Raw genomic sequence first — 59,854 nt, forward strand, 5'->3', positions numbered from 1 at the left:
TTAAATACTAAAGGTAAGCATTGAGATCTGCTCTAATTCTCAGTTTATTCACTTGCCTTTTGTTCAGTTGTTTCCTGCTTTTAAAAGTTCCTGAGTGACGGTTAAATCAACATCAATGGCCAAAGAGGAAGGGTGCCAGTATTCTTTTTTGATTTTAACAAATCTAAACAAATTTAATCGTGTATGCCTGTAAATAGTGTTGCCAGTCTGTCTAGCATTGAACCACAAGCTCATATCGCCTAATATGAAAGAGGTGGATCTTTTATGTTTCATTAAAAAATAAAAATAGAAAAAAACCCTTAATGACTATTAAAAAACTAGCTAGTCACTGAAAATAAACACTACTAAAACAGAAAATATTTCCAGATAGTATAAGTTGAACTGAGAATAAATAATAGTGGGTGCATTTATGTTAATGAAGGAACGTGTCAGCCGGTGCAGCTGTGAGGCTCAGTGACTCCATGACTGAAATGAGTAAGCTTTATTACTACTTGCACAGAGAGTACTAGCAAGTATAAGCAATTCATAATTGATTTAACAAACAGGGTTTGCATACTCGCCAGATATATGTTTAAAACAACAACGTTAACAATTTTATGGAAAAGCAGATTTTTACATACCTGACTGTGGCAGGCGTTTTGCTCTTCTAAGTTAGTACTGCAGCATCCCATCAGGCAGTTCTGTCCCTTTGATCGACGGCCAGCTAGTTCTAGATCCTGAGTAATGTAGGAAGTGACAGAAGAACATGAGAATGTGTAATACAATTTGTTACTGATTAAACTCATTCTTGGTCAAATCAGAAACTACAGTGTGAAGGTACCCATATATTGCAAATGAACTTTTACAAATTCATCCGCAGTGCAACTCTAGAATCACAGATGAGTGTGCATGAGGGTTGTTTTTTTGTTGTTGGTTGTTTTGGAAATCAAACTGTGATTAGAAATTAGAGGTGTAATTGGTAGACCATTTAATATTCCTTTCATGAGCTTTTTCAGCCATGTCAGCCAGAACAAAACAAAAAAACACGTGAGAGAAGCTTCTGAGCTGTGTTTTATGAAAATACGAAAATAGTAATAAGCTGTGCTATATGGCCTCATCGACAATCTGGATGCAAGTGTTCTGATGCACTTCTGTGTGTGTGTGTGTGTGTGTGTGTGTGTGTGTGTGTGTGTGTGTGTGTGTGTGTGTGTGTGTGTGTGTCTGTCTGTCTGTCTGTCTGTCTGTCTGTCTCTTAATATCACCTGGCGACCAATGTCCACAGTGTCCCGTGGGGAGCTAGACAGGTAGCTATACCGTCCGCCATCACAGTGATCTTGAGGCAGAGACAGGTGGTTGTAATAATGTCTGAAAGAGATGACAAGGACACAGAATTCAGACATTTTAAAGCAAAAATCCTGGAATTATACAGGTCCGAAGACACTAACGTTCTTCAAAACAAACATGGATAACGTTTCATTGGACAAGTGGGTATCCCCCTTGGAAGACGTAAGTAACGTTCCTTAACTTTCAGGCTGCATAACATGGTTATACATTTGTGTCTGTTTCACTGTATAGTCTGTTAAGTTGAACTTTGTCCCAGTTACTTAAATTTTTATTTTATTTATTTTTATTTCACACATTTAAAAAAATAACAACTGACTCTTACAATCAACAGTTCACAGACAAACTAAAGATGAGACTGCCGACAGTATGAGAGACGGGTGTAGTCACCATGACGGGATCAACTGGTCATGAAGTCTATTGTGACACCTCATCCTGAGTGTGTTTACATCACCATCTTGGTGTTTTGGAACCACATGTGACGGCATCTCAGGAACACCGCAATATATGATAGCGGCTTTGAAAATCCTTTGACTGTACTGTTGTCGATTAACAGCCAAAGACACAACGGCTAAGTAGTCATTCATGTAATCCTTGATTCTGACAGGCTTCTAGTTGAAGCCTGCCACCTGGGGCGCATGCATAATCATTGTAATCATTACATTGTACTCAACATGTGATAATGAAATTTATGTCACTCAGACACATGCACAAACACACACACGTATATGTATACATTACAATGTAATCCCATTACATTTTTCAGTAATGCAGTAATTTAACTGTGTTATTTGCATGCTAGCACAAAGCTAGCCAAGAATCTAGAGTAATAAACCTATAGAGCTGAGTGTATGCTGACCCCAACCCAGCAGCCAGAGCCTGAACTTCAACAGGTAAATGATGGGCAGTCATGTTTACAGCCTCAGTTTCTACCTGTTCATGTTTTTACAAGAGAATCACTGTGACGATCGCTTTTAAGTCTCTTTGGGCTGGTTTTAAACTTTGCATTGTGTTGTCAGCTTTGTGTTTATGTTTAAATACTAAAGAAAGATCCCATGTGTATCCTCTTTAGGATAGGAGTTTGTGTTGGTATGTGAAGCTGTAGCCTCAGGTTTATATTGTTGATGGATAATTATGAGACAGCGTATTTTAGATCATTTTACAGAGTAATGAGAAAGTAATGAAATGAGTAGTGAAACAAATTACTTTCTCTAGCATAATTAAGTAATGTACTGCATTACTTTTAAGAAAAGTCATTTTCTGTGGTCTGATGGAATGATTGAATATTTACTGCTTTTGCTTTAAAAAAAAAAACCCCAAGAAGCATCCTCTTACTAAAAAAGTTTTTACATTTTTACAAATATCAGTAAAGCATTTAGTTTTCTTGTTCAATTAAACAGTTTCCAATCATCACTGCACAGGGATGCAGCAAACACTATAATTTATTTATGATACTGGCTCCTTTTAACTTTTCAGGGCATACAAGGATGTTTGCACAGTATAATGACATTGTTATTTAGTTGTTTAGTACAGTGTGGTCATAAGAAATCCGATGTAACTGCATACCGGCATTTCTTAAAATCACTGTGAGACAAAGTGGTTTTACAGCTCTTAACATTACATAACAAATCATATGTTTTATTACCTGTGTTGGTAAGAGGGACTAGAAGTGTTAAGGCCCGCCCCCATCAGAGGGAGGGGCAGATTGAGGTGCTTCAGGTCAAGGGGAAGGGGCTCCCAGGATCCCCTATCTGCCTCTGTGCCACGCCTCCTCTGGCCCTTGATCTGCATGGTGATTGGACGCTGATTGGCTGCCAGGATTCGCAGAGCATCCCTTTGGCTCAGGTGTGCTAGACTCCGCCCATTCATCTGAGGCAAACAGACAGAAGGGTTGTGATGTTAGCAAAGTTGCCTGCTGCTGAATTCATGTGACACAAAGCTCATTGAAGGACACATCAATCGCCACCAATGGACACATTAACATTAGCTCGATACTCTAATAATCCTGCCTTCATTAACTAATATAACCTTTGTATATGCTTAAGACTTAACAGAGTAAGTGTCTCATTTTTAACACGTCAAACTGTCTGATTGTAAATGTGAAATCTTCTGATAACAAAGGGTTTCCATCTCAATTATATATTTTCTAAACTTTAGAGCTCACAGGTGGGCTTGAGCCTATTTCAGGTGACACTTTGAGAGTGCAGGAATACACCCTGGGTCATCAGAGGGCTGACTCAGGAAAAGAAAAACAACTATTTCCACTCACATTCACAGGGACAACATGCAAACTGCATAGTGAAGTCCTGCCACCAATGGGTTAGAACAAAGCGCTCCAAAAGAACTATACTCAGCTACAGGTAAAAAATAATAACCAGAGTAGTGGTTGGTTTTGATTATAAATACCAGCCTCGAGGGGAAAAAAGTGCCTACAGCTTGAAGGATAACTAGCATTACTCTTAGCTAGGGGTTGGTCAAAATAAAATATTTGTGTAATTCGTGCGTCATCTTTTTGGATTGGTTCTGACTCCTAGATTTTCTCCAGCAACAGAATTTTTTTAGTCCCTATGGTAGTGAGGTAGAACAAAACAGAACTCCACACTGCAGACAGTTGGTACTGTTAGTACGTGTCTTATTGTGGATTTATTTTTTCCTGATTAAATATAATACATGTAACAGCTGCTACATAGAACAGTAGCTATGGTTAATCCTTCACAGCCTGTGAAAACGGCAGGCCTTATGTGGCTCTGGAAGAACTTTGTCAAGTCTGAAAAATAAACCCTTGTGATTTTATTGCAGATACATGGCCTTAAGCTTAGAAACCACTAATGTGTAAATTGGACACCTGAGTTACAAACTGAGTGGGTGGTGTGGACTAAAGATGTGGCTTCTTGCCCTAATGACATGATAGAATTAATTGAATGATGAGGTTCTACAAACAAACATAATCTGGTAATGTGCTGTGGGAAAACTGCATTCATCAACATCACAATCAAATTTATGCTTGCCCGCTGCCATTTTAAATGCACTTCATGTAGGGTTTTTTTTTGTTTGTTTGTTTGTTTTGCAGTGTGAACACACTACAGACCACAAACGGACTCAATTTTTCAATATTACGCAACTAGGTCAGAAGACCCTCCGCCTGCAGAAAGATGGTAGTTTTTTTCCGGTATGCAACACCCAAACAGCTGAATTATGGCAGTTTAAAGGAAATATGAAAAATAGTGACATGGTATCCACGGCTGCTTTAAAGGGTTAATACCTTCAAGCAGCATCCTGCTTCATGCACACACACAAACACACACATACACTGTCACACACATGCAGCTCAGTGGCTATCGAATTAGACGCATGGACAGTATTGTTAACTCCAGCACATCACAACCATGAGTCACCCTCCTCTACATTCAACTGCACACTCACACACACACTAGCAAACAGGCACACGCGCACACACCATGAGCTGAGAAGCACAAAATGGCACCTGTGTGTGTAGCCAGAGGACGGCAGTAGTCTTCAGGAGATGATGAAGATGTTATACACACAACATTAAAAATTTGACACGCGTACAAAAAGTATTTAGATTTAATGCTGAAGAATTGGGTTTATCATCCATTTATAAACATGCGCACTCACACAAAAATGTAGTCTTGCAGAAATGATGATGCCTTTTTGCATCTGCACATACAGACACACAGACATGCACACGTACGCACGCACTCAAACCTGGATGTGAATGAAGCTTAATTCCATCTACTTTAATGAGACATCATAAAACACTGTTACAGCATTATCTGTAACAGTGAGGCAGGTATTTGGCGGCTCACCGTTTGGTCGCCCATCCACGGTCCAGAAAGCCAGCAGCCCATCGTCACGGTGACAGAGGACAGCTGCCTTGACTCCTATGAAAATCAACGACACTGCTGCTTCCTTCAGCAGATCGTCTCCTCCTCCTCCTCCTCCTCACGCTTTCTGTCTCTCCTCAGTGTGCCTTTCACTCTTGGTCTCTCGGCATCTGTCCCCTCTCCACTGTCCTCTTTTCTCTTCTGTGTATCCCTCTATCTATTTCTTCAGCGTTTCTATCCTTGCCCCTCCCCTTCCTTTACGGCTTCTGATTTTGGCATCCTGCACACACACAGACACGCTTGCATGCAACGCTGCAAACATAAAAATATGCGCAGGCTGACACAGTACATTTAGAGATGGAGAGGGAAACACGCAGTCACACTATGAGGATGGTGTCTGATTGGTAGTCTTTAAAGGATCATCAGCCAATCGGAGGCAGCATTTTCCCTGTGGATGTCTTCCTCTGTGACTGAAACTCCTCAGCAAAGCCTCATGCATAAGGCAGCCTCTACTGCAGCAATATACCCACAGTGGCAGAGGAGACACACCATCCAGACATCCATCTTCTTGCTGTTCATCCAGGATCCCCCAGTTGATGCATGCTGGGAGGTGTAGTGAATACAAAGTATACCGAGGTGGTATATGCTGTACAAGAGAGTATACTTGATTGCTTATAACAAGGGAGCATAGTTTACAGTATCCTGCGGTACTATAAATCGCATCCTACTCTATAGGATACATTCGCTTTATGAGTTTATACATCTTACAATTAAAAAAGCACACCAGAGTCATAGATGGCAAAAAAGTCGTAGTAGTGGTAGTTTGTAAATATATCAGCTAAAAAGAAATGGGTGAAGCTGAAATTAAATGTAAACTGTTAAAAAATAATAGCAGTTCATAGTATCAATATAAATGGCTAGATTTATTAGAATTATAACATTAAAAAGAACCAGCTTTAATAGCAGCGGGTGACAAATTTGAAAGGAAGGCAGAAAAAAAATGTTGAATAAGTTATCGAATAAATGAAAAATGGTTAAATATTGAGGCTGAAATATAGCTGAAACGTATAGATTCTGCATTTAATGGGAATAAATAAAAAAGTTTGCCAAATAGCTCTATTGATTGATTTCATTGTGAAATGAATTGGAAAATGATTCAAAGCAATAAAAAAATAGTATCAAATTAATACATTTGGAATAGGACAGCAGGTGTGATGAAGCGGCGCTGGAGCTCATTTGCAGATTTTCATTTTAAAATGAATAAATAATTTATTTTTAATAATTATTTTTAAAAGAGAGGGACCTGAGCATAATCAGAACCAGTCTGTGAGGCCTGGCATCTATCCTGTACCAAATGTCTGCAGTTTTAAGTTATTGTGTAAGTGCAGCTAATAATACAGTGCCTTTTCTCTGATTAAAAACACCTATAGTGCTACACTCAGTTGTACTCACGAAAAGCACGACAAGTTGTTGCGTAACGAATTGAAAAAAGTAGTGAGAGATTCACACCCAGCGTACAGTCACCACCTTCACACAATAGCCAATCATGTCGTGAAGTGGGTGTGAGTGTTAATTGTAATTTTTAGGAAGTTACAGAAATGGTCAGACAGAGTGTTGGAAGTGTCTCGAACAGATCCTGATCCAAGTGTATTCTAACAGAGGAAGATATTTTCTAAAACAAAACTGACAAAAAGTTCTAGCCCTTTTTTGTTAAGTCCTTTGCCTCAGCCTTCTTGTTTTGCATTGCCCTGCTATTATTTGCTACAATTTATCTGTTCAATCCAAGCATATTTCTACAAGCGAAAATCAGTGTGTAGGCAGCACATTGGTGTGGTGGTTATATAGCTTAACACCGTTGCCTCACAGCAAGGCACTCCTGGGGTCTAATCTACTCAAGGCCAGTCTGTGTGGAGTTTGCATGTTCTCCCTGCGTCTTTTTGGGTTTTCTGCAGGTACTCAGGCTTCCTTCCACACCTAAAAGATATCTAGTCAGTGTGGTTAAATTCGTTGGTGAGTGTGAATGGTCTCTGTGTGTTAGCCCTGCAACAGGCTGGCGATCCGTCCGGGGTGTATCTTGGCTTTTGCCCTATGGTGGTTTTTCAAATCTTAGTTGATATTTAATGGTTAGTCCAACAAAATTCCATTGCGGATACAAATTGTGGTAACTGTTAAATTACGACCAATGTACGTTGAATGTGACACATGAAACAAACTTTATTCATTCAATTTAATCAATTTTATTTATAAAACACCAAATGATGACAACAGTTGCCTCAAGGCGCTCCATTTTTTAAGGTGCCCTATGATAATACAAAGAAAACAGAGAAACAACAGCAATGATATGACCTCATATGAGCAACCACTTTGGTGACAGTGGGAAGGAAAAACTCCCTTTTAACAGGAAGACACCTCCAGCAGAACCAGACTCAGGGAGGGGCGGCCATCTGCCATGACCAGTTCGTGCATCATTGGAATACCCTAGTAGCATAAACCTATTGCAGTGTAACTAACTATAGGCTTTATGCTTTATCTGGAAAAACGAAAGTTTTAAGCCTAATCTTAAAAAAAGCGAGGGTGTCTGTCTCCTGAATCCAAACTGGAAGCTGGTTCCACAGAAGAGGGGCCTAAAAGCTGAAGGCTCTGCCTCCCATTCTACTTTTAAATACTCTGGGAACCATAAGTAAGCCTGTAATCTGAGAGCGAAGTGCTCTGATGCGGTACCATAAGGTCATTAAGATAAGATGGGGCCTGATTATTCAAGACCTTATACGTGAGGAGCAGGATTTTGAATTTGATCCTGGATTTCACAGGGAGCCATTGAAGAGAAGTCAATATAGGAGAAATATGCTCTTTATTTCTAGTCCCTGTCAGTACTCTTGCTGCAATGTTTTGGATTCTGAAGGTTGAAGGCCTGTGGTACATGGCCAATTATTATATGTAGGTTGATCATAATTAACATTGAAGCAATAATTAGTGGCAGGACTTCTTTGTTTGTGTACTTCTGTTTCTTGTAAAGATCAATGAACAAAATATTCAACAGATCTATAACCATCTGAATTTACAGACCACAGAAAGAATTTACATTCACAAATTGAATATATCTGAAAACACTCTTTATAAAAAAATGTGGTGAGTTGACTTTAAAAGATATAAAACAAGAGTACAGTGCACTGTTGCTTTGCTTTTAGGCATGCATCTTTGCTTAAACATGAACTGTAAATATTAGTATGCCATCCAAAATATTGAGAAATTAATTTATTATGGTGCCATTACTGTATGATCATACTGGAACAAGCTATCTCTGCATTGCAGCACGGAAACAGTCCGGTGCTTTTTTTTTTCTGTCATCTAACTGGATCATTAGGTGGTGAGGTTGCTGACTTTTTTAGAAGTCAGCAACCTCACCACCTAATGATCCATGCACCTCAAGCATCTGTCTTTTACCTTAATATGATCTCAGCAGCCATTAGAAAACCCTTTTCAGCGCTTGCTTTAACACAAATTATTAAAACATGGTTACACAGTGACAACTGAAAAATTGATTTTCTCTATGTTTACTGTATTTTGTGTAATAGTGCCTTTCACACATGAACCCCTTTAATCTGATAGCAACTTAACATGTCAGTGTTCAGTCACTTTTACTGCAATCACAGGAGTACACACCTTAAAAATTTTAATTAAAATAAATATCAGAATAATATGTTGCTTATATGTTGTTCTCCTTTCTACAGAGTATTAGTTTATTATCTCAGGCTTCATCTCTGATGCACAATGAAAATAAAATAATTTTAACAAACCGTGAAACTGGTGAGAACACCCTAAAGGAACTAGTCATACAGTTGCATACGGACAAATTAATATTTAGCAAAGCACATTGTATGCAGAAAGTGACAAGAAGGAATAAAACAGAACCCAAATTGACTGTCATGTCACTCAAAGTGTGTGCTATAATAAAGTTCAATGATGCAGCTGAATCTGTGAGAAGTCAACAGTGTGTCCCTCACACTCATGAGGATCGTCATCAATTATGTCTTAAGTGGCAAAGTTGTAAAATCCATTAGTGATGCAGAATGAGTGAGAATGAAAACATGCACTGTTGGTCTCTCCTTATATGTTCTCTACCTCCCCTTTCATCAAAGTGCCCAATTTTACACGCACCTTCAGCTCTTTCTTTAAATGTCACCCACGTCTGAATGTCACAAAGCAAACAGTGAATCGCACGTGTGCAGTGCAGAACAGAAAACCTGACATGCATGACAGTGAATAAGGTGGGTTTATCTTACTTAATGCTTAATTAAATGCATTGCATTGTCTCACTCTTGGAAGATGGTACTCATACCTTAGATGTGGTGGGTGCATTGCAAGGAATGTATATACACACCACCATAAGGTGAGCAGAACAAACACCTGGATTTTGAGAGGATCTTGTAAAAGAGGAAAGAAAACACACAGGGTTACTCTTCTGCTCTGCAGTCACATGTACATGTACTGTATGTGGGCTTCATTTCATCTGATTCACTCTGAGCTTTGACTGTTTGGTTGTTATGGTAACCAGCTTCCCTGCCAAATATATGTGTTTGTGTGTGAGAGAGTGTATTTATGTTGCTTTCTTAATTTACTCAATTGTCTTTTTAAAACGTGAAGAGAATAATCTGTGCAGATGAGACCTGCAGTGGTGCTGAATGCTGGTGTTACTGGCATCACTGTGCTAGTGCAGATGTTGGTGATGATTGCGCGTGTGTGCGCGCGCGCGCGTGTGTGCGTGTCATGGTGCTGCTGCTCATAAGGCTGAAGGGTGCATCTGGATGCCTGTCGTTGAGCTCTGCCATTTCTGTACTGAAGTACGGAGGCGGAAAAAGAAAGAGAGGCAGCGGTAGAGTGAGCATGTGTCAGTGTTAGACATACACGCACACACAGTAGAGCCTCAGCTGCGACACGCAAACCTGTCTGTGTCTAAAAATGGAAAGCACACTTGCTGTTGCTGAGAAGCCACAAGAAGCTTCTATATGAAGAGAGCGTACATGTAGGGATTCATAGGATGTGGATACAAAACTGGCAGCTGATGTCAGATTATACACGCCAACGTGGTGGGTGTTACAAGGGCACAGTTTAATGAATTAAATTTCATTTTCTTACTACACCCATGTTAATTTCCACTGGGGATGAAGAATATTGGTTTAATGTTATGTAGAGAAGGGTGAATAAGGCAGTGATATTGGACACAGGATAACGGATTTTTTTAATCACTATGTGGTTGCCATGCAACCACCAGACACTTCAAGAAGTTACTACACGTAAGAAATAGCCCAAATAGTCTCTGCCCCTGCCCCAATTCAGACGCGCACGCACACACATACACACACACACACACACACACACACACGTGGGCGAAGAAAAAACATTCTGGGCTATATAATAAAGGTATTTCCCTTATTTCCAAACAGTGTTCTAAGGAAAGCTTCAGTCATGAGTTCACCCTTAACAAGATCAGTAACTATTATGCGTAGCTACTCCTTTAAGGATACCAATTTGCGCGTTTAGTATAGTTTGTCTCAAACGGGTACCTGTAAAAGACCCAGTTTAGGAATTCGGTGTCAATGATTGGCCGAACAGCGAAAGCAGTACTATGATTGGTCACGTTATCAGGCACACCGGAGCGGGATGAACGACACACTTCTGTCTTGTCAACTTTAGTTTGGTGTTGTACCATATTATACAGCATTTCACAGTTTAATTCATGGGCGCCGTGTAAAGGAGTTCTATTTAAGACACTCTCTATGTCTTTTTAATCAATAAATCCAAATATTGTTTTGACTGAATGAGGTTTTGTAGCTTAGCAGGCTAACTTCCCATTGGAAATCACGACTAGTTTTTGCTAGCTTAGCTGGCAGCAGCGACAGCCAGAGAAGCCAGAGGCAAGGTAACGCAATAAAGTCAGAAGAAACTTGTACGTGTTCATGCATGTAGTTAAGCTAAAATAAGAAACATGCGTTTTGGGTTTTTTTTTCTTTTTGCTTCAGTCACATTAGCCTGAGTTTTTTTTCAATTCCTGAACGTGACTTTGCTTAATAAGTTATTAGCTGATGCTGTACCTAAGTTATTTCAGGGCTAGTCTTGAAGCGATTAAACGAATCAGTTTTAATCGCAAAGTACGGGTTTAATTAAAATAGTTATCTTCAGTTATACTAGTTATTCCTAAGAGACCCACACAGTCGCCTATTCTTAGTGTTTGTGAATATGCATGCATGAGAATTACTCACAAATGCTAATGATATGTTCCCCCCATGCAGCATGAACTGTCCCCCAACAAAGCGTCTCCGTGGCCTTAACAAGGATGTAGTGACAGCAGTGGCTTTTGATGACCCTTTTGGAGATGATGAAGAATTCACCCAGGAAGTCTTAGATGAAATCGATGATATCGCCTCGCAAGCCATCACGTCGGCTTCGGAAGGTGTAGAGCCAGGGACAGGATCCAAAACGACTCAGCCAGCCCGCGGGTCATCCTGGCCATCCTCCTTTGGACAGAACAAACCTGTGAACAAAACCACATCTAATCATAGCAGAGAAAATGCATTTTCTTTAAACAGTAGCCACAGAGAGAATGCGGGGATACCAAGTAGAGAACCATTGGGTGAGTATTTATTTTGTATTTTTTTAATCTACACTATTATTAACATTATTTATGTAAAAATATGCCCTTAATTAAACACCAGAGCATTATGTGTGTAAATTAAAGGAAGACAGGTGGAAAGGTGAAGGTGGGTGATTTTAAATAACTCGTGTCAGTCATTCAAAACAATGAAGGTGCACAAGAGAGGTGAAGTAGAGAGTGCAGGAAAGGTGGAGTGAGCGGACATGAGTTTCAGATGTGATTTGTAACAGAAGGAACAGAACGGGAGTGAAATAGAAGGTTTACAAGATGGCAGGGTTTGGAAACCGATAAATAGACAGGAGATGCTAGAGGTGTCAGTGGAAGATGTTGAGGTTTTCATTGGGAGTGACAAAAATAGACAAGGTTGGAAATGAGTAAATCAGAGGTGCAGCTCAGGTGGAGTTGTTTGGAGACAAAGTTAGAGAGGCAAGGTTAACAAGGTTTGGATGTGTGCAGAGGAGGAAGTGTGGATATATTGGACAAAGGATGTTGAAGATGGGTCTTCCAGGCAGGGGAAATGAGAGAGACCACAGAGAAGTTTTGTGGATATAGTGAAGGAGGATGGGCAGAGGGCTGGTGTAAAAGAGGAGGATGCTAAAGATGGTTTGAGATGGAAGCAAGTTATCTGTTAGGGTAAACTCTAAAGGAAGCAGCAAAGAGGAGAAGAAGAATTATTAAACATTTAAATATGCTGTGGAATGTTAATTCCACCGGCAATTACAGTGGGGCAAAAAAGTATTTAGTCAGCCACCGATTGTGCAAGTTCCCCCAATTAAAATGATGACAGAGGTCAGTAATTTGCACCAGAGGTACACTTCAACTGTGAGAGACAGAATGTGAAAAAAAAAATCCATGAATTCACATGGTAGGATTTGTAAAGAATTTATTCGTAAATCAGGGAGGAAAATAAGTATTTGGTCACCTCAAACAAGGAAAATCTCTGGCTCTCACAGACCTGTAACGTCTTCTGTAAGAAGTTTTTCTGTCCCCCACTCGTTACCTGTATGAATGGCACCTGTTTGAACTCATCATCTGTATAAAAGACACCTGTCCACAGCCTCAAACAGTCAGACTCCAAACTCCGCCATGGCCAAGACCAAAGAGCTTTCGAAGGACACCAGGAAAAGTATTGTAGACCTGCACCAGACTGGGAAGAGTGAATCTACAATAGGCAAGCAGCTTGGTGTGAAAAAATCAACTGTGGGAGCAATCATCAGAAAATGGAAGACATACAAGACCACTGATAATCTCCCTCGATCTGGGGCTCCACGCAAGATCTCATCCCGTGGGGTCAAAATGATCATGAGAACGGTGAGCAAAGATCCCAGAACCACACGGGGGGGCCTGGTGAATGACCTGCAGAGAGCTGGGACCAAAGTAACAAAGGTCACCATCAGTAACACACTACAACGGCAGGGAATCAAATCCCGCAGTGCCAGACGTGTTCCGCTGCTGAAGCCAGTGCATGTCCAGGCCTGTCTGAAGTTTGCCAGAGAGCACATGGATGATACAGCAGAGGATTGGGAGAATGTCATGTGGTCAGATGAAACCAAAGTAGAACTTTTTGGTATAAACTCAACTCATCGTGTTTGGAGGAAGAAGAATACTGAGTTGCATCCCAAGAACACCATACCTACTGTGAAGCATGGGGGTGGAAACATCATGCTATGGGGCTGTTTTTCTACCAAGGGGACAGGACGACTGATCCGTGTTAAGGACAGAATGAATGGGGCCATGTATCGTGAGATTTTGAGCCAAAACCTCCTTCCATCAGTGAGAACTTTGAAGATGAAACGAGGCTGGGTCTTCCAACATGACAATGATCCAAAACACACCGCCCGGGCAACAAAGGAGTGGCTCTGTAAGAAGGATTTGAAAGTCCTGGAGTGGCCTAGCCAGTCTCCAGACCTCAACCCCATAGAAAATCTGTGGCGGGAGTTGAAAGTCCGTGTTGCTCGCCGACAGCCCCAAAACATCACTGCTCTCAAGAAGATCTGCATGGAGGAATGGGCCAAAATACCAGCTACTGTGTGTGCAAACCTGGTAAAGACCTATAGTAAACGTTTGACCTCTGTTATTGCCAACAAAGGTTATGTTACAAAGTATTGAGTTGTATTTTTGTTATTGACCAAATACTTATTTTCCACCCTGATTTACGAATAAATTCTTTACAAATCCTACCATGTGAATTCATGGATTTTTTTTTCACATTCTGTCTCTCACAGTTGAAGTGTACCTCTGGTGCAAATTACTGACCTCTGTCATCATTTTAAGTGGGGGAACTTGCACAATCGGTGGCTGACTAAATACTTTTTTGCCCCACTGTACATTCCAGTATGCTTAATTCCTTTTCATCGTGTGCATTAATCATTGAATAGATTGATTTCTGTCTTTCTAGTCTACCATTGAAAATTGCAAGCAAGAAAAACTATTTATGTAGCTCTCTGAAAAAAAAAAAGTAGCACTTTCATTGTAGAAGCAAAATGAGCTGCATAAAAAAGTCCATATTACAGTTTTGCAGCCACAAAACTATATGGAAAATGTAATTTGATACAATTTTGGTTAGTTCATAGATGGGCTTGAGCAGGTGAATAAATAAAATCTTTACAAATTGCACTCAACAACAAGGCAATAAAAAAAGCATTAGATGAAAAAAATAATAAGTTAAGCAAAACAAGTAGAAATAATAAATATAAATCATGGTAGCCTTGGAAATATGATAAAACTCCCAAAGTAAAAGTAGAGCAATAAGCAAAATGAAATTAATTGATAAGTACCTGGATTTCTGAAAGGCACTGCTAAACACATACTGATAATGGTGGCACACCATTATTAGGATTTTGTAGGTTATTGCAGTAGCATAAAGGTTATGTCTTCAGTAGTAGTAGTAGAAGACACCTGGAAAATAACCCAAGTGGTGGAGCTGTTTCATAGTTCATGAAGATGAAGATTTGCAGGATCTTTAAGAGCAAGCATTCAGATTTTAAAATCTGTTCTAAAATTACGTGGAAACCAGTGTAATAACCGTCCTACATGTGTTAAATGTCATATTTCATTCTTTTATCTAAAACTCAGGGAGCTGCCTTTAGGAATAGCTGAAGCAAATTCAATTATTTTTTGATATTCATGCAAGCAGCACATTAAAGTACCTTTTCAGTGTCTTCCTTCTAAAAAAAAACAACCCCTAACCTGTTGTAGTATTTCTTGAAATATCATAAAAACTAATTTAATATACGAGATGGAGACTGAATAAATCACTGTCAGTGTTCAAAAAAGAATTATGCTTATGTCTACACAGTTCCTGTGAGGGTAGTATTCTTTTTAACAACAGTTATTTAACACAATAAACCACATGCAATTTTATCTTCCCAGTCCAGAATTGAAAAGGTGTGAATTCCATCTCATCTGTTCCTGTTATTTTTTCTTTATCACGTTAAGAAAAGTGTTTTGGACCTTCATCTGGGACAGAATCTGCTCCTCTATGTAACCAAAAGCCAGTGGGCATTTGAAACGTGGGCACAGTTTATGGTGTTTTGTCCTTTCAGAGACAGGATTCACAAGTACAGTCGTGTGTATAGATAGACAAGATGATATAACAATAGATGACAAAATGTGATGTTTGTGAAGGAGTCAGGAGAACCATCAAAAACAGATGAATGGCTAAAAGTTGTAAATAAAACATTTGATATGGACCTGCTAATTAATCCAATCAAGAGCTCAAATTGAGTAAAATCATCGATCTTTGCTTGTAAACAGGAGGATAAGAAAACAAAATATCTTCTCATGTGTTTCCTTACATTTTGAAAAAGACCTTTGAAAAAATTAGTGTGTAGCTAATCGTTTGTATTTGAAAAGTTTTTGTAAAGTCCTTTAACATACAAATGCAAAAATCATTATCAAAGTATTAATACAGTCGATTTTTGTACTGAACACATTGATAAAGCTGTTGCTGTTCAGGTAACAGGCAGCAGCAGTTTGGGTCAGACAGAGAGGACTCCTACGGTCTCCTGGAGGCTCAGCATGCAGAGCTGAAGAGGAAGGTGAGGCTCTTTTAAAATGGAGACTGTCCAAAAGTACAACATCCAAAAGGTCCTGATTTCTTTTTTAAGAAAGTGGAGGCTGCAAATTTTCCTTCCTTCATTTTTTTCCTCTCACGTAGCTTTAATATTTTGTGAAAATTATTATAGTATTTTAACTTTATAATGTCTATACTCCTTAACAAACCTGAGACTCTATGCCATTTCTAGTTTCTCTCCATAACATGGAAGTATACAATAAAGCCTTGGTTCAAATTTGGATATCTGTACTAGAACGTTAGATGTATGTATCTATTTTCATCAGTAGCAAATGTCTTACAAAGCAGGATTTCTGCATTTTTTTGTTTATTTAGATAAGTTATTGTGTTTTGTGTATGTTATTAGCTGAAGGAGGTGGAAGAGGAGATTGTGTTGAAGAGCGGGGAGATCCGGGTCTTGAGGGACTCTCTAAAAGCAGCTCAACAGGAGAAGGAGGCTCAGAGACAGAATCAGACCCTACTGGACACTCAGAGACAGAAAGAGTATAGTGAAAGGGAAAAGGAGCTTAACAGGAAGGTGAGGCACTAAAAACACATAAGCATAGAGCATATGGTGGTTATGATCCTTTGGAATAATATGACACTGGCATGTTTTCTGTGCACAGGTTCAGTCTCTGCAGTCTGAACTGCAGTTTAAAGAAGCAGAGATCAATGAGATGAAGACCAAACTGCACACTTCAGACAAAAACAAAACAGCCTCTCCGCTGCCTAAGAACAGGTCAGCCATCCTCAACATTATCAGCAGAGCTGATAATCAAATACTTTGTTACTTAGGGGTTTAGATTGTCTTAACATTTTTAATCTTTTACTGTTTTATTTTTGTAAACATTTTGCAAAATTCTGTTTATTGCTGTCAGCTTTCTGCTTTTACTATTTTACTTTAAAGGGAGAGTTTAACATGAATAAATATGCCTTAGAATAATCCTTTACTTGTCCCACAAGGGGAAATCTGGTTGTAACAGCAGCAGAATAAAAGCACATATACAAACAGGACAGAACAGAACAGAAACAAACACACACACACACACACACACACACATAGTGTGTATGTAATGTGCAAGTTGTAACAGTAGTAGTTATGTTGATTAGTGCAAATTACAGCGCTGATGTAAACATCTATGTTTGTTGGGAGCAGTTTTGGTTGTACAGTCTGACAGCTGCAGGGAGAAAGGACCTGCAGAAACACTCCTTCACGCATCTAGGATTCAGCAGTCTGTCACTGAAGGAGCTCTACAGTTCAGCAACATTTACATGCATGGGGTGGGAGACTCTGTCCATCAGAGATGTTATTTTGGCCAGAGTCGTTCTGTCTCCCACCACCTGCACTGGGTCCAGGGTGCTTCCTAGAACAGATTTAAGCCTTGCTGAACCAGGAATGTCATCCTCAGCTTTTAACTCATAGGGATTACTTATACATACTCAGACTTCATTATTTACAACTTTGACTACAAAAAACGGGAAGCTGCCGTTGTAAGAATGTATACTGTATATGACAGGAAAACTGGAAAACGTGATAGATAATAGCTTTGAATGTTTTAATGCCACATTTTATCATGTAGAGTCCAGATAACTGAGTCAATTCCACTCTTCAGTCAAGTTCTAATACAGCCAGAAGAGTTAGAGGTCACAATTATTACTGGGTTGTTGTTTTTTTTTTTTCTTTCTCCCCACAGTCCTAAAATCCTGAATCATGGAAGCAGCAGCTCATCCTCTCCAATAGGAAATGGTTTCATCACCAAGGAGATGTTTGGAGCCCAGGTATCATCCAGAGTGACACCAGTGAAGGCACGGAGAGATGGTGGGTTGTATGACAACGCTGATGTCATGAAAAATATAGGGGCAGTAGTAGGAGCAATATATTTACAAAGACAAAAATTATCTGCTCGTGGTTAAACTCTGCCTGTCTATATCTATGTATATGTTGCAGCAGAGAGAGGAGCATCCAGCAGCAAATCTAGTGATGTGTCTCGACCAGACCCCTTCCTGTCTGTCAGACCGTCTCATCTGCAGCACAGAGGTCAGTCCCCCTGCAGTGTGCCTTCAAAGGGTTCCTGAAAGATTTCATATTTTAAAGCTACCAGGAAATTTTAGGATTTTTAGAGATTTTACTGGACAGCTGAAAGAAATATTAAACCTTCCTGACCTTACACAGTTGAGTTGTTTGTAGCTAGTTCTGTTTCCCACACACAGTCTGTCAGAAAATAGCCTGTACACCCTTATGCTACAGTCAGGCTACACAATGTCTGCCTGATTGTGATCCAGCTCATGTATGTATCAGAATTTGAAATAGGTTACATGTAGGTTGTTTTATTTCATAAAGCATGACATAATACACAAAAGTGACTCTGCATCTGGGACCTCATTACCATGCGATTTTTCTTGTACTGTGGAAGGTATAAATTTCTGTACCCTCCTAACGGTTCCTTCATTTCTGTGAGGTTCACCATCATCTATGCAGCATTCTGCCAGCTATTTGTTTTCTGATGCTCACTTGATGTAGGGTCATCAGAATATACACGGAATGGGTCAGAAACAGTAACAGCTTCAATAAATGTTCCACCACATATGCAGACTGTTATCAGCTGCCGTCAACTATCAGAATCTGTAAAGGAACCGATGTAAACGTTTATTGGTATATGTTCAGTTATATTTTCTTTTATCTATATTGCGCCAAATCACAACAAGGGTTGCCTCAAGGTGCTTTACCTTACAATAATACAAAGATAAGAGAAAACCCCAACAATCACATGAGTGAGTATTAATCTGATTAAAATCTGTGTCTGTTATTCTGTGTCATCCTCCAACCAGGTGGCATCCTGCTGGGGCTATTGCTGCAGCAGCCTCTTTCTCCCAGTAGCCTCGGGCTCTCTCATTTGCTGAGTATGAGTCTGACTGACATTCACCTGACATCCAGGTAAACACCTTGCACTTTAATCTTGACAGCCTGAGCAGTAACATGTAGTGTAATATGTATAAAGCAGTGCTGTAATAGTTACTGGCAAAGTAGAAAGAAAGGTTTAACATTTGTGATGATAGAATAAATTTTATGTAATAACAGCTTAAATGAAGTATATCAATAAATTAATTTATCCAACTTTAGGAACAAACATATTGTGGGTTTCTTTTGTTGTTGATGTTGTTGTTTGTTGAAACTGACTTCAACAAGCTACCAGACTTCAAATTTGGATAATCAGTCATCACATGCTGTTGCCAAGTCCTCAAAAACAGAACTTTTTCATACAATATACAAAACTTTATAGCATTGACTTTACCCTAATAGTGTTTCAAAAACAGCCGTAGCATTGATTGTATCACTAGTCATACTTCTCAAACCTAAATGAAGTTGTAAGACTAACTGATGTGCTGATGTTGTGTGTTGTTTATGTGTTCAGTCGGCTGTCAGCAGGTTTTCTGCTCAACTCTGATGCTGCAGCTGGTGTCAGTGGAGCTGGAGCTCCCAGAGCTGCTCTTAATCCTGTCCAGAGTCTGGCTGTAACTGGACTCAACATGCTGAGTCAGAGCCAACCGGCATCTGCAGCCAGCAGCAAAAACAGGTAGGATGACTGACCCTGATGCCATTCAGTTGAAACAATAAAAAGTCTCTCTTTGCAAAGTGCAGAAGAACAGCATACACTTTCTGATCTATAGACAGCAGAGTCCTCTTGTGGATAAACAGTGTAAAAGCAGATTAAATGGTCTAATGTAATATGCTGAAAATTCTCCCCATATCGTACATGAATTCTGTCCTTGGCTCTGAAGGATCTCTGTATATAGATTACTTTGATATTTTTTTGAGCACATCAAAAGAGTGTTTCATTTGTTTTAAATCAAATTTGATAGGTTTTTTTCAAGATATGTGGTGAAATACCTGATACTTTTATTCATTATTGCTTTAAAATATTTTATGGAATCTATATAAAATGCAGAATCAGTAAATGGCAGCTTCCAAAGTCAGTGAGTTGAGGCATATCACTTCTGCAGTGTAATTGTCCATTTACATTGCTAACCTTTTAACTTCTCGGTGTAAAAATACATTTTTATTAACTACTAACAATTTTTTAAAAGCAATAAAAGCTACATAGAGTTGTAGGCCAGCTAAATATTTAGCATTTTAGTCCTGGTGGTTATGTTAACTTATTTTGTCATTGGTGAGAAACTTTGTGGGCATTGCTACAAGGGCCATATATTTATATGGAGTGTTATGTTGTTTTTATAATTGGTTTTAAAGCACCAGTATAATAATAAAAAAAAAATCATTTTCACAGAAGTGGAGTTTGCATGTTTTCCCCGTGTTTGCGTGGTTTCTCCCTGGGTACTCCGGCTTCCTGCCACAGTCCGAAGACTTGCACTTAGTGTGGTTGGGTTAATTGGTGATTCTAAATTGCCCATAGGTGTAAATGTGAGTGTGAATGGTTGTCTGTCTCTATGTGTTAGCCCTGCGATAGACAGGTGATCTGATCAGGGTGTACCCCACCACTCGCCCTGTGACAGCTGGGATAGACTCCAGCCCCCCTCATAAAGATAAGTGGAAGAGGATGGCTGGAATAAATTTTCCTAACTTTCCAGTCTGAAACAGATGACTGGAAAGAAAATTTTATCATTAAACCTGATTAATTTCTGGCTTTGTTCTTCCTGCATGTACTCTCCTCTTTAACACAGAATTATGGAGACAAACTCTTTAAAAACAACGGCAGCTAAAGGAGTGAAAACAGCATGACAGCTACTGCCTTGCTGATAGACATATCAGTCATTAGATGGCTATTGAGAAAGGCGAATACAGGGCAGATTCATTTTTTAAGGATGAATGGTTTAAGTCAGAACGAGAAAAATATCTTCATGGAAAATAACCCACTGGTTGTAGGTTAAACGATTTGGATAGAAAAATCTAAAAAAATAAAATAAAAATTGTGTATGTAAATAGGTCGTGTCCTGGAGGTGTCCTCCTCCTCTCTCTGTTGGACCTTCACCTGTCTCAGCTATGCCAGTCTCTGGACTCGCTCCGCTCCTCCTCCGCTAGCAGCAGTGGTTTAGACTCTTCAGCTGCCAATACACTTCCAGCAGGCCGCACTGCTGCAGCTTCTGCTGGGCTGCGAAGACTGGAGGAGGCTCGTTTATGTGGGTTTAAAGTGGAGGACATTGGCCTAGCTGCTCTGAGGCTCCTTTGTCTCCTGCTTGTCCACAGTGATGAGGTGATGACACAAGAACAACAGTATAGTAACAATGTGTAATGGTGGCTCAAATATACAAATTGCAAACTGCATGGTGAATGTCGGGAGTTCCATATTGTTTTTCACAATAGTAGCGTTGCATGGTTCAGATTTCTAAATACTCTTTATTAGTCTAAAACAGCCTTGGCTTCATTGGATATTTTTTTGGTTGAAAAATTAATCTGAGTTTAGCACTCACTAATTAACAGCTTATTAATTAGTTACCATTAGGTACCCTGCCTTTTGCCCTTTGGCAATGGCATGGATAATTAGTGATCTTGTTATTGGCCTTATTGACATCATACTCAAATCAGTTCAGTTTTATTTATATAGCGCCAAATCGCAACAACAGTTGCCTCGAGGCACTTTATATTGTAAGGTAAATACCCTACAATAATATAAAGAAAACATCTGTATTATTTTACATGAATCCAACAATATGAGAAAAAAAAGAGTAGAAAAAAGCTCCAGAACCTGAGTATTTAGAGCTGTCTGAAGCCTGAACTTTGGGGTCACAGGGGTTACATCTACATACGCTGACATTTTAATTTGAAACTTTGTCCTTGTTTAATATGAGCATGAACTAGATGCATTATTGTGACATTATGTGCATAACAGAACAATACCAGAAAAATAATAAAGTTTCAGACGACTGCTGCAATATTTTTCAGACTTTAAAAAAAACATAGCACACCTTTATCAGTAAAGTGTTATCCAAATGAATTGTAATGCTGTTCAGTTGTGCAGTAATGACATTTTACGTGGTCCTCAGGTGGTGGAGGCTGTGTTGTCAAAGGAGAGTCAGAGCAGAGCCATCGACCGTAAGGTACTGAGGGAATTACTATTCACTTTGTTGTGCTATATTAAACATTATTAACTTTCCCTCATTGTCTTGACCAGAACAGAGAATAAGATTTATATGATGTAATTTCATCTTCGCTCTTGTTTTAGGCGGATGGAGTGGACCTCTGCTCTCAGAACACTTTGTTACAGTCACTGCTGCGGTTGTGTGATCCGTGGCCCGGTGGAAGCAGCCCACAGATTGAGGCGATTTCCCTCAATGCCATGAAGACTCTGTGTGTCTTAATTGAGAGAACGCCAGACAAACATGTTGACAGGTACACAAAATTTTTAATTGAAATCTGATGGTTAAGAGATCTTATTCTGTGGCAACACATTTGTTTAGTATAGTTTAGCAATATGGAAACCAAAAGACTTTGTGAATAAGAATGTAAGCAATTCATTAAATAATATAATATTAAAAAGTAATGTGGAAGTGAAACTTCGCCTGTTACTTACTTGGTATAGACATGCGCAGATCCCATGATGGTTGTTTTTGTCTTTTAGAGGACTTCTTCATGATTTTGAAGAAAACATAAAGAGAAAAAGAAACAAAGAAAAAACTATGTTTATGTTTCTCAAGTTTGTCAGTACTGCAAAGAAGAGAGAAAGTGACCAGAAACTCCATTTTAATGCTTGATAATGCTTCTATATATTGTGCAAAGTCTGCAGGATTATACATACACATGAATATGATACAGCTGCAGTTGCGTGGAATACTGCTGCAGGCAGAGGAGTGATGAGTGATAGGGTTGTTTGAATTTCCACTAGCTCACAGTACTTGCGTAACATCTTAGTGTAAACTACCTGCGGTGATTCATGGTCAATGCGGTCATCTTACTAAAAGTAGAAATGTGATGAAATGTAAATATAAACTTCATTACCATCAGTTGTAGACGTTTCTGGAAAATGGTGAAACTCATCCCACAGTTATTCTGCACAGGGGCCAGCTTTTAAACTGGAAAACTCCAGATGGTGTCAGGAATTTCATTTTCCTTTTATCATTTCATACCAAGTCTGAAATCACAACAACTCATTCAAGACCTGGATGAAGGTGCTGGAAAGTAATGATGATAATTATTCAGCATAAATCATTAAATGCATTTCTTAACAACATGACTCCTGACAGTTTCAACAATGTGAATTTTACTGGTAATATCAGTTTTTCATTGTGATATTAACTTCAAAAATCCTGTCTGTGAAACATCCAAACCAACAGGGGTCCAAGAGTCCAAAATTATAGTTTAATCAAAAAGAGATTCAGAGCTGCAATTTCTAGTTTGTGTTTGTTTTCTATAGTTTATTCATTTTATGTGAAAGATGCTTATGATGAATTTCTTCATTTTTAGATGTGCGTAACCATGTTCAAGATTTTTATATAGGCCTCAATATGTGTAAACCTAGAAATGTATGAATCTCTGTTAGTCATGTGTGCATCATTCCTCCCTCTCACAGGTTAGAGTGTGTGATGCCGGTGGTGTGTACGTGTGTGTCAGTGGACAGCCGGTTCCAGACAGTTTCACAGTGTGTGTCCATCCTCACATCGATGTCTGACCATGAAGCACTGGCGAAGAAGCTATGCTCTCAGCATGGTGAGGCTGCCCCCTCTGCAGCACTTTACCTTGTCTGAAGTTTAATATCATTTATATGCTCGACCAAAGTCCTACAAGAAGCAAGTCTCAGAACTATTTATTTATATCTAATTGAATCCTTCCATAGATTTCAGTGCCATGTTTCCACCTCTTATGTTTCTGATGATGACATTTATTGTGTGCTGTTATGCTTTTATGTATCTTTATTTCAGCTCAAAAAATCACAAAGTTATTGAAGTTTCTGTGTGAAGCAGAATAAATCAATTGCAGTTTTTATTCTTTTTCTTTTAGATCCCTGTGTTTTCTTGAAGTTGTTTCAGTTCATCAGGACAAGACCAGACAACCACACAGCGCACACAAACTGGATTCAGCTAGACCTTCAGGTAGTGCACACACACTGTAAAGGTGTACTGACTTGTACAGTATTCTGTTTAATGTGTGTCAGCTGCATCTGAAGCCAGGATTTGTGTGTGCTCTGAATATCCAAACTGGGAAGAAGAAAAATCCTTTTTGTGTTAGTCTGGGCTCCTCTATCTCCCTCCAACAACTCTGTGGCTTTGTAGTCTAAACTCTCTGAATCAGATATATATATATATATATATATATATATATATATATATATATATATATATATATATAAAAACACCCAGCACGCCCCTGCGGGCGGTTTATCCTTCAAGCTCGGGTCCTCTACCAGAGGCCTGGGAGCTTGAGGGTCCTGCGCAGTATCTTAGCTGTTCCCAGGACTGCGCTCTTCTGGACAGAGATCTCCGATGTTGTTCCCGGGATCTGCTGGAGCCACTCGCCTAGCTTGGGAGTCACCGCACCTAGTGCTCCGATTACCACGGGGACCACCGTTACCTTCACCCTCCACATCCTCTCGAGCTCTTCTCTGAGCCCTTGGTATTTCTCCAGCTTCTCGTGTTCCTTCTTCCTGATATTGCTGTCATTCGGAACCGCTACATCGATCACTACGGCCGTCTTCTTCTGTTTGTCTACCACCACTATGTCCGGTTGGTTAGCCACCACCATTTTGTCCGTCTGTATCTGGAAGTCCCACAGGATCTTAGCTCGGTCATTCTCCACCACCCTTGGGGGCATCTCCCATTTTGACCTCGGGACTTCTAGGTTATACTCAGCACAGATGTTCCTGTACACTATGCCGGCCACTTGGTTATGGCGTTCCATGTATGCCTTGCCTGCTAGCATCTTGCACCCTGCTGTTATGTGCTGGATAGTCTCTGGGGCATCTTTACACAGCCTGCACCTGGGGTCTTGCCTGGTGTGATAGACCCCAGCCTCTATGGATCTTGTACTCAGAGCTTGTTCTTGTGCTGCCATGATTAGTGCCTCTGTGCTGTCTTTCAGTCCAGCTTTGTCCAGCCACTGGTAGGATTTCTGGATATCAGCCACCTCCTCTATCTGCCGGTGGTACATACCGTGCAGGGGCCTGTCCTTCCATGATGGTTCCTCGTCTCCCTCCTCTTTCTTGGGTTTCTGCTGCCTGAGGTATTCACTGAGCACTCGGTCAGTTGGGGCCATCTTCCCAATGTATTCTTGGATGTTCCTTGTCTCATCCTGGACTGTGGTGCTGACACTCACCAGTCCCCGGCCCCCTTCCTTCCGCTTAGCGTACAGCCTCAGGGTGCTGGACTTGGGGTGAAACCCTCCATGCATGGTCAGGAGCTTTCTTGTCTTTATGTCAGTGGCTTCTATCTCCTCCTTTGGCCAGCCTATTATATACATATATATATATATATATATATATATATATATATATATATATATATATATATATATATATATATATATATATATATATAAACTATAAGTGGTAGCCATGCTTTGATCCACATGTTTAGACAGGATCTTGTCTAAGAATGCTAATGTTATGAAAAGTTACACAAGTAGTTGTGTTAAGGATCTTAACCTTCACATATTTTCTTTACTTTTTTATAACAGTCCTAGAAAATGTAACAAATGTGAGTCTCCTGTTCAGAGAAATGTGGAAAATATTTTAGATATTCAGTTGCTTCCTTCAGCTAAGAACAAACTGTAAGATGTCTGTAGTTGTTGGCAGCTGAAATGATGATCAGGCCAGATGAAGTTAGAATGGGAGGATGAGAATATACAGGCCACGCGAAGCCCTGAAGTTTAAAATACACCCTGAGTCATACTTCTTAATCTTAAAAAAGGCCATCAAAATGTATATGAAAAAATATCGGTCACTAATTATTTCATGGTTTATTTGAAATTTAGTGTTTAAACCCTAAGGATGCATTTATTTAAAAAAAAAAAAAACCACCAATGTGCTCATCCTCTTTGTTCTCTATGACTGTTTATCCTCTTTGCATCGTGTTTCTTTCTTTTGCACTTTACATTTGCACAATACATTTCTCCCAAAGTGCTTTGTTGATTTTATTAATGTTTGATTTAATTAATATTACTAATTATCAATTGCATTGATTTAAACAATCTTTTCCCTCTTCTAGTTGTTAACTTTAAGCAATGCATTTAATACACTGCTTAATCGTTCTGGGAATGCTGTTATTGTGAACACATGAACTGCTTTTATTTGAGAATTTACGATATGTCTGCGTTAATAATCAGTGGGGTTTTTTGTGTGTGTCAGGTGGTTCGTTTGTTGAGCAGACTGATGACTCAGAGATCAGAGAGCTGGGCTACCAACCAGCGGAGCAGCTGTCAGTGTTATACTGAGGTAACTGTGTGAAACAATGTTGTGTCCCTGTGAAGAGTGACGAGTGTTGCATCTTTATGCATTTGTGTTTGATTCCTTCACAGCTGGTTCAGACAGCAGTGATTGTTTTCCATCGTCAGTGGTTAGATCTGCGTGGTTCTCAGGAGCAAACAGACCCAACAGGTTGGTCATATTTCAGGTTGAAAGCATGAAATGTCAGTAACACAATGGTCTGAAAGATTACTATAGTTAAAAACTATTATAAAATAATTAACTTAATAATTAACTAAATTAATTAACAGAAGTAAACTAGACCTTGGAAATTTTTAAAACTAAGGATAGCAGGTTTGGAACTTGGAAAAATAAATAAAATAAAAATATAACGGAATTATCCTTAGTTTTTGATAAAATGTTGTTACAACTTGGCTGATGAGCCATTGATGGATGAAGTTCTGGATGTCTATAACAATCTGAGTCAACTTGCTTTGGAAAGGTTTTTATCGTAATACTTGCATTTATTTTGAAATCTTGCCTCTGATCTACTTACCATAATAATAAAAAAGACTAAAACAAACACTGAAACTAATAAAAAACTAAAACTAAACATTTCAAACAATAAAAATAAAACTGAAATAAGAAAATACACTCTTTAAATGAACTGTCATTTAATGGTCGGGCATTGTACAGCTACAAGCATTTCACCCCCATGTCATACTGTGTATGGTTGTGTGTGTGTGTGACAAATAAAATTTGAATTTGAATTTAAAACTAAACTGAATCTACTGAAAATCAAAATGACAATAACAATACAAACCCAATAATAAATACAAAACTATAATAATTCTGACAGTCTGTCTCTAAAAACACGGTTTCTTTGCATTGCTTCTTGTTCCAGGGTTTGCCTCACCTCTGCAGCCATGCTGTAGCTCCTCTTTGCCATGGTGGCACAACTCAGCGGCATCTCTGCTCAGAGAGTGTGTGCTGCTGTTGCATTGGTTGCTTCTGCATCATGGCAGCTTCTCCGAGAGCTGCAGGCCGCTGCTGCACATGTACGACCAGGTGATCCCTGCTGTACGAGACACGCTGAGGAAGATCCCGGATCTGACCGAGAGCGAGGGTATGGACGCACAGAAACATGCACGCTGAATCTAAGCCTTGAATTAATCTTTTAAACTATTTAGGAAGATTTAATGTGATGTTTAAGTTCCACTATAACTGTTTACACCTGAATACACCAACTCAAACATAGCTGAATTTTGTATGAAGAGCTTTGGCTTTCCTTTCTCTTAACCGCTAAGAGCATGATGAGTTTTTCCTCACACACCCCCTCCTGGATATGACTAATTACCACCTCGAATCTTACATGTATCACGCAGATAATTTTAGCTGTTAGATAACAACATGTCTGTCTTCAGTTGTGTGATGAGGCATCTCTGGTAGTACGTGTTGTCAAACCATTTTTATACTAGAATTCCACCTGATGATCTGTGATTATGCTGGTATTAAACTTGAGGTTTGGGGTGCTTCTGGATTTCACCTGGTAGAGCATGTGCTCCATAAATTTAACTCTAAAATCCTTAGTGCAGCACTCCTATATTCAACTGCCCCCGCACTATTCACTGCATGTCATTCCGCCTCTCTCTCCCACCTTCCGTTATTCCTGTATTATATCAGAAAAGCCAGAAATAAAACTTAAGGAAAGAAACAGCACCTTCTGTCCAGCAACATTTTCCACCTCCCATTGCTGCAGCTGCTGGGTGCTCACAGGTCACATCATATATTTATAACCTCCTGTAAGTTGTGGGTCTTCCCTGGGGTCTCCTCAAAGCTAAACGTGCCCAGATAACATCCAAAGGCAGTTTCTGGGGGGGTATCCTGATGAGATCTCCGAACCTAAACAGCTTTTTATTTGTTCATCAGTATTTAAATCTAGCTGTATGTACCAGGATCACTGGATATTTAAATGTAACTTTAGTATTGCTGTAGTGCAAAACGAAAAGAAAGAAAAGAAAACAAATACTCATCAGCCCAACATGACAGGATGGCTTTCTGTTTTTTTTTTCTCCATATTTAATGCATGATGCAGCTTTATAGGTCTGCTTCTCTTTGAGTGATCTAAACTAATTCTCTTTGTTGTCTGTCTTCCACGTCAGAGCTACTTAGTGTGCATTGCTCATAATAAAACATAATCATGTCTGAATGTCATTGATATTATCAATTTGACCATTTTAGTATGACTGCTAGCTACATCATCCAGTATTTACACCTTACTAGAGATGGACCGATCCAATATTACGTATCGGTCCGATACTGATGTAGATTACTGGATCGGATATCGGAGAGAAATAAAAAATGTAATCCGATCCATTAAATATCAAAAAAAGCACCTCACAAAACTTGCGACACGGCGTAACTCTCCTCATAACAGTAGCGCAGTGTGCTCACGTGATAGAGCGGCTGTGTGTATTTGTAGCCTCACTACCAAACCAGCATTTCATCTCCGAGGAAGTTATCCCAGAGAGAAGTAAAGCAAGTGTGTAAGTTCATCTCTGAATGTTTGTAAAGCATTCCAGCGTTAAGCTTAACAACCGATATATGGAGCGACTGCCTCTTCTCTCCGTCTCCTGCTGCTACTTCAATCATGAAACTGATCAGTGATCAGCTGATCGGCTTTTCTGTCGCGAGTCCGTCTCTCTTGCTTGTTTATCTCCCACTTTGCACCAGAAAGAGGAAACCAGCGGCTGAATAACAGCAGCATGTTTAAGCTTGATAATCTGTTGTTAGAATTTATTTAATATTACTTTCTAGACCAGGATCCTTTTCTACGCAGCTGACGGCTGGTAACTGTGCAGGGGTGGATCTAGCAAAGTTTAGCCAGGGGGGCCGATAGGGCATGAACAGGGAGAAGGGGGCACAAAGACATACTTTTCTTTCTTATTCTCATTTAAAATGTCTAGCTTTTATTAAATTATTATCTGAATCTTACACCCAAAGTTTTAATCTGATGTAAAATGAATAGAAGTCCATTACTGTATATAGTAACTATTAAGTCTAATATACCCTAGTAAGCTATAGTACTTTTTCCTTTGGGAAGGTACCATCTGTGCAGTCTGCAATTCTGTTGAAGAAAGATGTTGAATCTATTTAATTATTCTTGAAAAATAATTGATTTCTGGGCATTTTTTTCACACTGCATCAAATTAAAGTTGATTACGTCGATTAAGCATCATGAGGTGGAGGGTGGTTCCCTTTTTTTTTTTTTTTTTTTTTTTTTTTTTGCTGGGAGTTTTAGAGCCCTATTAGTTAGGTTGCTTACTCTTTAAAATACTAGAATAGGGAGGATGGAGTAGGTTTAAGTTTATTAGATTGATGGGTTTTGCTGAACTATGAAATATTTTGGGTGCAGTGCATTTTTTGCATACAGGTATAACAGGAATAGCTTTAGTGGATTTTTTTGGGGTTTTTTAACTTGAGTATGAACTTATACAAAAAGCAGCAAGATATTAAAAAAACAGTTTTATTGATTAAAAAACACACTATATCGGATTCATATCGGTATCGGCCGATATCCAAATTTATGATATTGGTGTCGGACATAAAAAAGTGGTATCGTGCCATCTCTACACCTTACCCGATTGCTCTTGTGTTCTCATACGTTAAAACTGTCACATTTTTTTTGCCATCTTTCACATCTTGTAGAGTTGGCATTGGACGAGATCTGCCGCTCAGAGGGGGATGAAGCTGATGACATGGACACTGACGCCGGCTCCTAAATGGCTGCTCCCACTGACCTCTTGATTTAGTGACGCATGCGGGACAGTTTACTGACTGCTGATGCAATGTGTTTTAGACTGGAACAAGGACAGAGCAGCCTGTGGTTCTTATCAGACTTCTAAGTGAAGTGAAGGTTTCACAGAAATGGAATAGAGGTGAGTCAGAGGTCTGACTGAAGTAATGAACACAGAGTGTTTACTCTGCTTTCAGGTGGGATTTCATAATAAAACATGAAGGTGAGGGGGGGAAAATCTCCTGTCAGTATTTATGTTTACTTGTAATCTTTCTTTTCTTTCTCTTCTCCTACTTTCTTTGTTAAAGTCAAGGCTACTCTTTTATTTCTCTGTGCTTTCAACTAATATGTAGCTGGGTATCACCCCACAACTATCAAATATCAGTACAACTACTGATATTAAAAAAAAAGGGTGGAATTTCTTAACTGCTGTATAATTTATAATACTATGAAACAGTTCCAGTTATACTCAGACTACTCTTACTGCAACTCTCCAGTTCTTTATTACTGGATGATTAGCAGATGATACTCTGCACCACTTTTGGAAATTTCATCAGTTTTTCCCAAAACCCTCTCTGAATATGGAGCTACCCTAAACTTTGCACTTGCACAGACAGGTCAACAGTCTCTCTTTCTAGCACCTCTAAGGGTCATTCACTTGTTTGCAGTTATATACAAACATGTATTATTTTTATTATTATGTTTAAAAATTAAGGGTGTAAAATTGCAAGCCAATGATACCAAAATGCTGGTACAGGTACACTTCAGACTTGAAAAAATGTTGTCTTAAGATAATACGGGGATTGTGTGTACACATGTATGTACCATATGCAGGCTCAGAACACGTCAAGTTTATTTAATTAAAATTCAACAAAAAAAAACTTTGACACCAAAACATTTTTCAAAACCTTTATTTTTTTTCTCGTCATCTGTAAGTTGGACCAGAATCATACAGCATACCAGGAAGCAGCTTATTGTCTGAGTTGAGGTTTGTTTCTAATTATTATCATCCTCAATAGACACACAAGACCAGTAAGTGATGATTAATCGTATTCCATTATCTCAAGATCATCACTTCATTATTTTCTTAATGAGTCAACAAATGTTGCTTCTCCTTTATCCTGTTATTCCCAAATTAAATTGCTCAGTGACATTGTGAGAGAATAAGATGTGTCCCAGAATAAACAGTTGTTATTCATTCACAAATAAATGTCAAACATGAGAAAACAGTTTATAAGTTTGTATCAAAATATAAATAATTTGTGGAGATTATTATGAGATACAGGATTTTTTTTATAAGTCCACAAAAAACAATTATATTAAATTACCCAATGAAATTTTGATTTTAAGGTCTGCTAAGATCTGAAAAATATTTTATCAACCATGGCTGCTCTCTGCTTGTGTAAAAATGGATGAGAACACTGATAGCTGAAGCTGTATTCCTTTTCAATGCCATTTTTTATATTAAAAACAATTACCGTATAATCTGGTTCCTAATGTTTTTCAGAAAGATGTGTTTGATCTTTCTCACAATCACAGAAGGAAATCAGCATTGTAAACACTGAAACAAAAAAGCTATGTCCCATTTTAAGCTCCACCTCCTTTTGAGTCCACAGTTTTAAATATAAAGGTGCGTTCAGGGCAATTCTCAACACACTCAAGTACATTTTTTTGCCCTTAAAGGGGACCTATTATGCCTTATTGTTATATATAAAAATATAATGCTAAACCTTTAACATTTTCAAATAACAAGGTCAACATATGTATACATAACCTTCCTTTAAACACTATTTTAGCAATTTATTGCAGTACTTGGCTCTATGTGATGTCAGTGAGGTATGCCTAATATACAGCTTTGATAGCACTGAGCACAGAAGCCACACCCATCTGCTGTTCAAACCTTCAGTTTATGAGGGGCAGTCTAGTAGATGACAGTTGCTTAATCATATTGCTCAAGTACATGTTAGTTGGGCAGATTGGGATGTAGGATATTCTCCACTGCACTTGTTGAGGATGTGCACCTGAACACACCATTAGTTCTCATTTGTGTCTGTTACTGCTGGAACAAGTGACTGCTGGGAGTCCACTGTAAGGAAAATTTGAGAAAGAAAACCACCTTTGGAGGCCCTGCCACCTAAAAGAGGCCGGGCTTGAACTGAGACACAGGTAGAGAAAGAAGGCACATAAGGGTCAAGTAATCCAGGATTAGACTGTCTCTGTAGTGCGGCTGTGCTTTTAATGTGTCTATATCTGTGAAGACCTCTTTGGAGTTTTGAGTGTGAGGACGGAGCCACACATCCCGAAGACGCTGTTTTTATAGTCCAGATTAGGTTTTACACCTGAAGTGTGAATCAGGTTTAGGCTGCAGGGATTCAGTATAGCAGTTCAGGTCCTCACAAGGAAATAGAGATGTCTTTTAATTTGTCTCAGTCCATATTGGCACCACTTGGTCATTGTCCTCTTGTTTATTCTGTAGTGTTGTGTGGGAGCTGTGATGTATCTTGTGCATGTTGCTGTGTGGCATGCGAGGTTTGGTAAGCCACGGGTGCATCGGCAGCTCAGATGCCGTCAGTCTCTCAGTGGGAGATTTCCTTAGCATGCAGCCAATCAGACACTTGGCCTCTGGCGACATCCAATCGGGCAGGCTAAATGCTCCACGGCGTATCTTAGCAAACAGCGCAGCAGGCTGCGTGTCCTGAAAAGGGTATCGGCCAATCAGCATTGTGTACAGAGACACGCCCAGGCTCCAGATGTCTGCGGCACGGCCTGAGTACGACCCATTCCCATTGGTCAGGAGCTCAGGGCCAACGTAGGCAGGACAGCCATGTCTGTCTGTTAGAGAGTCATCGTCGTTGTTACCATGCAGGAGCACGCAGTCATCGAGTCCGAGTAGTGCCAGACGAGTCCTGGGAAAAGAAAAAGAAAACACTAGTCAGACAGAAGTTTATCAGCAGCAGTATTTGTAGTATTTGTACAGTCTTGGCTAAGTAGCCAAGACTGTAAGATACAGTAAAAGTACTAATAGAGGTACTTTTTTTTCCCCCCATATGCCTCCTTCATGCTAGTAAGATCAATCTAGCGATATTTATACTTGTCCATTTGTTGGGAGTAGTATGCATTCTTTTAGACTCCCTCAAAATGGACCTTTGTGACTACAAATGTAAGCGTGAATGGACTGTATCCATTTATGATATGCCTCGTGAATGTATTTTGTAACCACAAGAGTCTCCCCCTGCAGGCCATTAAAGTTAATATTTCACAGCACTTCCACCTGGGCCCTACATCTGTCTTTTACAGTCCCAGGTATTACTGCTGTAATAGTGCTATTACCAAAGCACCAGTCTCGGAGTCTCACCTGTATTTGTCGATGAAGACGAATCTGCGGAGCTTCAGGTCTCTCAGAACGACTCCGTGGTCATGACAGTGCATGACAGCATTCAGCATCTGGGCGAACAAAAGCCCCGCCTCCTCCTCGTTCAGGCGTTTCCTGTTGCGCACATACGCATGCATGTCACCGTGGTGACCAGGCAGGAAGACATACACCTTGTTTTGGCCAATTACAACGTCCTGCAGAGCACAGATGCTTTCATGTTTACCAATCCGGTCATAGGCCGCCAACCGCTCCTGGTATCCACGCAGTGGGAGCACCTGTGGGGAAAAAAAGGAGTGACTGTCATGGGTAACGTAGTATGATGTACAATACAGTCACTACTTTCACAAGTGTTTTACAGTAATCTCTTCCTAATATTATCATTAACACTACTTCTGTAGTATCGACAGTACAGTTTTTAACATGTATTCAATTCTTATTAAAAGTAACAGTGACGTTTTTCTGAGTGTTACCTGACAGGTGTACTGCTGCTGTGTGTGCACATGCACAGCCCTGTAGGTCTCTTCCCTCTCACACCGTTCAAAGAGGAAATATGACCCAACTCTTGATGAAGACTGGCTCGAGTTGGATGTGGGGGCGGGGCTTGTGGGTCTCAGGCAGGGTGATATCCCAGTAGAGGTAGGGGGTGGAGCCAGACGGGCTCGTTTACATTTCAGTGAATCGACTTGAGGCTCGTCCAGAAGCCTCTTAAGACACAGCTGAGATCTGGTTGTAGACACGCTGGCGCTCATCTGTGATTGGGGACATCATCAGGTTAATGTACACTTCCAAGTAATATGCTGCAGCAAGTACAGTCCCAAACTATCCCAATTAAACACAGCCAATATTTCAATGAATAAAGCCACCATATCTAGAAGTAATACCTGTGAGCCAAAAGGCCAGGATTCAGAGTGCTCCAAACCCTCACTTTCAGACACTTTTTCCCCAATCTGACCTCTGGGTGGCCTCATCTCCACTAATTCAATCACTGAACTTGTCCTCTTTACTTTGCTTTTCTTGTTGGTTACTTCTGGAGCATTTTAAACGTGATTTTCTGAGATTCTGGTAATTTATTAGTATCTTACTTAGCACTAATAACAGGCGTGTGTATCTGTGCATTGCACCTTTATAAATGCATTTTGTCATTATATGGTCAGTATGATAAAAGGGTGAAGAGTCTCAATTTATGCAGCATTAAAAAGCTCTTAAAAATTGCAGTAATCCTTAATCCTAAACAGTTACTATGAAGAGGAGCGCACTATTGTTAATGATTAAGTAATGTTTCATTCAGTGTTTGGTAATTTGGCTGTTTAATTTTAGAGGCCGTGACCGCACTGCAGCGCCCTCTGCAGGTGACACTCTGACTTGGCCCCTTCTGTCCGCTGAACACTTGTCAGTAACACTTTCACATACAGTAAGAGAAGTTATATTTGTATCATATCTCTCCGTGTTCTGCGTCTCCGCTGCTCACATGTTACACAGTCGGTGTGTCTATAGGCTTCATGATGCAACTTCCTGTAAGCTGATGGGTGCTTCAGCTTTCAGATAGTTGCATCAGAGCACAACAGTTTATAGTTTAAACAGGCTTTAAATACAGTCAACAATTACACACACACACACACACATGCAAGAGAGAGAGAGTGTGTGTGTGTGTGAGTGAGTGAGACTTATGTAAAGTTTTTTTAGAGCCTGTGGTCGCTGTGGTAACGCTATGTTGCCTGCTGTGGGGCAATGCTGCTTTCACTCTGCTGAAACACCCTGAGTCACAGCAGCAACGTCATCCACCCCCAAATACACAAACACTGAATCTAAGATGAATGATTTCTCCATGACGTTCTGTTCAGCTCATAATCAGAAATCCGGTTCTTAAAAATAATCTAAAAGAAAACGTTCGTGGGGTGTGTAACGGTGTGTGCTGAAATGTAGTGGCACTCAGCATTTTGTTAATGATGCCCGTTTCTTTTGTTTATTCTTCATATTCAAAAACAAGTGAACATTTGCTGGAATAGTTTAGATAGCTCAGCAAAATTACAACAGTTATTAAATAGACTAACAGAATAAACTTTTGACTTTTCAAACTGAGAGGGGCTAGAGCTCATGGGAAACGGGAGTTTACACAACTGTTAACATTTATTTATTTATTTTTAATCTTAATTACAATCCAACTTTATCATCTAAAAAGGTAAAGCAGATCTGTGACAAGGCTGAGTTTAAGTAAATGCAGTTATCAAAAATCCCACTGGTATTTGTTACAAGGTTTCTTCATTCTGTAGTTTAATCTCGGCTTTTTGTGTGTATTCCTGTTTCTGAGTTTGCTTAAGTCTTTAACGTAGCCTCACTTGTGATTTTTACTTTTATCTCCATATGAATGATAAGTCAGAACCGCTGTTTTGACCGTCCACAAATGTACTTTAAAGGTAAAAGGAGATGAAGCAGTTTTCACCACCGAACCTTTTGAACCGCACGGGAACAGTGTGGCACTGTAGTGTTTTGTTTTGTTTTTTAACTTGGTCAGAAACTCAGATATGCAGCAGATATACTCAACAGTCACTCCAATAAAATCCCAATTTCTTTTGGCATTTTTGCTTAAATAACTTAAATGAAAATCTGATTTGTAGAATTTACTTTTACTTTTTACAGAGCTTTTCAGCTATTCTCTTCTTCCTGTTTTCATAATTTATTTGATGCCGTATTTTGCTGTTGAGTCTACTGTGTCATTCTGGGAGGTTTTTAATGCATCTGTCTGTTTATGATTAGTGTTCACACTGCACACTCAGACTGCTACAATCCAGTCAGTTTGTAACATGCATTTAAACGTAAATCATTCAAGGTCCTAAATTGTCATAAAACTTACAGCTTCAGTTTTCATCAGCTCAGATCTGCAGGCCTGAAAATAAGGGTGAAGCTGTCTAAAAGTTCAGTTTCAGGTTTTACTACCGGAAACGAGAGCGCAAAACCCAAATGATGATGAGCACGTCATACCTGGAAACAAAGCGAAACTCCAGCTCGATTTTCCCAAGCAACTACTTTAAAGTTTAGGAATGATCTTTGCTGTTCTTATTGTTCATATTTGATAGGACAGCGCTTTTTCTCTGCCTCATACACCTGCATTATCGTTTTATAAACTGACAATGCACGAAGCTTAGTGAAATACACGTGAATATGACGTAATACTTCAAGTGCACTTCACAGATAATACTTTTGCATTTTATAAGTAACAGTTTGAATGTTATTTACATGTGTCTGTACAGGCGCATTCGTTTATGGTTTGGTTAGTTTTGTTAAGTAGCCAGGTTGGGGGTTTTTTGGGGGTTTTTTTTTTTTACCTTGAGGCAGACTGGTCCGGACTGCAGGTCAACAGGAAGCCAGTAGATTTAGTAGAAATCCAGTAGAGTCGGCGTTTAGGTGCTGGCTTCTGTCTGTCTTTGCAGCAGAAATCGGTGTAGACATAAAAACAACTGGGACCAGCAACTGGGAGAACTGGTGGTGACGTCTTTGTTTGCTTCTTATTGTCTAGGTTGCGCAACCTGTCGTCAGTCAGCTGGCGGTTTCTGAGCGACTTCTTTGGTTTCAATGAAAAAGCAGCAGAAAGAAAGCAAATCGGCAAAACTTATGTGTGAAAAAGAAATAGAGAAGAGAAAGTTTTGAGTCCTTCTCTGTGTGAATATCCGGAGATAAAGTGAACAAAGCGAGTCCTCGGGTCCTCCTGTCTGTCCGTTTATCCGTCTATCGGCGGGTCTCATTAAAACGACCCCGGTCCGGATAAGATCCCCTCCGGTCTCCACGGATCCTGCTGCAGTTCAGAACTTTCAGCCGGACTGCTGAGCGGACTCAGAGTGACTTCGGCTCTGTTTGGTTTCGATATTTCTTCCCCCGGTGTCGTCATCTAGCGGGGGCGGGGTTTCGATGTTGCAATCCTGTATCGAGCAGTCGTCAGAAAATAGACGGTTGGCATGGCAGAGCGGTGACTGATTAAAGGAAAGACCTCGACAAAGTTTGACCCATTAGAGCAGCTAAATGAGATCCCAACAAACTAGAGGTGGGGAAATGTTTTTGAGTAGTACAATATGGAAGGCGCAGAGTGAAATTTGGGTATACGTAACTTTAATAAACCGGTTTGAAATGGATCATATGAAGAACAAATAGTTTATTTTATTTATAATAAATGTGCACTCGTGCATTCAGTTCTTCTGTTGCATGAAATGTTTAATCTGCTTCATATCAGCAGCTGGTAAGCATTTTGGGGTTCAGTGATGCCTCTTTATGAACCACACATTCCTGTGAGGCTCACATGACTTCACTAAAGTAAGTCAACATGTGGGGCACCGTCTCCATATGAGATTATATGGAGCAGGACAAACGCAGTGAGATAATCTAAACCATAGGTGTCAAACTTTGGCCCGCGGAGCCATACCAAATTACTATTAGAGCTGGCCTACTGGTATTATACAGCTAATATATATATTGTTTAGTATTAAGTTTTGCTTGTTCCATATTCAGTTTTTCAGCAAAACGTGTTTGAGTCCATAAGAAAAGATTCATTCTTATATCTGGAGGAATAAATATATTTCAATAAATATTAACGTTAGCCCGCGACTTTGTTCCAGTTTTGAATTTTGGCCCACTGTGTATTTGAGTTTGACACCCCTGATTTAAACTGCTAAAATTCTAAAAATCTGAAAGTAAAGAGGAGTTTTCAGCTTAAAGAGTCCAAAAAATCCCCCAAATGCTTCTAACAAATCTTCATTTTCAACCAATTGTTGTATTTGTTTGACTTTTTGGGGTAAGGTGGTTAACACTTCTGTCACACCACTCATTGTGAGGATGTATGTTCTCCCTGTGTGGGTTTCTTCAGAATGATTCAGCTTTCTCCCACTGTCTGAACGATTGTCTCTCTGTGTGTTTGTCCTGTGATGAACTGCTACTCTGCTTCACACCCTATAGCAGCTGGGATAGGCTCCAGCACTCCCTGGAAACCCTTAAGTTGGATAACTATTGCTTGTAAATGGCCAACTGATCAATAATTAAAACTTTATTAGTTTACATAAAACAATGTTTAAAAATCTTCATACACATCAAATAATTACTTTATGAGTAAGATATTAGTGTGTAGTATTTTACAGCAGATAAAGCGTACTATAGTGAGGGTTATTGGTGATCAGTGAACCTGTTCTTATCCCAAGGGCATCAGATACTGCCATTTACTGAACCCTGCTGTCATTTCAGAGACACCCACGGGGTTTCCTTTAGCATTTTTCCTGTGACTCATTTGTGGTGGCAATAGTGATACAGGTTTCACTACTAACTCATCAGGTTTTAACCCACACCATAGTCTTTCCCTAAACCTATTCAGACAGGGAGAGTAACTCGAGGTCACCAAAAAAGTGAAACCAAAACTAAAGAGTGAATAAAAGAGGACTCCAAGCTCACAAGCTTGTTTTGCGACGCTATCATTGCACTTCCCTAAATATCCGTTCTTTCAATCAAGTACTATAAATATCAGTTTCCATTCAAGCAATGCTTATAAATGAGCTACACAGTGTTAACCATTTACAGAGGTAAATATAATTTACAACTTTACAGTGACCCCTGCAAACAGATGTAAACCAATCACTAAACATTGTTATCAGTTAATTGTTTGTTAACATTAAATTATTAATAACCAGAATTTAATTAAGTATCAGTTTTCCATTAATACACTCACTGGAAAATTAGGTACATCTTGCCAGTACAGCTTTGAACCCCCTTGTGCTCTCAGAACTGTCTTAATTCTTCATGGCAAAGATTCAACAAGGTGCTGGAACCATTCCTTCGACATTTAGGTATGTCCGTATTCATAGCATCACACAGTTGCAAACATTAGTCAGGTGTATTTCCATGTGTACAATGAACACATTATCATGTTCAAGAAATCAGTCTGACAAGTTTTGAGATTTGTGACATGACGCGTCATCCTGCTGGATGCAGCCATCAGACCCTATAGGCATTAAAGGATGGACATGTTCAGCAACAGTACTCAGGTAGGCCATGGTGTTAAATGATGCTCGGGTCATAATAAGGGGCTCCAAGAAAATGTCCTTTACACCACCACCAGCAGATCCGTGCTTTCGTATTATTGCCAAATATTTGAGCCTACTATCTGTATGTTGCAGCAAAAAGACTCATCAGGCCAGAAAACATTTTTTTAATCTTTTACTTATTCTACTTCTGTGTGTGTTTTTTGTTGTGTTTTTTAATTTACTCTTATCTTCCTGTCAGTTCAAAGCAGTCTGGTCATTCACCCCTGAAGCCCTAGAAATGGCCGTGTAGGGGAATCCCAGACCAGCTCATCTGGCACCACCACCAAACACGCCTTGTTCAAAGTCACTAAAATCACATTTCGTCCCAATTCTTTTGCTCAGTTTGAACTTCATCAGGTCCTCTGGATCACGTCTACGTGCCTCAATTCATTGAGCTGCTGCCTTGTGTCTGATTTGTGTTAACAGGTACTCGAACAGGTGTAGCTAAAAAGTCAAAGGGGAGTATATTACATGTTACCTTTATTGTTCCTAAACTATTTTGTTGTGCTGTGGGTTGTTTATTATTTGTGACACCCACCTGGCCAACTTCTGTATTGCTATATTGGTCTCTGCTAATCAAAACAAAGTTATTCTGATTATAACTTTTAATCCTGAGACATTTCAGTCCTAATGAAAGTGACTTCTTCCAGCAGGAAGGATCACAAGATGTCCTTGAATGGCTTTAATGAAAAAGAAAATAGCAACATAGTCATTTCAGAGCTTTCTTTTTTATAACGCAAGTTACATCATTAGTGTCTACTTTCATAGTTTGAGTCACAGTTTCTAAATGCCTTTTACCAAAAGCTCCTTTTTATGCCAAAGTAGAAAGTATCTGGGGGTGTGATATTTGCAGATCATTTTGTGTCAAACCTCTTTGGTCTTATCCTGAAGAGAACAAGACATTTTCCAACTAATGTGAAAGGGAGGCAGCTCTCTGAAAAAGCAGGTGTTAACAAACTATTTTGAAAATATTGTAACAGCACTGATGTGACGTCAGAAGCTGCAATAGTCAGATTTCACAAAAGAGCCGCTTGTGTCATAAACACTGAAGATAACTTGTGAAATGTATGATTCAACAAAAAATGTATCACGTTGTTGAATAAGTTGCACAAAGCTAGTTACGAAAGGAAAGAATGCAATTTCATACAGAAACTCCTGATAAAAAGTAAAAATGATTTAAACTTTTATTAAACGGGGGAGTGAAGCTGCTTTATATTATGACTGTTTACCAATAAAAGAGCAGCTACTTCATATTTCATTATTTTGTGTTTCCTTAAATAAATGCTCATTGTCTATGAATTAACAGGAAGTGGCTACTCTTATCATGTAAGACTATAAAAAAATTTCACTGCTTGTGAAATCTGTGGCTTAATGTCTTTTTTTCACATTTAATCCAAACAGAGTATTATCGTTAGGTGCAAAATATGACTCATCACAAAAACAGTGAAAGGTTTTGTAGGAACTCTTTAAGTTTGTGTCTGTTCTTAAGTCACCTGGAAGTTTCTTCCACAGGCGAGAAGCAGTTACTAAAACTGAGACAAAAAGAGGACAAAAAACGTGAATAAAATGAACATTTTTTAGGAAAGCAGAAATGCAACATGTGTGTCAGACTGAGTGAACACAGTCTTTTCACTAGTGATGTACAGTTGTGATCAGAAGTTTACACACAATCATCATAGGCTTGAATATCATAGTAATTTGGGGCTTTTAATGGTTGAAATGTTCTTTTTCCAGAGTAGAATCACTGTAGAACCTTAAAGATAAGAATTCCATGTATAAGTTAGTTTATTTTGTATTTTCTCTAGTCTACACATGGTTAAAAACATGTTGGTTCAAATATGACATGAGTGATGAGAACTGGTAGTTTCTCTTTGCCAGCATAAAAAGTTCTTGTTTGATAGCACTCGTGAAATCGGCCAATACTCAGAGCAATGGGAAAATTCAAAGAACTCAGTGAAGATCCGCCAAGGAGAAATTCCCAGCTTGTTGTTTACAAAGGAAGAGCGGTCAAATATTAGCCCATTTAAATCCTGTCCGGAACCAACAGAACAGCTAAAAAACATTTCCATGAGATTTATGCCCATAAGTGTATGTAAACTTCTGATGAAGACCACAGAAAGGAAGGTTATTAATGATTTCCAGGGTTTTGACAGGCCTCCTTTGTCTATAAAAATGCACCAGTTTATCCCAAGTTAATGGCAGCTGCGCTGAACACACAGTTTCACAGAAAAGGGAACCTGAAGACTCCCCACCCCCTCCTGGTTCCGCAAAGCTAAAAGAATGAGAAGAATCCAGCTGTTTTGATAACCTATTCACGTAAGTTTTATGTCTTTGGAAATATTTTGAAAATTTATGCTAAGTCTTAACAGTAAAAAAAAAGAATCAGTAAATTTGTTAGGATGGAAAACTCATCATTTGCTGCTTGAAGAAAGTTATTAAACTTTCTATATTGCTGCTAAATTATAGACAATCCAACATTCATGTACAATGTTTAGATTGTTACAAACACAATCCCATTGTTTACATATGAAAACAATTCATTCTGATTCTGATTAACACCATCAACTAGCTAGGAGGTTTTCCTCTGGCACTCACAGACTAATCGCAATATTGTCTGTAATCTGGAGTCATTCAGACAGACTGCTGACCTGCACAGCTTCAGACACCTGTTGACCCCTCACCTTAATCTCCTTTCAGCCTGGAGCAATCAGACACTCAGCAGTTGCACTTGTTTGTGTCGGTTTGTCTGAGTCTGATTGTTTTTTCAGGCATTAAAACCTATGAAACACACCTCTCACCAGCACTGCACTGCACATGTGTGTATTATTGCAGCTCTCTGACATTTTCGGGTATATTTAGATCCATAAACAACCTGTCTGAGATGACAAATTATCATTCAGTGTTCTAACAATCCAACACAGTTTAAACACGTGAATTCAGCTTTGTTTACGTATCGTTTGGCTTTAATTAAATTTTTGTTTTGTTTCCAGTGACGTTCTCCTGTTTGATTTCAGCTGACATGCCTCAGCCCCTCCCCGCCTCGCCCAGATCTGCACACAGGTTAATGCAGTATATGCAGTAAATGACATTTTTCTTTATTAGTAACAGAATCCATTGAATTACAAAAATGTAATGTGAATCCCTTCACTTTTACACATTAAACAATGATTGCACCCTATACATGAATGTACTCAAGCTCATATTTTCTTTGTATTCTTTTTTTTCTTCAGTTACTGCAGATTTGTCAGCCCCAGCCATGACCTAAATCTCCGATTCACAACACACGGAGGCAGTGGTGTTTCATCATGTTTACGCCAAATTTTGACTCTGCCATGCAAATGCTGCAGCAGAAATCCAGATTTCTCACACTGCACAACATTTTTCCAACCTTCAGTTGTCCAATTTTAGTGAGCCTATACAAATTATAGTTTCAGTTTCCCATTCTTAGCAGACAGGAGTTGCATCTGTGGCATTTGTCACACGCTGCTGAAGCTCATCTGCTTTAGAAGATCAGCAGTTTCTAAAACATTGGCATCATCAACCATGCAACGTTCAGTGTGACTAAAAATCACCTTTCTTCCTAATTCACATGCTTGGTTGTATTGACCATGTCCACATGCCTAAATAAGCAGCTGAACGGGTGTACCTAATAAAGGGACAAAAGTAAGCGTGGACAAACAAACTATCACTCCAGCAAACAAAATTAAAGTTAAATGGAAAAAGTCAAAAAGAAGTTTATGATTTAAAATAATTTTATTTTAAAAAAAATCATATTTATGTGTAAAATCTTTTCTTTTTTGTTTACAAATATATACATTTTTATTTCACTTTAGGAGAAAAATAAAACAGCGTCTACTCGAATGAATGTCGTTACTCAGCACAGGTAATATGTATCTCAGCACAGAATAGAAATGCGGAAACTCTGCTCCTGATTTGTTTGACTTAGAGTGCCTGAGCTTTATATTATGTTCAGTTGAACTTTAGGAGTCATTTTTACACATAATGAGGGCTGTGGGTATTATACAGCATCTCAGATAGGAAGAACAGAAGGAGCAGCATGTGTGTATGGACCTGTGGGCAAACTTGTCCTTTAATCCTCACAGTAATCACAGACAGACACCAGCTGCTCCACAGGAAATGAGATCCCATCCTTGTTAAGTAGATTTCCCATGTGTGGTGACCTGTCACCTCTGAGTATATGCAGCTCTGCTCTGATTGGACAGATTTCAAGTGACAGGTAAAGAGAATGAGTGACCTGGTTATATACACATGCGCACACACACACACACACATAGCAGGTTATCTCCACATGGTTAGCGTGTTTTTATGCCACATGATGAAATATTGAAGAAACAGAGGAATGTGTGTGTCTGATGTGTGTGTGTTAAACTTTACTGTCTCTTTCATAACCGACGTGATGAAATCAGAGGCCAAGTGTCTGACTCAACTACGGCCTGCCACAAGAACACACACAGACCGAGAACAACACTCCACAGCATGCACAAACTCGCACACGCAGAGACACACACTCATTTAAAACACACACATTTGTTCTCTTTTCTGACACACACCGTCCTTAGTCTCTGGATTACCACCTGTCTAACACCTGTGCTGCTGTGACACTGATATTTTGATCTCCAGCTGACTAAAGCTGCAGTCAAGCTGTCTGTGTATTATAGCTTTCAATCGACTTCCTGTATTTGGACCCGCTGCTGGTCTCTGCTTTGTTCTGGTGGTCTCTCTCTCTCTCTGTGTCTGTCTCTCCCTCTCTGTGTTTCGCTTCAGGGCATCCTGATCTGTTGAGCCTCAGGGAAACACACTGAGTTTAAAATTTGGCTAACAGTGGGAGCTTTTAAAGACCGTTAAAGCCCTGAGGTGGTTAGACAATAAAACACCCTTGAGCGTATTCTTCGCCTGGGACCTGTTCGCTCTGTGGTCTGTGCTAAGTGCTGCATAAATCAATTGATAGCTGATTTTTTTTCCACAGTAGTGTTTCCTATTGGCTATATTTAAGAGCTACATGAATATTATAGGTGTACTTTCATGTATTACAACTAGGCCACTTGGTGCCACCACATCTAAGTGCAATATAACAGGTTTTGTTCATTACATAATCAACTGTTTACATGCATTTATGGTCTCTCACTTTTAAAACTCACAGCAATAAACAGTATATAACCTTTCTTTTTAGGGACTGTATATCACTGTAGGCCTGATGTTTTGTTTTGTTTTTTCCAATTAATGTTGCTATTGTGTCTGTATTATACTCTCCACCTACATTTAGGCAAATGTCTATGAGATCTATAGACTGTATTTGAAAGATGGATGTAGCCACCATGACATCATCAGGCTTTGTAATGCCTCCAGTTGAGTGCTTTGAATGTTGCTCTTGACAACTGATGACCATAAAGTAACAACTTATTAAAACATAAAGCATACGCTGCTTTATGCACTTTTTTTGACTCTAAAAGCATCAAGTTACCAGCAAATTAACCTCATCCTACATTCAAGGTTTGAATTGAAACTACTATCTGAAACAAAAAAGTGTTTAGCAAGCTCACAAGTTTGTTTTTTTGCAACCAGAGGAGTCCCTTGCCATGGCCATCATTTATATACAGTCTATGGAAGACAAAACTGCAATCCCCTGCAGTTCACAAATAAACAAACAAATAAAAATGGATTTCTGTATAAATAATTTTGACTGTGAATCTGTCTCAAAGTAAAAGCAGAATCCATTTTAGTGAGTGGAGGTCTAGGATGTCCTTCTGTACAGAGTGATTTTAAATGCGTTCTCCATTTAGTACAGATAGTAGATGGTTTTCCATTTAGTGCATGCTGGTGCTGGAGAGGTGGCAGCAAATCAGATTTTCAAGCACATGAAAGCTTTTTCGTCCTTTTTTAACAATTTTTACTGGCTTTGTGGAAAGTTGAGCCTTTGGTCACCCAAGCGATGCTTTTTCTTCCAGTTAAGTTTGCAGAGTTCATAGTTCATAGTTGTGGTTACATAGTTGCTACTTTCATCTAAGCACATTACAAGTCCCATTCTTTTTAGCAAAACTTTTCTCTTACACTGTTCACCACAGGATGGTCCTGCCTTTTTTCTTCTGTGTTATGTTATAGAAATGGCCATTTGATCAGACTGTAAACATTTATTAAAAAGCTGCAGGGAGCTAGTTTCTGGACTCCCCTGACTCTATACCACAGCTGGAGAGTGCAAAGTTAGCACTCCATGAACGCAATAAGTAATTTTTAGACTTTGCAATAAAGAAAATGATTCATCCAGAAATGAACAGCACTGTGACCGTGACTCAGAGCTGTGAAGTCCGGGCACTTCACTATAAAATGTACTGTAAACAACAGTATGGCACGATCAACTTTGTCTATTTAAAGGACTGAAGAAGTATTTTAATGAGCAGATGAGCATAAAAAATTCAGTTTCATGGATTTCTTGATGATTGAGAAACAATTACAAAAGTTCCTATAAACAGCTGAATTACATTTGCAGACTGATCTGTTTTGGGTTTTCCTGCTTTATGAAATATTGTTTAGGTGCTAATAGGCTACATAAACTTTAATAGACTTGTTTCTAAAATTAATCTGTGTGTGATTTCATATTAGAATACATTAACAGGATTTTTTTTTAAATGAATGGAATTTGCATGGATGGCAGCAGAAAAAAAAAGTTAAAAATGAAAAAATAAAAATAAATGAAAGATTTAATAGGCATGAGCTGAACTTTCATTATGAAATGCTGATCTGATAGCAAATCAGCAATTCTGGACAAGTTTACAAAACCCATGAAAGCCTACGTATTTATTCAATAGTGAACACAGTGAATAAATATTAAAGACATTTCCACATATTGAAAATTACTTACAGCAGGATTTTAGATTTTTCTTATGCTATCATATGCCATTGATAAGCCCTCGTTAAAATATGTTACTTCTTTAAGAGTTCATATCCAAGCACAAGACCCCTGTGCTTCTTCTGTTATTTAGAAACTGATTTTGGCACCTCTAAATGAAAGACAACCATTGTTGCTGCACAAGAAGGGACGATCACTTCAAAGTACTCTTCGCAATGAAAAGCAACTAAAGCCTTCAAAGTATGATCCCTCAGATTATTAAAATCACCATAGCCTCATTACAGTACATATTATTCCTATCAGTTATAATTGTTGTGCTTTTCCTTTGATTCTTTTTGTAGAGTGAGACCTGATCTTGTCTCAGCCTCCTTTGTAATCCCCACACACACATACACACACAGAGGTCACCAGGGATGATGCAAAACTGAGATAAGAAGACACTTAAATACTGTATGGATGCATGTGTGTGTGTGTTGGGGGTGTAGTTCTGTATAAACAGTCTCTCACACACACACACACACACACACACACACAGAGGCCAGCCTGGGATTGTCTCTGTGATGAAACCAGCGGTAATGTCTGCTGTTGGCATGACGACTCCATCCTCTGTGACATGACTGTGTGTGCACATGTGAAGTTGTGTTTTAAGAAGGTATCTGAACTTTGACCTCCACGCTGTGTGTAGAAAGGGAGTAGATCTCACTAAAGAACTAAGATATCAAATGATTTTAGCTGTTATAACAATAACATTTTTACATGATGGTTTCTATCTTCCATTTCTGATTCAGTAACACTTTATATGCATGTGTGTGTTTGACTGAAGCAATCTTCACTGTATGTAGCCGTTTGACTACAACAGGTAATCAGTGTTCAGTGGATTTACTTTTGGCTGGACAAGTTAAACCTTTTTTTTAACTCATCGTGAAATTATTTTGAATGGCGTGGGTTGTCTGTCGCTGTTTGTTTGCTTGCTATCTTAAAAATTATGGACAATTTGCACTGAAAACATTTCAAAGAGCTGAGACTTGTAGACTTGATTAACTTTTGAATTAGAAGTCAGAATCCAACTTCAAGGATCTTTTATGGTATTGGGGTTTTTTGTTTGTTTGGGTTTTTTTACCAATATGACACAAAGTAAAAATGGAAATTTAGCATCACATTGTCAACAAATATATATTACATCGACACAGGAAAAAATATCAGGAGAAATTGTCTTTCCATTGTCCAAAATAATGTGATCGATATATGCTTCTGGATGCAGGGACTCAGTTCTTGTTCACATTGTGCTTCAAGATTGAGAGTCTTATAATGTTCTAGTTTAAAATGTTATAAGGTGTGTTGGACATCTGTACGACAGATGTTGCCATGTCTTTTTGTTATTATTCATTTGTTTGTTTTCTTTTCTTTATATTTGCAGGTCACCGTGCACTTTAGCCATAAAGTTACAGGCTGTCCACTCCTGCCTGTAACTAACGTATTAACAAACTCTCTCAGTACTTTTCAGGAAGACCTATGAAATGCAAATCGACAGCTTAGCTGAACAATTTGATTTGTGCTGCTTGAAGTTGGGTTTGTGCTTTTTACCTTAAAAGCTGATTTCATTTTTGGGCTTTTCTCTAATTCTGCTGTCGCTCTGTGAACCATTCAGTCGTTACCTTATCTGTTAGTTAAGATAACACAACATCAATTTTCACCTTGCTGAATTCCATAGAAACTGAAATGTGACAAAAAACTTTAACCAAACACAATTTTGTTTTATTATTATAATTTTTAATCAGGAATGTTGGCCAAAAAATTGAAATCAGGGGTTTACCTGTCATTTTTGTACAAAGATATAGTCATAAAAAAGAAAAAGTACAATATTCCTTTTGAAATATACAGAGGACAATTTAAACTTAAGAAATGTGGCAGTTTTTTTTCTTCCTAGAAGATGATCTCTCTCGGATGTGGTTGCACCTTTATGATTTACGTTATTGTTGCATGAAGTCAGAAAAGCTCCACCTAACATCAACCTAAGTGGGACTCAAAGTGAAACCAACTCGGCCATTCATCCAGTCCAATCATAAAACTCAGCTCCTCTCAGCACGCGCCTCCCCAGGTGTGTTACATCAGCAGCTAATTAACAGTCAGACTCTTCCTCTCATGGGACCCTCAGATCTTCGCCTCATTTGCCCAAACATAACCCTGTTACAGTATAAATAGCAGCAGAGAAGCAGACGTGAGGGTTATTTTAATGATTCAGGTTCTGATGTTTTTAGCTGAAAGCTGACGGAGCTCGGCTGTTTTATTTGTTGCTTCTTTAGAGAGTTTGTTTGGTGAAAGTCAGATTTTTTTAAATAAATAAAAGGATTTATTATTTATTAATTATGAATCGTTTTACATAGAGAGAATTTGTGGGCATTAAAAACAGTGATTTACATTTCAGAAGCAACCGTGTGTCCTTGAACAGTGTAGCACATGTTAGCACTGTGACCTCACAGCAAGAAGGTCCTGGGTTCAGATCCAGTCTGGGGTTTTTGTGGAGTTTGCATGTTCTCCCTGGATTCTCTCCAGGTACCAAAGACATGCATGGGCTTTGGTTAACTGGTGACTCTAAAATGACTGTGGGTAAGAATGGCAACCTGTTCCGTCTGTACTTTGTGTCTTGCTCTATGACCGCTGCTGGGATCTAGGATTGTATATGACAGTCACTAGGTGTTTTTGTCATGAAATTTATGAATTGAAAGCACCATTAAAAAGCCATCTAAATGTTAACTGTCTGCAATCTGATGTAATTGTGCGGTCACATTAGTTCACAGAAGCCAGAAAGTGAAATCTGCTGATTTCTGTGCTAGCCCAAATCAGCTGCGGCCTTTCTACACACCCTACTGGCAAATATCATATAATCTACATCTGCAAGCCACTTGGCAACCACCCCAGTTCCTCCTTTCATGCTCAGTCTTGGAGATTGAATATTTAACAGTGACAGTTTCCCTCATATGGTGAAAAAAAAAGAGGAATACAGTCCATTTAGCTTGCAGTGTTCTATTTAAAAATGAGGTTCAGAACTTTGGGCAACTATCCCAATAAGAAAAAGGCATAAATGCTCAGTGATTACTCCTCAATCACAATAACGGATCTTTTTCTTATCCCGTCTTCCAACATTCTGTGTGAATGTTGTTTCGGCTGCTCCCTTTAGGGGTTACCATGTCTCTGTGGTCTTCTTCTTTTCCTTCTACCTGGAAACTGCATTCCTCTGCACATGTCCAGACCATCTAAAGCTTGCCTCTGTATTTGCATCATTGGACAGTTTAGAATCAGCCTGATGGTGATTCTGGACAGTCCAATGGTGTAAATGTAAGTGCAAAAGTTTGGCTGACAGGATACCCGAGAAACTGTACCACAAAATAATTCAAAACACCAAATGCTCTGTGAAAAAAAAACAAAAACAAAACTGCAACATGACACAAATGATTCACCGGAGAAGCTGTGACTGCTCAGTTAGACTGACGAGCAGTTTGTCCTCACTGACTCGTATTAAAGCTGCATGCAGCTGAACAGATACTCTGACTTCCTGATGTTTCATTTTAATTAAGAAAATAAATGAAAGCTTCTTAAATGTATAAAAAAAAAAGACAAAAAGAAAGAATGTTTGAATTTTCAGAGTCAAAGAGAAAAGTTTTTGACATCAGTTTATATAAACCTAAACAATATTTATGTTTCTTCTGTATTTACATTAACGCCTATGTTATATCTCAAGTGTGTGTGTGTGCGTGTGTGTGTGTTGTGTGTGTGTGTGTGTCTCTGTGGTTTCATTGCTCTCCAGTGCAACCATCAAATGCAACTTGAGGCAATACCCTATAAACACACACACACACTCACTCACCCATCCGCCTCCGACTGAAACAAACAAAACAAACAAACACACACACTCCCACCATCACCATCCAGCTGCTTTCTGCCGTAACGAGGTGCAATCAACACGCAACGCTGACCAACGCGCGCACACACACACACACACACACACACACACACACACACACACACACACACACAGAGAGAGAGGCTGGTTGAAGGATGAAGTCAGCCTCTGATTGCAGAAGAGTTACAGAGTGTTGACTTGTTCCTGTATGTGTGTTGACCTCATACTGCCATGATGTCACATCTATAACAGTTGCACTAACAACAGTGGCAGCAGTCCTCACTTCCAAACACTTTAGAGCTTTTAACATTTATGCAAAAAAAAAAAGGCCAATAAACACTGAGTGATGCAGATTCACAGAGTTGTGAATAAGGAACCAAAAAAACCAACCAAAAAAAAAAAAAGATTCCAGCCCTCTCTGGAACTGATTTATGGTTCCAGAGAGGGCTCGAGCATACCTAACCCTAACCAAAAGCTATTTCTAGCTTTAACTCTCAAACAGTCTTTACCTTGAAACAGGCTTTTAAAGGGATGTGAAAACATATGAGAGCTGAACAAAAAGTACTTAACATTTCTTTTCAAAAAATGTCGTTACTCACTGGTTTCAAAGGTAACTGGACAGGTACACGACGCATTTTTTAATGTTTTATTTAATTTATTATGATCTGCCTGTTTTGTAGAAACACGGTCACACACTTTTTTCAGCGAGTGTATCCTTGCAGCTGTGTTGTTTCTGTTAACTCTTTTCCTCTGGAAAGCCTAGGAGTAACCCTACAAGTTCCTTTTTGAACTGAATGGTTTGTATTGTAGTTTAGGCTTGCTTACAAAACAAAATCACTTGGTTTGCATCAGAAGTTAGTGAGGGGGAGCTCTGCCTATGCAGCCACCCTTGGAAAAACCTGGAAACTTCTCAAATGGCTGTCAAACCGCATCTTTATCTATATAAACTGAGGTATGAAAACTCATCATTAATGGTACAGGGAGGTCTTCAAATGTCATCTTTATGGGGGAAAGAGTTAAAACAGTCACCTTATGATTGTAAAGCATTTAAGGGAAATCTGAAAAAAAGCATGGGGTACACTTTCTCCAAGTGGGCACTGCTCTAGTCTAGTCTACAAACTACTGATCACAGTGAACAATAAAAGGCATGAGCAAAAGCACAAACAAAAGCAGTGGTTTGATTGCCTGTTGCAATAAATATGGATCGTCTGATCATTGATGCAAACACTTTGAACAACAATAAAAGCAGCCCAGTTTTCTCACACCTGCTTGATCGTGTGTGCGTGAACATGTGTGTGTTTGCACCACTGGGATCTGCAAAGAATGTAGGCATGATGCAACACACACACAATCACCAAAGCGGTGATGGATCAGTGGAGAATTCCTGATTCTGACACTCAGACAGTGAACTTCAGTGAGATCTCAGAGACTGTTAACTCACTCAAAACTCTGTTTCTCAGCTTCCACTGTGATGTAAAAACCAAGCTGGTCTATTTTTCATCAACTCTGATAATAAGGAGGCAGCTGTTTGATTAGTGTTCACAGTCAGGATTTGTTTCTGTCACTAGATGCAGAGAAGTGTGCCTTCCAGTCACCAGAGGGAGACAAACCCCTACTCTGTTAGTTTACTCTTATTCTCTCCACCTTTGCTTCATGTGTAAGTTTACATCCTCATTTACTCACTTCTGCCCTCATATCTCACACCTTCATTCAAACAGAGAACATGAGGTACTAGGAAATTAACGAAATGAGACATCCTTGCTCACAGGTTTCATTTTAAAGGAAGGAAGGATTTGAATATGATCCATTTTTCTCTATTATAATTTTTTTTTATCACACAAATGGTAAAGGTCATGAATACAAAAGCATCACTTATTTATGCGGTCTTCTCCTAGCATGTGTTTTCCAGCTGTGTGTCATGCCTCTTTGATACGTCACGAGTGAAGAGCTCTTCCAGCGAGCCTCCTCTTTTCTCATTGCTCTTCTTCGTTTTAGGAACCGAGACATCTATCAACATGTCACCTTAAGGTAAATTTCAGGCTCACAGGAAGGAGGAAAGAGCCGACGAGGTTCACAACAGAGAAGTGAGAAAAGCCTTCTCTCTTTTTCTCCTTGATTGCTTAGTATGTTTGTTGATAACAGCAAATATAATTTCATGGCTCCCACTCAAATTTTACAAACACTCGTAATAAACTATTTTACACACGTAGAAGTTTGATTTAATGTAACAGGAGTCCTCAGGTTGTATTTCGGTGTTAAGTGACCAACATCAGAGTTAATAGATGAATAGGATCATAGCAAAATTCAACAATGTAATAATAAAAACCTGAAAGCAATTTCTCGATTAACTACATGAAATAAATGTTTGTTACTCTCTTCAAATGTTGCTTTTGTAAACCTTTATGCATACAAGTATTCTCGCTTTGGAAGAATTCTGTACTTAACAAAAGTGTTTTTACTTTAAAAGAATGCCTATGGTTAAAAAAAGCAATATTTTTTACTCTCTGATATATCCATATTCATAACATTTTATCAAGAAAAGAATTTTAGAAAATGTTTTCATTGTAAAAGAATGCCCACTCTTCCTCTTTGACTCGTCAAATAAACTCATTTTCAAGCACTTGCGTTGTTGGATTCAATGACTGTAAAAAAGAAAAATCTCAAATCAAATACAAACTAAAAATCTTGTGCTTTTTACGTTAGTGAAGTCACACACAAGCTGGCATCCAAACTTGTGACTTGGAACTGATGGTCACAAGTCATCTGCAGCTACAATTTTCTATGTGAGTTTAGTAAGAAGCTGCAGGCATCTGCAAGCATGAGGAGTGCAGGGGGTTTAATTTTAGTGAGCACGAGAGGTGGGGTTTTTCTTGGGGGGGGGGTGCAGTCAAAAATGAAAAAGCTTCATGCAACTGATACAGAATTGATCAAAAACCTAAATCAAGATGCTAAAGTAGTGCGTACAGGAATTAGGGAATAACAGGTGAGTAGCAAGAGATGCCTTTAATCAAATGCACTTGATCCGTGGGAGCAGACATTTGCTGGACAGTTTGCTGGTTTAGAACATTCAGGTGTATGCTAACACAATGCCAATCAGGAAATGAGCAATAATCTTAGAAACACATCAATCTGGGAAGGGTTATTAGGGCATTTAAAAACAATCAAAAGCTCATCATTCTACATTGAGAATGATTATTAACAAATAGAAAACATTTAAGCCAGCTACCAATACCCACATAGCAACATTGGTATGGCCCGGATCTGGCCCACACAATGTGATTACACATGGCCCACATACCGCAAAGAGTGATGGTGGCCCAGATCTGATTTGCCAGAGGTGGCCCACACATGGGCCAGCACAAGGCCAGTTGCAGACACACTGGTGGTCCTTTGCTGGCCCAAAACAGTTTCAGCTCTGGCCCCAGATGTCAGCCTAATGTGTGCCTTGATCAAGCCATGTAATAACAACATGTGCCGAAGCATATTAGTGCAAAAGTAACATGACGAAACTCTGTTCAGAGAGTGATTGGACTTTTTTTTTTTTCACTCTCCCAGATTACTCAAAATGCTCTATACAACATGCCAAATTCACACACTTGCTCTAAACTGAGTGCTTCCTAACTACATTCATACACTTTTTTTTTTTGCACATGTCGAGGAGCGTGTCAGGCTACATTTCACTGTGTGTTATACTTGTATAACTATGCATGTGACAAATAAAGAACCTTGAACCTTGAACCTTGATTGTGCCCAAAAAGGGCAAGGGAAACTAAGCTTTTCCTTGCCCTAAGTGTGGACGGAGGGCCGAAATGGAGAGAAAAAGATTTCAAATGAAAACATATTAGTGGCACAGCTTAAGTTTGCAAAGCTGCATCTGGAAGAATCACAAGTATTCTGGACCAATGTCCTTTGGACAGATAAAAACAAAATGGAGATGTCTTGAAGCACGCTCAATCATCCAGGTAAGCAAATCCCAAAAAGTTGATTCTGTTCCTCTGAACGTAGCGTTTTCAGTGGGAGAAACATTTCATCACTCATTCAGGTGACTTCTTCAGTCTCAGCTGACTGCAGGTTTCCCCATAATAACTGAAACTAGCACTACTGAATGAACAATGGGCTGGGAGGTCAGTTCCTTGATCATTAATATACAAATTCTCATGAACATTGATCAATGGCCATGAGTACCATTCACAGAGAGTTGGGGAATGGCTGCAATCACAGCATTGTAAGATGGCGAAAGATGTACCCTTAGACCCCCTCCTTGATTCAGAGATGGTCTTTCCCTTTTCACATAAAAGGCCTCCTTGACTCCGCGCTCAAACCAACATTCCTCCCTGTCCAGGATGTGTACATCCTCATCATTGAAAGAGTGTCCACTGGCCTGTAGGTGTAAATAGACTGCAGAGTCCTGGCCTGACGAGGTAGCTCTTCTGTGTTGTGTCATCCGCTTCGCCGGAGGTTGTTTGGTTTCCTCGATGTATAAATCCTGGCACTTGACAGCGTACACTATGTTACTCTGTTTGTGTCGGGGGACCCGATCCTTGGGGTGGACCAGTTTTTGGCGCAGTGTGTTTTTGAGGTTTAAAAGCCACGGAGACTCTTCCGATACTCCTGACATATACGGGATCACTACGGGTTTTTGCTTAGGCAGCAGTTATCCTTCTGTCCGGCTGGAGCATTCTTTAGGTGCCTTCCCAGCTTTGACAAATGTCCAGCTGGGATAATCACATTTACTCAGAGCCTTCTTGATGTGATGTTCTGAAAACACTATGTCCAAATGAACAGAATCAACCTTTTGGGAAAATGGAGACGCATGTCTTCACCTCTCTTGCTCCCTCTGCTTTCCTGTCACTCTTCATTGTACCCTTTCAAATAAAGCTGTAAAATGGCCAAAAAAATTAAATTTATAGAGTCAAATGTGAGAGAGCTAAAGCTTGGCCAAAATTGGATCATGCAACAGGATAATAATGTCTGTCCAGACCTTAACCAAATTAAGTAGTGAGACCTCAACAAACCGAGGCAGCAGTGTGAAGAATGGGCCAAAAATTCCTCCATAACATATGAGAGACTGATGAATTCTGACTTTTTCACATACTGCTTCTGCATTCTGTCATTAGGTCATGTGTTGTTCTTGAGCTCAGGTGATATTTACCTAATTACGAGACCTTAATATAACCTTACTATATAAAACCAGATACGGAGTTGATAAAGAGGGAATATTCTTTCTTAGCATGACTGTAGTCACATGGTATATGTTTATAAAAGCAGTAAACTGCCACCTAATTGCTTTGACATAGTGTTTACACAAAACATAACTGACATAATTCATACACAATAATGGCAGTACACTTATAAAATACCCAGTGATAGCAGCCTGACCTCCTCCACAGCACCATCCCTCTGATTATCGTGACTGTCCACATGACACATCACACTCTGATCCATCCATTTTATCAAGCTCAGCCTACATCTTTCACCCCTGCACGGACACACACATGATCCCAGTTGTGTAATTTGAATTAATTTTTTATGTCATGAGCAGAACATTTTTTCTGTTAATTTCTGAGATCTTCAAAATCAAATCACAGGCTATGCAGTTGCATTGAGAAAAGTCATGTGAGGAATGAAAACAATCATAAAGAGAAACCAAATACTTAACACAGGGCATGTGCCTTTGCTCCTGCTGAAGGATTAATCTCTGCAATGAAAGAAAAAAATAAGTTTTTAACAATAGGATAATAAAGCCCTCTTATTTCGGGAATTTAGATCTCAACTCTCTCAGTTTCTCCTGCTTCACTCAGACGTCACACTGACAGAAAAAGCACTTAGCATACGACACGAGCAAATTTCATTTTCACTGAGAGTCGGAAACAAAATAAGACGTTCTTCCATCAGGAGATGATCTGAGTCAGCTCCTGGAGAATCCAAGATATTCTCTGACGTTTTCAGGATTTTACACACACACGTTTGTTTTTAGAGAAACCCATCAGTCTGCGAGGAATTCGACAGTTTGTCCTACTTACCAAGAGACAGAAAACAATAACATACAGCTTTAAATGGGTCAAATAAATTAAATTACTAACACAGTTTAAACCAGGATAAAATATGAAGTCTAAAAAAAGCCCTATATCACTTATGAATGAATCAGGTTTGAATGAATGAGCTATTGTTCATGCTGAAGTGATTTATATATTTGTCTAAAGGGAAATCTAGATATGGCCTTACTGCAGAAAGTCTGGCCTGGATAAAAATGCAGGTTTGAAAGTAAAATCCTTTATTTTACTGTTGAGATTGTGAGATCCATGTTGGGGAGCAGAAGTGGCCCAAGAGATTTTATTTATGAGGCTTTCTATTATGAAACAGTCTCCAGATCACTCAAAATTTTTAAAACAGTTACCACCTCAGTGTTATGTGTTAGCATGATAATAATAAGTACACTGTACTTGAAGTGGGCATATCATGGACACTTTCATCACAGTATTTTTATTCTTGCACTTCACCATGATACCTCTAACAATGATCTTGATTGATCTTATATTTAGCCTTGGTGCAGCCCTTCAGTTTTTCATCTGTCTGAATCAAGCCAATTTAGTGCCTTTTCCTATTAACCGAACTTTCCTCCGAGTGGATACCCCTTGCAAACAGAAGGTTTGAACAGCAGGTGTGTGGGAAGATCATATCGAGGATATTCTCTCTCTAAGACATCAGACAGGGCCACGGCTAGAAAAAACTAATTGAAACTGATGCATAAGAATTACATGAATATATTAGACTCATCCATTAAAACCATAACCCTGATATTAGCATGCATAAGGGACTGAGAACAGATTTTGGAGACAAACACATTTTTTTTAATCAATTGCTGTATGAAGTATTACTGATTATGTCCTTGTATAAACACACAGGGTTGCTAAGGCAAGTGTTATGTGACCTATGAACTAAAACAAATTTGCCACGCTGTTGTACAACATAATATTTAACACAATGTTGAAATTTCACCTAATGATGGTGACAATGGTACTAAATATTAATCATAACTATCTGTTTACAAATTTCATGGTAATCAACCAGTAGCCGTCGACAGAGGTCACTTGAAATCACCCTCCTCAGCTATAAACCAGATGCTGGTTTTTACGGCATTACATGAGACAAAGAAATGATTTCAGGTTTTAGGATCTAAGCTTGACATTTCTCCAGATTAAATGTTGTCTATTAACAAGCTAAAATGAGAAAATTGCATTGTAGTAAAACTGTTAAATAACTTCAGGACGCTGGTATATTAATGATGCAACTTGTTTAACAGCAGGATGACCCAGATAATGGCTGCACATTGGGCTAACGATAACATTGTTCTCTATACCTTAAGTGCAGTGTTGGGGAGTAACGGAATACATGTACCGCCGTTACGTATTTAAAATACAAAATATGAGTAACTGTATTCCGTTACAGTTACCGTTTAAAAAGGTGGTATTCAGAATACAGTTACTTTGTTGAAATAAATGGATTACACTGCGGTACTTTCCTGTTTCATTTTGTCGCGGGTCAGGACTGTTTGGGTTTTGTTTGACAGCTACGTTCTGTCGTTCCAGGCGGCAGCGTTACGGTTGCCATGGTTACAGGGCGACGCTCTCTCTCTCTCTGCGACTGTGTGTTTCCTGGGTGAGAGAGCCCTTTTCGTTGTTGTTGTTGTTGTGCTAAGCTAACAGACAAAATGCTACAAGCATAGCTCTAAAGAATGTAGCATCATGGGCAGTGTAGTCCGTGTTGCAGGGAGAATGGACTGCCATACACGTTATGTGTCTGTGAGCGCGAGGAGGGAGAAAAAGGGGAGTGGAAAGGTACGAGTTGCCATCGAGGAAAAACGGGAGCTGGAAGCATGTAAATATAATAATAACCACTGCAGCCAAGAAGAGTGCCTGACGAGCCCAGTTGTAAGTAAGCTATTAAGACTCGACTGTACACCGTGTTCGTGTTTTCCTCCGAAAACAATAAGTTCCGTTGGAGCAGCCTTTCAACGCCTCTCTCTGTCTCTAGCAAGAAAAGTTGACCCACACAACAAAGTAAAGCTATTTTTCGGCTACGAGCCGACAGGGACCCCGCCGTATTAGTCAGAGGTCCCTTTACTACAGTTCGGAGTCGCGGACCTTCAGTAATAGTAATAAATCACACAGCAATAGTACATTCACGTTGTTGTAAAAAGCATGATAATATATTAAGTAATCTAAAGTATTCAGAATACGTTACTGTCATTGAGTAACGTAACGGAATACGTTACAGAATACATTTTGGGGCATGTATTCTGTACTCTGTAATGGAATACATTTTAAAAGTAACCTTCCCAACACTGCTTAAGTGTTACTAAAATTGTGACTTGTGCAGACTTCCTGTTTTACTGCATGTACTGTGGGAAGCCTCTACTCTGCTTCAGCGTGTGTGAAAAGTCAGTTTTGAGCTGATGCATTTTGATCTTACATGAGATGTTGAAGAAATCTAAAGACATTAGAGGTTGTTAGTGCTTAGAGACATTGTGTCCTGTTCTCATCCAGTCCGGTCACGAAAAAGGAATTTATTTCCTGTGTGTGGTTTCACAATTGTCACGTTTTTGTCTCGTCTGTGCACATGAACACAATTAACCTTTTAGACATTTCCAGGCCTCAGGGCTGAAGCAGCAGGAATGAAATGAGCAGGTTCGGCTGCTTGTACGTAGAAGAATCCCAGATATCTGACATTTAAATGGACGCTGTCACATTTTTCACATTTTGCCGGTTGTGAAGGAATGCAGTAATGCTGAACGTTCAGCTGAGCATTAAACGTACAGATGCAGCAGAGTCAGAACAGAGAGCAGCGTAGGAAAACAAAAACACAGGAGTGAATTCAATGTGAAAGTTGCATTTAAAGTCACAGGATGCTAAAACGAATGCCTTTATTTCTGGAGACCTTAACAGAAACAAAAGCATTCATTTGTTGTGTTGAACTTGATTTCTTACCTAAATCCAGAATTTTACTTGTATATGTGATTGTGAATTACCCACCACCGTAATAAAGACCTTACAGATACACATGTGCCTCAGGCTTTTGCTAAAAGGCAACATATTTGAAGGTCATTCATGAATGCGACCCACTTACTCCATGCAGAAATAGTAACAGGCTGTGGTTTGCCCCAGAGCTAACGGCAGCATTTAAACAATGCATGATTTTATTTTGACCTACTCTTAATAAAACAACAATGATAACAACAACTGTCTTGTATTAATTGATTTATGGTGGATTTAGAAAGTTTAAATGATTGTATTTTCTCAGTATCCAGGGCAGGATAATGACAATGCACACATTTCAAGCTAGGATTGCAAGGAGTAAATATATATATACAAAATATGTTTTTATGTATTAATGATTATAGGCTCCAGTTTCTGTGACCCTGAAGTGGTAAAGCAGAAGAAAACAGATGGGAATAATTTTATTCAATAATCCAATCATCAGAGGCATGTTTATGAATTGTAGTGCACACATAAATCAGCTGCCATAAGCGTTTTTCTTTAACAAAGCAGTTAATAGGTGGTATCAGATCTGACCGCAGGCTTGGTTCCTCCGGTTGCAGTCCAGCTCTGGTACCCCTTCATCAAACCCACATGAGCCTCATTAG

The 59,854-nt window shown here is 39.2% G+C and overlaps 3 protein-coding genes and 1 long non-coding RNA gene across 5 annotated transcripts in view; 2 read left to right on the top strand and 2 right to left on the bottom strand.

The window, feature by feature from the left end:
* The window catches only part of LOC309706010 (uncharacterized protein), a 12,163-nt gene extending 6,722 nt beyond the window's left edge, over positions 1-5,441 (bottom strand). The window contains exons 1-4 of the mRNA XM_082532187.1: positions 5,148-5,441; positions 2,966-3,189; positions 1,242-1,344; positions 621-716 (exon numbers count right to left, since the gene is read on the bottom strand). Of these exons, the coding sequence (XP_082388313.1) occupies positions 621-716; positions 1,242-1,344; positions 2,966-3,189; positions 5,148-5,189 (465 nt within the window). The 5' untranslated portion in view covers positions 5,190-5,441. The remainder of the gene's footprint in view (positions 1-620; positions 717-1,241; positions 1,345-2,965; positions 3,190-5,147) is intronic.
* A 5,337-nt stretch (positions 5,442-10,778) lies between these two features.
* atrip (ATR interacting protein) lies at positions 10,779-31,425 on the top strand. Of its 2 annotated transcripts, none has more exons than XM_082532188.1 (18): positions 10,779-11,085; positions 11,456-11,796; positions 15,775-15,857; positions 16,239-16,409; positions 16,498-16,610; positions 17,566-17,690; positions 17,820-17,909; positions 18,701-18,806; positions 19,285-19,446; positions 20,814-21,081; positions 21,872-21,925; positions 22,051-22,217; positions 23,395-23,531; positions 23,823-23,914; positions 26,164-26,250; positions 26,334-26,412; positions 27,125-27,346; positions 29,929-31,425. In XM_082532188.1, exons 2-18 carry the CDS (start codon positions 11,457-11,459, stop codon positions 30,000-30,002), a joined length of 2,370 nt encoding a protein of 789 aa, XP_082388314.1. In that variant the 5' UTR covers positions 10,779-11,085; position 11,456; the 3' UTR covers positions 30,003-31,425. The 2 variants fall into 2 exon arrangements, with proteins under 2 accessions (XP_082388314.1, XP_082388315.1); XM_082532189.1 differs by having other exon boundaries at positions 17,823-17,909.
* On the bottom strand, positions 30,912-37,242 carry LOC309706012 (tribbles homolog 2-like). The gene is made up of 4 exons (XM_082532190.1): positions 36,713-37,242; positions 33,860-34,138; positions 33,372-33,664; positions 30,912-32,922 (listed from the first exon to the last, which is right to left on the bottom strand). Exons 2-4 carry the CDS (start codon positions 34,136-34,138, stop codon positions 32,433-32,435), a joined length of 1,062 nt encoding a protein of 353 aa, XP_082388316.1. The 5' UTR covers positions 36,713-37,242; the 3' UTR covers positions 30,912-32,432.
* Positions 37,243-37,341: 99 nt separating this feature from the next.
* Positions 37,342-43,210, top strand: LOC309706013. Its single transcript, XR_014276658.1, has 4 exons — positions 37,342-37,425; positions 41,665-41,761; positions 42,436-42,505; positions 42,676-43,210. It is a non-coding gene; the product is annotated as an uncharacterized lncRNA (long non-coding RNA).
* Positions 43,211-59,854: the final 16,644 nt, after the last annotated feature.

This window comes from Aulonocara stuartgranti (genome assembly GCF_965226115.1).
Source record: "Aulonocara stuartgranti genome assembly, chromosome: 5".
Lineage (NCBI taxonomy): Eukaryota > Metazoa > Chordata > Actinopteri > Cichliformes > Cichlidae > Aulonocara > Aulonocara stuartgranti.

Excerpts from the sequence above, each read along its gene's own strand:
- LOC309706012 (XM_082532190.1), bottom strand. The coding sequence starts at position 34,138 with ATGAGCGCCAGCGTGTCTACAACCAGATCTCAGCTGTGTCTTAAGAGG. Across the intron at positions 33,665-33,859 it reads AGCAGCAGTACACCTGTCAG|GTGCTCCCACTGCGTGGATA; the intron begins GTAACACTCAGA and ends TTTTCCCCACAG. Across the intron at positions 32,923-33,371 it reads GTCTTCATCGACAAATACAG|GACTCGTCTGGCACTACTCG; the intron begins GTGAGACTCCGA and ends TTCTTTTCCCAG.
- atrip (XM_082532188.1), top strand. The coding sequence starts at position 11,457 with ATGAACTGTCCCCCAACAAAGCGTCTCCGTGGCCTTAACAAGGATGTA. Across the intron at positions 23,915-26,163 it reads GGATTCAGCTAGACCTTCAG|GTGGTTCGTTTGTTGAGCAG; the intron begins GTAGTGCACACA and ends TGTGTGTGTCAG. Across the intron at positions 26,413-27,124 it reads GGAGCAAACAGACCCAACAG|GGTTTGCCTCACCTCTGCAG; the intron begins GTTGGTCATATT and ends TTCTTGTTCCAG.